The 70,635-nt window shown below is 51.0% G+C and overlaps 1 protein-coding gene and 1 pseudogene across 2 annotated transcripts in view; both read right to left on the reverse strand.

Annotated features, from left to right (window-relative positions):
* Positions 1-4,732, reverse strand: part of HMGA1 (high mobility group AT-hook 1) — an 8,912-nt gene extending 4,180 nt beyond the window's left edge. The window contains exons 1-3 of one of the 2 annotated variants that reach the window (XM_039241820.1): positions 4,621-4,732; positions 4,265-4,378; positions 860-1,005 (exon numbers count right to left, since the gene is read on the reverse strand). In XM_039241820.1, the coding sequence (XP_039097751.1) occupies positions 860-961 (102 nt within the window). In that variant the 5' untranslated portion in view covers positions 962-1,005; positions 4,265-4,378; positions 4,621-4,732. Of the gene's footprint in view, positions 1-826; positions 1,006-4,264; positions 4,379-4,620 lie in introns of both variants that reach the window. The other variant, XM_039241819.1, reaches the window with a different exon arrangement.
* Positions 4,733-24,413: 19,681 nt separating this feature from the next.
* Positions 24,414-42,648, reverse strand: LOC120238171 (annotated as a pseudogene).
* Between the last annotated feature and the right edge of the window lie 27,987 nt (positions 42,649-70,635).

Here is a 70,635-nt window from a genome sequence, read left to right on the forward strand (position 1 = left end):
GTCCCCTATAGATGGCGCTCTCCAACCTACAGGTGCGGAAACCCGGGACCCACTGTGCACAGGGTAGGGGTTGCCCCTAATCCCTTTCCTCTTCCCTGGCCTCACCAGCTACTACACCTCTGAGAGAATCCAAAATCTTCCCCCCTCGCAGGACAGGGGTCCCCCACAGCCTGACCGGCCGTGCTCCCTACGGTGCCCCCCACAAGGCCAGGCTGGCTCTCTAACCCCAGGAGACCTCAGCAAGGGACAGCACTGGGGTCGAGGGTCACTCTCTCACCACCTCCCCTATAGCTTTAAGTTCTCAGGCTTCAGTTTCCCTTTTACAGAGCCCGAGCCTGGCCCAGGGCCACTCGAAGGGAGGCCCATGGATAGGTGGTGGCCCAGGAGGTTTCTGGTACAGGCCTGCACCAAGGACATACAGAAATCGACAGTGGAGGTGTTTATAAACTTTCACGGTTAACTGACAGACTAGTACGTGCAAGGAATCTCGGGACTGGAAATGGGGAACTTCTACACACACGTAACTCATCGTTTCCGTGTTTTATAAATGCGCGGGTCCATGACAGACTGGAAGTCAAGTGTGGGTAGTCCACCAGAGTCTGACCACAGTCGCTTCTGGCCGGATCGTCCAGCAAGATTCCTCAGCCCCCACTTCTCTCCTGGGGCCTCAGGAACGGACCACGGTGGGCGTGCGCTGGGTGCTTGTGTGCGAGACGCACCCCAAGAGAGGATCCTGCACCCCTCCGGTCCAGTTGTCACTTGCCGAGACACCTGGCACCTCCCTAGCCCAGAGGGGGTAAACCGAGGCAAAGGTTCGGACACCCACCTGACTCCCTACCAGCGCCGTCCCGGGACTCACCGGAGGCTGCTTGCGCGGCCTGCCCCGACCCCGCTTCTCAGTGCCGTCCTTTTCCTGCTTGGAGGCCAAGGGCTGGCTGGACTTCGAGCTCGACTCGCTCATCTTCCCTTCTCTCCGGAGCAGGTGGAGGAGCGATGGCTGGGATGCTATGGAGTAGGGAAAGTCATTTCAAACACAACACCTTGCTTCGGCCGCCTCCTATCCGACCCCCCCCTTACCACTCCCACCCTCAAGGTGGCCTGTGCTGATGTGCCTGCTCCCAGGGACCCAGGATCCCCACCCTGCTCGGCTGGTGGGGGTGGAGGGTCTGCCCAGCCCCGGCGCAGGGGTGGGGTCGAGCCGTTGGCTCTAATCAGCTCCTTATCTCTTGCTCAGAAGGGCGCTTTGTTGTTCTGCCACCCCCACAGGGCCCAGGCCCAAGATGTGGGTGAGGTCACCAGGGCAAAGGTGTGGATGAGGTGGGGGGCGAGAGCAAGAAGCCTCACACGGCCCGGGGTCCCCCCTCTAGCCAGCTGCCCTATTTCTTAAGAGGAAACTAAGCCTGAGTGGCTCAGACAACAAGGGAGGAAAGGTAAGCAGAGAGAATAAGCCTCGGGCATCCATCTGGCAGCCATGGGCATCAGTCCCCAGCCCGCCTGGCGCAGAGTACTGCTCAGCCCAAGCCTCAGGACCAGGCACTACCAGGGCCAACCTTGACCCTATACCAATCGCCAGGCCAGGGATGGTGCCCGTCCCGCCAGTTAGTTCTCTCTGCTCTCTCCCTGGGTAAAGCCTTGGGGACTCAAGGTCAGGTACAATTTGGAAAGGAGGAAGCTGCATGGGAGAGGAAAAGAAACCCAAAGCTGAAACGTGGAGCTCCTCTTCTACCCCGTCCACCTGGAGTCAAATGAGATCCTCTCCTTTGATGCCTGCTTTCAGGAGGGGCAGGAATTCTCCACTGAGATGGATCCTTCCAACAGATGCTAGGTGCCCTCCCCGACGCACCGCCCTCCACCCCAGCCTGGGCAGGGCTACTCCTCCAAAGCTCCTTCGTTCTTTTCTAGCATCTTCCCTCTTCTTATAGGCCATTTTGGGATTCTTCAGCCCCGCCAATTTTGAGTTTACCTAAAACCTCCACTGCTAGGAACATCTGCCCCCTTTATTTGGGAGCCTCTTCCAGAAGCTTAAGGCAGTGAGGGTGCCCCACCCCATCTGTCTTCCCAGCTATGGAGATGCGCAACCTGAGAGACCTATGGCTCTACACCTCCCTGGTAACCAGTCTTTGGTGGCACTTGACAAAGGGTGGGCCCAAGCTGCCTCATTTCTAAAAGACCTTCCCTCTGTAACATGGGGGTAACGGTAAGACATCTACCCCAACCGCCTCTCGAGACTGATGATGCAAGATCAAACCTTGCTCCAAGCAAAAACTAGAACATTTGAAAATGACTTTTCTTCCTCCTTTTCAGACAATTTCCAATTTTAACTCGATGAGAGGGAAAAAAAGTTTTTTTTCCTGCAAACTTGGGACTTTTGAGAGCCGGAGGCCCCCATCCCCAAACATCAAGATTCTCCAGACGGCGAGACTTCGTCTGGTAATTATTCTATTTTATAATATTTCAGACTTGAAGACCCTTTTAAACAAGGTGGTTGGTGATTTATCCTGCTCCGTCATTAGTGGCTTGGCCTGCTCTGTAATTACAGGCAGTGATTAGAATCTTATATTACACCACAGGTTTCCCTTCAAACTAAACATCAAAATTAATCAGCCTAAATGAGTGCTGACCTCACATGAGGTCTGCTGAAGGCCCCCTCACAGAGGGGGTTCCAGTTGGGCCAAGCCAGCCCCTAATCCCAGGAAGCCCGGGCCCAAGCAGGCCTGGGAATCCTGGTGGGTCTCTGGGGAAGTTCTTGCATCATCTGGTGCTTTCCCCCCACTTCTCGCTACTGGGGACCCTTTAATCCACTCTCTAACCCCCCCTATCCAGGCCTCCAGGAACTGAATGAAGGCCTGAGGCCCTCTCTGGTGAGACCAACAAATGCTTGTCTCTTCCACCTGTTTCTGAAAATCAGAGGCCTGGCTACGCGAAGCCATGTTTAGGGCCCGACCTCAATCCTTCAGTCTGTAATAAGCCCTTCAGGGCCTCAAGCTTGTCCCCCCTACACACAGAGCACGCAGTGTGTATTCCACAAATGCTCAGGGAATCTACAAGAACGCCCCTTAGGAAATCCTCACGGCGCTCCCTTGTTTTCCGGGAAAAAAGTAGCCCAGAGAGGCCTGATGAGTTGCCCAAGGTCACACAGCAAGTAGGCGAGCAGGACGGAGTAGGTTCCTGGCGACCCCTCTAGCCCGCCACTTTCCTTACCCGCCCGGAGACCGATTAAGTCCCTGTCGCCCCCTGCTCCGGCCCGGGCTCCAGGGTGACTCTGCAAGTGTCTGCGCCGGGCCGTTGCAGGTCGGCCGGAGGGACTAGGGGCCAGAGCGCGCGGGGGGAGGGGCACAGGCTGCTCTTGCAGGCGCGGGAAACTGGTGCACCCCGACCGCATGCACCGCCACGCGGGTGCACCCGGCCCCACTTCCTGCCAGAGGGGGCACCCAAGCCCGCCTTGGGGCAGGAAACCTGGCGCGCGCGGGCGCGGGGTAGAGGAAGAAAGCCACCTCCCTCCGCGCCCTCCCCGCAAAATAAAGCCCCAGAAAAAAAAAAAAAATTGAAACGGGGAGTCAAAGGGACTAGTTCCAACAGAGCCCTGCAAAGCAGAGAAACCTGTTTGTGGGGGCGGAGGGCAGGCCCGGCCCTGGGGGCTGAAGAGGCGCGGGCCGGGCCAGAGGTGGGGTCCAGGTGAAGCCCCAAACCCAGGCCGGCGACTCGGCCTCATCTGCGTGGGGGGGGAGGGGGCACCAGGAGAAAGGCCGAGCCCGAACGGGGCCGAATTGCGGGGTTCCTGCCCATCCCCCTCACTTCCAGAACTTCCCCAGGCTGCGGGGGGCACCCGGCCCCCCGCCCGCCCGCTGCGCCGCAGCCTGTTCCTCTCCCCGCCCCCCACACCCCGGGCCCCGGCTCAGGCTCTGGCTCCGGCGGGAGCGGCGGCCGCGCGAGGTGCACCGGGCTCCGCCGGGTGCACAACTCGCGCTCGCCGCAGCCGCGCGCCCCCTCCCCCACCGCGCGCCTTTCCCGGGTCCCCGCCCCCCGCAGGGCGCCCGCGGCGCGGGGGAAGGGGTGCGGGCGCCCTCCCCGAGCCGCCGGGCCCCGCCGCCCGCCCCCGCGCCGCGCGGCCCTCCCCCGCCGGCGGCTCGCGCAGCCCCGGCCTGGGAATAAAGCCGGAGGCGCGCGCTGCAGCCCTGGGCGGCTTGCAGGAGGGGCGGCGTGCAGGCGGGGGCGCGGGCGCCCCCCTCCGCCGCCGCCGCCGCGGGCCCCGGGGACGACTCACCGCGAGCTCGGCCGCCGGCCTGCGGTGCGCGCTCCGGGCTGCCGGGAGCGACGGTGCTGGGCGCTGAGGACCGGCCTGGCTCCGCCGCCGCCGCCGCTGGTAGCAAATGCGGATCTGAAACCGGGAGAGAGAGCAGAGGCGCTCAGAGACCGCCGCCGCCGCGTGCTCGCCGCCCAGGCCCCCACGGGGTATTTATCTGTCACATCCAGGCGGGGGGACAAAAATATTCACCCTCCCCCGAAGGATGGCGAGGGGCAGGAAGCTAGGCACGGCCCGTGCGCGGCCTTAATAAATAAATAATTTAATTAAATGATAGATATAAAAAAAAGAAGCCACCGGAGGGGCCGCGAACTCACGCCTTCTTGGAGCCGCGCCAGCGCCAGAAATAGCCCGGGCTCGGAGTCCCAATTAGAGGAGCGCAGCCCCGGCTCAGGGGAGCTTAAAAAGAGCGACCCAGGGGCAGGGGGGACGGGCCCGCCCGCGCCAGCCGTGTCACTGTGGGGGGCGGGGCCATGCAAATGAGCCCGGGGATTTAAAAGGGCGGCCGCCCGCCAGCCGCCGCCGCCGCGCGGGTGGGTGCTGACTACGGGGAGGGGCGTGCGGTGCCGGGTGCCTGGGGGCGGGCGCGCGGGAGGCCTGGGTTGGGAATCCGAGGCGACGGCCCACTCCTCACTGTCCTGGGCCGGGAGACACGGGAAGGTGCACAGAGGGATCACCAAGAAGATTTTCGCTGAGGGAGGGCTCCCTTACAGCCAGAAACGGGGGTCCCCGGGAGAGTCACCTCTAGGGGCCTTCCGGGCGTGTGGGCCTGGCGCCCGCGGGGCGCGTTGGTCGTGGGCGGGCGTTTCGTGCCTGCGGGGTCCGCGCGGGCGGGAGGGGGTGGAGAGAAACGCGCCGGTGAGAGGATTCCGCGGCCTACCCGCCGCCCCCTGCGCCCAGACACACGGCTCATAGATTTCCCCTGGGCGGACAGGTGTCAGCATGTGCATTTCGGTGCCAACCTGCGTGTGGCTGCCGGGCGAAATTCAAGTCTTGGGAAATTCAAACGTGAAACTTGTGAAATCCCGACTTTTCGTTTATTAATGGCCGCGAGTGAGCCGTGGTCAAGGTGCATCCTCCAAAGGAAACACACGATTGGCTCGTTTGCAGGTAAACCTGAGGGAGGCTTCGTTCCTTTAGGTGACCTGGACGAGGTTTTGGAGCCGTGCGTTTCCACTTTGCGCCCTGGCTCCTCCCCGCTGTGACTTTAAAGGAAAATAAGAAAGCGTGAGCCCGCGGTCGCCTGGAAGCACTTTGAGGGCAGGGACTGGGTCTACGCAAGCCTTACCCGCCACGCCTGGCCCGCCCGGCGCAACAAAGACTTGTTGCACGCTTGAGAAGGAAGCCAAAGTGAAAAGATGGCGGGGAGGGCGGTGGGAGAAGAAAGGGAGCTGTCAGCGGCGCGCCCTGCAGGCCGGGCCCGGGGCCTTCTCGGGCACACCTCCCCGCCCCTGGTCCCCGAGGCGGCCTTCCACACCTCCCGTGATGCAGGGAAATGCAATGCGGCCCAGTGACACACGGCTGTGACTCATGTTTTTCTTTGCTCCCCTTCTTCCTCCCGGGTCGGCCAAGGCCCCGGCCCAGCCCCCTCTTCAGGGGGCGAGCCGCCGATGGAGGGGGGACGCCAGGAAAACCCTGAGTCCGGAGTGGAGGCGGGGTGGGGAACCGGAGGGGCCGGGCCTCCTACTTTCAGGAATGTTTCAGGAATGTTTCCGGTGGGGGTGGGGAGTAGAGCCGGGAGTGGGCCCAGCCCCCACCCGGGGCGGCGGGCTGGCGCTCCGGGCCGGGGGCAGCACGTGCTCGGCCGGGTGGGGGCGGGGACGGCCGGGCGGGAAGGCGCTGGGGGCCCTTAGAGCGGGCTCAAAGAGGAGGGCGCGGGCCTGGGACCGGCCGGGGCTGGGGGTGGGCCGGGAGGCCTCCCTCCGCGCGCTGGCTCCCCGCCCCGCGCCCAGGTGAAAGGCAGTTCCTGCGAAGTGCCCAGGCTGCCCCTGGAGGGGAGAGGAAGTCACCGAAGGGCGGCCGGAGGGGAGAGGAGGGTGGAGGGGGAAAGCCAGGGAGAGGCTGGGGGAGGGGCGACCTGCCCCTTTGTCTAGAGCCGGTGGGTGGGGGTGGAGCGGGGTGGAAGGCGCGCTGCTCCCTCCATCTTTGTACCCTGCGTGCCGATCGCGCGCTTAGTAGGCCGCGAGATGAGTTGGCTGGAGGCATCGAGTGAGCTCGAGAACCTTTGCAGCGTTGAGTGGAAGAATGGCCCTTCGGTTCTTCCCCTACTCCCCTCGGGTCACAGTTCCCCGCCAGCAAGCCTGGCCCGGGGGTAGCCCTCGCAGAACCGCGGCGCCCCTAGACTCGGCCCTCCCCACGGCCGCCCGCGCCGCTAGGCCTGGGGCCGATGGCCGGGAGGCGTGGGAAGGGTCCTGGGGTAGGCCCCTTCCCTGGACGCAGCCAGCGTGGGGCTCCTCTGCCTTCTGCTAGCGACTTGTTGGCCTGTGGCGGTCCCGGAGGGAGGCCGGGAAGGGAGACAGGACTTCTGCCTCGAGAGGCTGTGGGAAAACTTGGCCAACTTTTTGGCCCACTTCTAACAAAACGACTTGATCTTATTTTTCCTACTCTTCTTTTCCCCCTCGTCCTGATTTTCTCACCGACTTGGGGTTTGTTTGTTTGTTTGTTTGTTTGTTTTTACCTTGTATTACGTGTGTTTCTGTAAGCCTCACAAGCCCTCTCTGGAAGGAGGCAGGTGTAAGTAAAGTGTGCACAGATAAAGTAGCTTGTGACTCTTAAGCATTACCCACACCCTTGAACTCCACGGAACTACCCACTGACCCGCACCTCCCTGCTTTCTGCATTACAGATGCCCGGAATCCCCTTCCTTTCCTTTCTTTCCTCCTGCAGTAAGTAGTTAGTTAAGATAGCGTCCTTGCCCTGGTGAATTTCATATTTAGAGGAATTGGAACCAAGAACCCTTGAGAGAAAGCAGAGGAACAATCCAGGAGATGCCACCAGGCAGAGTGTGTTCATTCATTTGGCATTTATTGAAGGCCTACTGTTTAGGAAGAACTGGTCCAAAGCCTTGGCGTATAACAAAGTAAGGTTCCCTGTGCTCTTGAAATTGCAGACTAGGGGGTCAGGCCCTTAAACGGAGTCTCCGAGACTCCATAGGTGCTACAGAGGGAGACTGGATGGGAGTTCGGGGTAGTCAGGGAAGTCGCTGGAGCAGGCCTTGAGCTGGCCTTGATGGGATCTGGATAAGTGAGGGGCCATGGGGAGCATGCAGGAGGAAAGATCTATTCTGGGCCTGGGGAATCAACCTGCTTGGGCAAAGCCTGGGGAGTCCCAGGGGAATCGGTCATGGCGGAACTGGTCTAGCTGACCGGAAGCATGCTCTTATTGTCAGAGTTGGGTTATACAGTTTCCACAAGGACAACCCAGTGAACTTCAGGACCCCAACGGGAATGTCCAGGGAATGGGGGGTTTGGGTTAACTTTACGTTTCAGGACGGCTGAAGGGCAAGCTCCTTTTCTCCTGAGCTGCTGCGATTCTTCCTGATGGATGCCATTGCTTCCTGCTGCCTTGCTAAGTGGCGCAGCGGGAGCCCGGCAGTCTCCCAGTACAAGCTTGGCGATGCAGAGGCTGTAGTAGGCTGGGGTGCCCCCTTAGCATCCCCTGGGGCTCCACGTCTCTCTGCATCTCTCCAGTCAGCATGTTTGTCAGCTTATCTCTTGCTTCGGAGTCAACTACAGCTCGTAGAAGAGTCGAGGGAAAGACCATTGTGAATGGCTCCATGGAGTGTTTGGATTAGTCGGGGTTTTCTGAAAGTCACAGGGATGAAGTCTGGTCATGTTCCATGTCCAGCCCAACGTGAAAGGTAGATGGGAGGAAGTGGCCAGAAGAGCAGCAGGCATTGTGTAACCTATGGCCCAAACCGGGATGCCTTTTAAAGGGAACGTTTTACGGATGAAACTACCCAGAAATTGCCCAGAAAATGGGCAATCCTGTTACCAGTTCAAATGTGTTTTCGTAGAGGAAGAACACTTGTGTCGCCAGCACCCGGATCAAAAAGCCATCTCCAGCTCCCCTCGTGTAACCACTGTCCCCACTAGCATCCCCTAGGTTCACCATTTCTGTGCCACGTATGGGTGGAGTCACGGCTTATGTATTCCTGGGTTCGTTTCCGTTGCTCAGCATCACGTCTGAGTTTTATCCGTGTGGCACATGGCTGCCGAATGTTCATCCTTGCGGCACGGTTATGTGGTGTGAACGAGCCACAGCGCATGCATCTGTTCTGTTGAAGGGCATTTGGTTAGGCTCCGGTTTGGGGCTATTATGAAGCGTGCTGCTGTGAGTGTTCCAGAATAGGTTTCGGTGACGTGATGTGCAGATTTCTGCGAAGCAGCTTCCTAGGAAAGGAATTCTGGGACCATAGGGTATGCAGGTCTGACGGTCACAGACAGGCGGGACACTTCAGAGTCAGGGGCGGGTTGGGGGGGGGGGCACTGTCGGTAGTTACGACCAGACAGTGGGCATAAACCTGGCCAGGCCTACTCTAACCGGGATTGACCCAGGACCCTATCAACCAGGATTGACCCACGGGAGTCGCATATAGGTCACCCCGGCGCAGAGTGTGTGACCAGTCTCCCGGAGAGTCCCCCAGCTACTAGTACATCTGGTCTTCTGGCAGGATCAGGTCTCCAGGCCCTGCTGACCACAAGCTCTGCTGCCAGGAGGCCTGGCAAGCCTAGAAAGGGAGGAGAGCCTCTTCGGCTTCCAACTTTCGAGGGAAAAACTCTCCAACGGTTTGGAAGGCCCAGGAGGCAGGCACCCCCGTGCCCTGAGCCAGCCACCCACGCGGTATGGCTGCGGGACACCATGGACGTCGTCGACCTTCTTCAAGCCCGAAACCCAGGACAGCCCCGCTCCTCTCCAAGCTCAGGAAAACCTGAGGAAAAGGATGTTTAGGAGCACATACTAAATGCATCTGCGTTCTCAGATCCCTCGACGTTCCCCGGGTCAGGAATGCAACTGTCCCCATCATACAGGTGTTAAAACTGAGGCTCAGGGAGGCTAAACAACTGGGCGTTTCAGCAGCTTGCGTGTGTGCCCAGGCTAGCTGGGCCTGCTGCCTTCTCCCAGCCTGGCCAGATGGATTCCCTCCAGGCGCCCAGATAGGCACTGGGGCTGTGGCTTGAACTAGGTAGCTACGTTCCCCGTCTGTCGGTGGTGTACTTTGGGCGGGGGAGTACATGGTAATATCCTTTCACCAGTGTGGTCCCTGCTGGAATGAGGGCATGAGGAGCACCAGGCAGGGGCCCAGCGTGTGAGTGGAGCATCCCGGGAAGCCCTAGAAGCGGGCAGGTGAGGCGGCAGGGCATCTGATACAGAGATGGGCTCGGGGCTGTGGCAGATTCAGCACCGCTCCCCACGTGGTTTTGGATATGAGTCAGGTCCCAGCAAAAGAAGAGTGAGGTGTGGAGGAAGCAAGGAAAGGAGATGTTGTTGTGTGGGCCATGGAGACTCCGGCCCACACAGCATATCTGCAGCACACACAGTATCCGTCATCAGCTTTATGGGGATCAAGAGGCAGGCACAGGGGCCGAGCAGCCTCCTGTCCCTGGATCACAGCTCAGCTACTCAGGTGGGGTCTTCTGATTCCATCCCTCCTGCCCCCATCAGAGCAGAGGGTATTCCGTTGTCCCAGGAGGCCCAGTCTGGAGCCGGCTTCCCCAGTTCCTCCAATGGCTTTAGAAGCACCTCATCCCTGGTATTAAATCTCTTTCCACCTAAAACATAAGGTCCATCCCACCTCTGCTCAAAATCCTCGAGGGGTTCCCATCTCAGAGTAAAACCGAGGTCCTCACAAAGGCCCACAAGGCCCTGCAGGGTGCCCTGCCCCTAACCTCATCACCTACCTGCTGCCCTGCATCAACCACACCAGCCTCCTCCATGCCCCCACCACCTGTCAGGCAAGAGCTCACCCCAGGGCCTTTGCACTTGCCATTGCTGCTGCCTGACTTGTTCTTCCTACCCCCAACCCCCCTGAAGATCCTCAGGGCTCGCTCACTCACTGCCTTCAGGTCTCTGTTCAATATTACTGCCCACACTAGTAAAACTGCACGTCTGCCCACTGTAGTCATTCATCCACGTTACCACTGTTCTCCCCCTGTAACACTTACCGATTTCTACCATACTGTATAACTGACTTTGTACTTCACTATTATCAGTACAAGTGGCCGATTTGTTTCCCGGCCAGCGCTCTCTACTGGAAGGCCAGAGGAGTTTGAGGTGTTGGGTTCACAGGGCTATCCCTGGGGCCTCGCAGTGTTCGAACCTAAAAAAACCCAAAAGGTTATCGAATGAAGAATGATTAGCCAAAGTGATTTCTGTGATCATAAACACCAAGCCACAGGGCATCAGGTTGGGAATAGGACATCTGTCCCCAAACCTCAAGGCAGAGAAAAGGGCAAGGGACCCAGCAGATCATGATGGGAGTGACAGGGTGGCCCAGCCCGAGACACGGCTTCTGCACCTTACAAAACACCTGTTTGGTGGTGGGTTTTTTTGTTTGGATTTTTTTTTTTTGTCATCTCACTGAGTTAAAACCACTGTAGCTTCGTTGTCCCGTGATCTGCACACAGACTCATTGCTAGCAGGCCGTACCTTCAGATCTTCCAGCGTGCCAGCAATCAGGGGAAATTGTTTTTTCCCTTGGTCTCAGGTTTAGTCATCAGGAGCTGGCAGCCACCTGACAACCATCTTGGCCCTTGGGCTGGGGCGGACCGGCCAGGTTGCTTGTCAGTGGCTGGGCAGGGGTGGCAGCTCTCCAGAGTGTGCTTTGGGTGAGTGTAAGATTTAAGCTTTGCCTGGAACAAAAGAGTTTCCCTTGGGTCTGAGGAGCTACCTGACAGTGGCCAGGGCAACGGGCTCTGTGGGTACAGCGCCCCACACAGGACCGGCTGAGAGCGCACACACTTGCAAGCTGCGTGGTCCGTGTAAGCCCTTCCAGTGGAAGGAGGTGTTAGGGCAGTGACTGTGGCCCTGTGGCCCTGTCCCCTGGGGGCCGAGGTGTGTTCCCACTGCGGGCCTGTGGCCCTGTCCTTTGGGGGCCTGAGGTGTGTTCTGGAGCCGGGCTTAAGGCCCTAGGCTGGGTTTACCTCCAGGCCACGTGCCCTCTGGGGTTGGATGTCCATGTCTCTTGTTAACCAGCTCTAGTACTTGCAGACTCGGACTCGACTCGGGGCCTGTAGTTTAGTCACCTGCTCCCACCCACCTCACACCCTTTTGGAAACAGGCCCCGAGGGTTCCGGAGAATTTCCTGTGGTCTTTAACTGGTTTCTCTTGTCTCTATTCCTTACCTACTTTCCAAGCTGCATGAGACTAAGTGCTGGGGCTGGGGAAGGGGATAGGGACCCCTGAAGTCTTCAAGAGTGACCGTCCTCCACAACTTGCCGCAGGGAGGCTCCCTCCTACCCGATGTCTGGGGTCGCGTGAGTCCCCGCTGGGTCCTTCTGCCTCCGCGGCTGCTCTAACCGGGACCCACAGTGCTCTGTCCCTTCCACGACACCCTGACCCTTAGCACTGAGAGGGTGACTCAGGGGTCTCCATACTGGGACCGGGCGGGAGGACTGCCGCCTGCCCAACCCAGTAGCACGTGGGACGCCTGCGCGGGGCTCTCGGCCCCACAGGCCAGCCGGAGTCTGAAGAGAGAAAGGAGAGCAGGGTGGAGGTCGAAGGGCGGGGGCCTGGGTTGAGGAGGAGGTGGGCTGGGGGTGAGGGGAGGAGCCAACACCAGGCCCGGGATTTGTCGGAAGCCTCCAGGGCTTTGTTTTGTTCTTCTCCCCACCCGCGAGCCTCGCACCAGGGCCTAAGGGGGCCTTGGCGCTCCGCACAAGTTTGGTGAATGGATGGATGAATGAGAGCCAAAGGGACAGGGGGAGGGGCGGAGGAAGTGGGTAGCTGGGGGGAGGGGAGAGAAGCAGGCTGGGGGAGGGGAGGTAGCCACTGGCGGGAGGGCGGAGGAGGAGGAGGGAGGCGGGCGGAGCAGGGCAAGCCTGCTGGTCTGGAATCTGGCTAGGAGATGGCGGCCGGGACAGGCCTGCCCGCCTCACCTCTCCGTCCCGCCAGCTTAAACCTCGTTGCTCCCTGCTCACCCACAGCGGCCAGGCCTCTCTCCCACTCCCTGAAGCCCTGGGGGTCGTAGGTCCTCCCGGGCCTCCTTCTTACTGAGAATTGAATGGCGCCGTTCTTAGTCTTCCTTTCTTACTTTCTAGGAATCCAGCCACCCTGGGGTCGGTGGTCCTCTGGGCCTTGAATCCCTGACTGGCCCTGGTGGACAGTGGCAGTCTGATGGTGAACCTGGGCTTGGACACCCCCTCCCCATTCCCCACTTTGAGGTCTGGAGGACAGGAAATACAGCGACTAGGGTGTGCGCCACCTTGGAGCGAGCGCCTGGGGTGGGTCTCTGGAGTAGCGCAGGGAGCCGGTGGGCAGAGAGAATCCAAAGGCTTGCCTTGCTGGCGGCTGCCCGGGGCCGGACTCTTGCGGGAAGCAGTGGGGCTCAGTGTGGGCAGCGCCAGGCAGGAGCTGCTGACAGCCAGGTTTCTGGGTCACCATCCAGGGTGCCCTGCCAATTCCCAGGCCTTGGGGGTGGGGTGAGGGGTGAGGGCCGTCTGGATCCCAAGCCCAGACCCTGCCGCCTCCTTTGTCTGGGCCACTTCTGGGCCTGCGCCCATCCCCCACTTCCAGCCTTGCCAGGGCCTCCTCAGAGCCCCGGAGCCCCCCAGGAGGAGGCTAATGGTTGAACCTGGAACTTCCCGTGGGCTCGTGGGCCCGCTGGCCCACCTGCCCTGAAGGTGGGGTGTACAGAGGTGATCTAGAAGTTCTCCCACGGCAACCCCTTGGCTCGGGCTCCTGGGTGACTCCTGTGGTTCCTATGCCTTTTTCCTGGCCTTCTTGGCCTGGGTGGGAGGGGTTTTTGTGAGCGGGATGCCTTTTGTGGACAGAAATCCTTCTACTGGTTCTCAAAGAGGGAATTCACCTTTGCAGTATCATGAGGTTGGCACCTGGTGCCCCCATCTACCTTGACATTGGCCTGTGTCCAGCTTAAGCAGTGGCTTGGTCCCCAGAAGTCTGCAGTACTTTTTTCTCTCAAGAGCTCTAAGCATCCATCCCACAGTGAAACTGAGGTCCAAAGAGATGAAGTATCTTGCTGTAGCAAGGGGTAGAAACCGATAAAAGTGGAGAGAGTGTGGGGGGAGGGGGCGGTCGGGAGCTAGTCTGCCTTCTGTGGCCATTAAGTGTTGGGGGTGTTGGGGTGTGACTCAGACTGGGAGCCTGTGCCTCGGCCACTGGTACGGACAGCTGGAGGGGTGGGGACAAAAATAGCATTTAATGAGTGCTCATTTACTCCCAGATAGGAGGGAGGCATCACGCCTCCATTTTGTACATGAGGACATTGGGGTTCAGTAAGGTCAGGTGACTTGGATTCAGAATATCTAGGGGTCTCCGTTCTCTGAATCCTACCCCTCCCCCACACTGCTCTCCCCGCCCCGTAACCCTGCTCTACCTTTTTTTTTTTTTTTAATTCCATAGCCTTTATCTGACATCTAGACTGTGCTGCCTATTACTGCTGCCACCAGGCACAGGTGACGACTTAGCACCTGAAGCATGGGGAGTCAGAACTGAAATGCACTAGAAGTACCAAGTACTGTGGATTTCCAAGGCTTAGTGCAAAATAACCCATAGCAATACTAATTTTTTTGGTATCCTGATTATACATTGAAACAGTAATACTTGAGCAGCTTTAGATGAAACAGATTATTAAAGTTCATTTCGTGTGTTTCTTTTGACCGTCTTAATATGGCCGCTGGAAAAGCTAACATTGCATACGTGCCTCCCATCCTCTCTCGGCGCACAGTGCCGGTTTAGATCCTTGGCTTTTCATTTATTGTCTCTCCTCCACTCCCCAATATCTGCTCCGGGAGAGCAGGCATCAACATATTTTGTTCATGGTCTTCTTGGTCCTATCCCAGGTTTTCAGAGTCTGGCACTGGATTTTATTATAGGTGTCCAGTACAAATGTGTTTAATTGAATCCAGCCGATTTGATCCTAGGCCAATCTCAGAGGGTCAGGAGGAGTGCCTGAGGAAGGAAGGGGGTGTTCTGACCCCGTAGGACCCCAAGTTGCCCAGCCCCTGCCACCCCACGGGACTCCACAGGGTGACCCGTCGGACCAGCAAGGGGGCCTTCCTGACACCATGTCTGCGCCGTGGGGGAGGGGAGGGGGGGAGGATGGGTGTGGGGTCCTGTCACTGTTGCGGGGGTGGGGGTGGGGGGCACTGGCCAGGCCTTGTGCACAGACGCTGGGAGAGGGACTGCCTGGAGGAGGCGCAGGGAAGAGACAGCGCCCCCGGCACCCACCCCCTTGGACCCTGACTGCACACCCAGAGTGGTGGGCTGGGGGTGTGCGTGTTGTTGTCTGCGGGTAGGGTGTTGGGGGTGTGTCCGCCCCGGGCTCACACAAGGTCACTGTGTCAAAGGAACGTCCGAACACTTTCTCTTTCCCTGTGATTCCATTGCGGCTCCGAAAGCCCCTTCCGTAGGGACTTCCCTCCGCGCCTGACTCACGCTGCCTCATGCGTGTGACTCAGGCCGGGCGCCGCGCCAGCCCTACTGTCCCCGCCCCCGGGCCCTGCCACCGAGCCGCAGGGGCGGAGGGACGGGCCGGCGACAGGAGGCGGGGCGTGCAGGGACTGGGTGCCCGCGGCGGAGATGGGCGACTGTGGGGCACGGGGGACAGCCCAGAGGAGAATTGCAGAGCAGCCGAGCTCTAGGCGGGGCGGACGGAAGCCAGCCATGTAGGAGACAAATGCGGACGGACCGAAAGCCGGGGACAAGAAGGCTAAGAAATTGGGAGAACAGAGAGAAAGTGGAGACGGAAACGGAGAGACCCAGGAAGGAGAGAGCCCGGAGCCTTCACGGAGGCCAAGGCAGACAAGTGAGAAGGGACAAGTGACCAGTGAGAGGGAGGGAGGAGAGGAGGGTGGCGGCAGCGCCTGGGTGCTGCCGCCCTGCGTGCTGCTGGCGCCAGGGGCCCACAAGCCTGTCCCAGGAGGCTGGGCCCAGGGACCATCGTCGTCTCTGAGCCTTGCTCTCCTCTCCCAGCTCTGTAACAGCGGGCAAGTTTCTTCCTATCTCTGGGCCTCTGTCTTCTCATCTGCAAAATGGAAGGTGGTGGTGGACAGTAATCCTACCCTGTGCTTGTTATTCTCCCTCATCCATCCGAGCTCCGACTGGCTCTGTGCCTGGGCCCCCTTGCCAGCTGGCTTTCTGTTGGGACGCACGCACTCTAAGGAGATCCGAGGGAAGGAGAAGTAGGGGCACCCCTTCCCAAGCCTGGGCCCTGCTGGGGCCCCTGGTCTGGCTGCAGCTGTGTCCCTCCGTGACTCTCCTTGATTTTCAAGCTCCCCGCCCATCGGCCCCTTGCCTTCCCAGCCCTGCAGTCACAGTGACTCCCCGCCGCTGCTGGGGCCGGTGGACACACCCCTCCTCAGATCCTCTTCACCCCACCAGCACCTTGCCATTAAAGCCTCTTGAAGCCTCCAGGTTGGGTTCCATTTCCTGCTAGGGCCCTGACCGCTGCACTGCGGGACGTGCGCTAAATGTGCCCAGGGCTCGGCACGCGGTGAATTGCACCTGTCACCATCCTGCTCTTTCCTTCCAAGAGTGGGGTGCGCAGAGATGATGCACAGCATTACAAAGCGCTTGGATACCTATTAGATCTTCACGTCGTCAGGGAGTCTGAACAAGTGTGGGGTTGTTAGCTTCGTTTCGACGGGAAACTTGAGGCTCACGCATTTAAGGAGCAACGCAACGGAGTATGAGTAGTGATGTGGGCTGTTTCCTGGGGGTGACCGGCCAGCGTGGTGGGGGGCAGCTATGAATAACAGTAATAATCGTACTAGCTAAGATATATTCATACTTCTCAAGGGGGGGCCCTGGCTGGCTCAGCCGGTGGAACGTGCGACTTTTGATCTCGGGGTTGAAAGTTTGGGTGTAGGGATTACTTAAAATCTTTAAAAGAAATACTTCTCGGGGCGCCTGGGTGGTTCAGTCGGTGAAGCGTCCGTCTTCGGCTCAAGTCATGATCTCACCATTTGTGGGTTCGAGCCCCGCGTCAGGCCCTGTGCTGACACCTCAGAGCCTGGAGCCTGCTTCACATTCTGTGTCTCCCTCTCTCTCTGCCCCTCCCCCACTCTCACTCTATCTCTCTCAAAAATGACTAAACATTAAAAAATAAATAAATAAAAGAAATACTTCTCAGTTGGCAGACACAGATCTTTTTCTTCTCTCTCCCTTTTTTTAAGTTTATGTATTTTTTGAGAGATTGAGTGTGAGCACGAGCCGGGGAAGGGCAGAGACAGAGGGGGACAGAAGAACCCAAGCGGGCTCCATGCTGATAGCACAGAGCCTGATGTGGGGCTCGAACTCACAAACTGCAAGATCATCACCTAAGCTGAAGTCAGACCCTTAACTGACTGAGTCACCGAGGCATCCCTTAACTGAGTTCTGATGTACTGTTATTTAACTCTTTAATCTTACAGCAACCCTCTGAAGTGGCTGCTATTTTTACCGCTATTTTACAACTGCAGTGACAGAGACACAGAGAGGTTGAATAGCTTTCCCAGGGCCACACAGCAGAGCTGGGCTGGAACACAGTCTGGCTCCAGATCCAACACTCAGCTTCTCTTGGGTACCTAGGGGAGGGGTAAACAGGCCAAATTCTGGGCAGAGCAGACAGGATGGACAGAGTCTTGGAGGGAAGGCACTTTTGCGGTACGTTTCAGACATAGCCAGCCATGCTGTAGTGCAGGGTCGGAAAACGAAGCCACAGAATTTGACAACGAGAGTAAAAGGCAGCTGACATTGGGGTGCCCACCCGACAGCTGGAGCCATGGGCTTTATTCTGAAAGTAATAGGGAGCCATGGACGGTTTCTAGCAGGGGCAGCAGAGGTTGGGATTTTAGAAAGGATTACTTTAAAACACAAGGGAAACACTGCATTTCTCCTATCAAATGGCAAAGAGCTTTAAAATGATCATTTCCAGGGCTGGCAACGTTTCAGCGCACTGAGTGCTCGCACATGTCGCTGATGGGAATGAGTTGATTTGACCTTTCTGGAAAGCAGCTGAGCCCTGTGTAGTACTTGAGGAGGGCCCAGCCCTTTGACCTGCTAATCCCATTTCTAGGAATCTTTCCTCACAAAAGAGAGGTCAGAGATTTATGTCTCATAATCAAATTCATTCCATCATTAATAATAGTAATAATAATACAAGGAAACAATGTAAATATCCAGCAGGAGGTAATTGCTAAAGAGGGAAGTATCATGGAATGTGTTATAGCAATTAATGTCTTTTTTTCCAAAGAGTGTAAATGCCATCAAAAGTGCTTAAAGATTTCTAGACCTTCGGGCCCCTGGCTGGCTCGGTGGGAAAAGCCTGTGCCTCTTGATCTTGGGGTTATAAGTTTGAACCCCACGTTGAGTGTAGAGTTTACTTAAAAATAAAATATTTAAGGGGCCCCTGGGTGGCTCAGTTGGTTAAGCGTCTGACTCTTGAGTTTGGCTCAGGTCATGATCTCACAGTTTGCGAGATCGAGCCCTACATCCAGCTCTGTGCTGACAGTGCAGAGCCTGCTTGGGATTCTCTCTCTCCCCTCTCTCTCTTTCTCTTTCTCTCTCTGCCCCTCCCCTGCTAGTGCACATGCACATACTCTCTCTCAGTGTTAAAAAAACGGGGCACCTGGGTGACTCAGTCGGTTAAGTGTCCAACTTCGGCTCAGATCATGATCTCAGTTTGTGAGTTCGAGCCTGGCGTCAGATTCTGAGTGGAGCCTGCTTTGGATTCTGTGTCTCCTTCTCTCTGTCCCTCCCCTACTTGTGTGCTCTCTCTCTCTCCGTCTCTCAAACATAAATAAATGTAAATTAAAAATATTTTAAAAATAAATGTTAAAAAAATTAAAATACTGGGATGAGCACTGGGTATTGTGTGGAAACCAACTTGACAATAAACTATGAAAGGAAAATAAATAAATGATAAAAATAAAATCTTTTTCTTTTCTTTTCTTTTTTTTTTTTTTTTTTGAGGAGAGACTGCACAAGCAAAGGAGGGGCAGGGAAGAGAATCCCAAGCAGGTTCCTGGCTGCCAGCACAGAACCAGTCGCAGGGCTCGAACTCACAAAACTGTGAGATCATGACCTGAGTTGAAACTGAGAGTCTGATTGAGCCACCCAGGTGCCCCCCACCAAATAATTATCTATTTTTAAAAAGTGTTTATTCATTTTTGAGAGAGCGAGTGTGAGTCAGGGAGGGACAAAGAGAGGGGGACAGGGATCCAAGGTGGCCTCTGAGCTGACAGCAGCAAGCCTGATGCGGGGCTTGGAACTCACCAACAGTGAGATCAGGACCGGAGCTGAAATTAGCCCCTCAGCTGACTGAGCCACCCAGGTGCCCCAATGAAATCTTAAAAAAGAAAAAAAAAAAGAAAAGATTTCTAAAACTCTTACAAGTAATAACTGAGTTCATCATGTCTGCAAAGTACATGATCAACACACAAAAATCAATCTTATTTCTATATGGTAGCAATGAGCACTTGGGAAACAAAAAGACAATACTATTATAGGTGCTTGGGTGGCTCAGTCAGTTAAGCACCCAGCTCTTAGTTTTAGGTCATGATCTCATGGTTTGTGGTTTCAAGCCCTACATTGGACTCTGTGTGGAGCCTGCTTGGGATTCTTTCTCTCTCCCTGCCCCTCCCCTGTGTGCTCTCTCTGTCTCTCTCTCAAAATAAATAAACTTTAAAAAAAGAACTTATTAGGGGCGCCTGGGTGACTCAATCGGTTAAGTGTCCGACTTCGGCTCAGGTCATGATCTTGCAGTTTGTGGGTTTGAGCCCCTTGTCGGGCTCTGTGCTGACATCTCAGAGCCTGGAGCCTGTTTCGGATTCTGTGTCTCCCTCTCTCTCTGACCCTTCCCTGCTCACGCTGTCTCTCTCTCTCTCTCAGAAATAAAACATTAAAAAAATTAAAAAAAAGAACTTATTAAAAACAAAAAGACAATACTATTATAACAGCTCCAGAAAGAAAGAAAAAGAGAGAGGAAGGAAGGAAGGAAGGAAGGAAGGAAGGCAGGAAGGAAGGAAAAAAGAAGGAAAGAAAGAAAGACGAGTATAAATTTAACAAAACATATACACAGTGTCTATGCTGAAAACTATGAAGCAGTGACGGAAGAAACCAAGATATAAATAAACAAGAATGGGGATGCCTGGATGGCTCAGTTAGCTGAGACTCCGACTCTTGATTTCACCTCAGGTTATGATCCCAGGGTCGAAGGTCATGGGATCAAGCCCCGCATTGGGCTCTGAACTGAGTGTGGAGCCTCTTTATGACTCACTCTCTTTCTCTCTCTCTCTCTCCCTTTCCCTCTCTCCCTCCCTTCCCTCCTCTGCTCCTTTTTCCTGCTCACTCTCTCTCTAAAATAAAAACAAACAAACAAACAGGAATATACCATGTTAATGGATTGAAAAACCCAAAAGAGTAGAGCTGTCAGTTCTCTCCGTATTGATTGTGCTCATTTCCTAGGGCCGCCTTGATAAAGTACCACAAACTGGGTAGCTTAAAACAATAGAAATTTATTGTCTCACAGTTCTGGAGGCTAGAGGTCTAAAATCAATGATACGATTGCTCTCTCTGAAGCCTCTAGGGGAGGATCCTTCCTTGCCTCTTCCAGCTTCTGCTGGTTTGCCCACAATCCTTGGTGTTCTTGGCCTGTAGCTACAGTACTTTAGCATCTGCCCCCCCTTGGCAATGGCGTTCTTTCTGTATGTCTGTGTCTCTTCTCCTGCAGGGACCTCCATCACATTGGATTAAGGACTCACCCTATTACACTATGACCTCATCTTAACCACATCTACAATGGTCCTATTTCCAACTAAAATTACGTTCTGAGGTGATGTATTTGGGCCGGGTTAGGACTTCAACATATCTTTTGTTGGGAGGTGGGGGGAACACAATTCAATCCATAAAAGCAATCTATAGATTTTTTTTTTTTTTTTACAAATAGTTTATTGTCAAATTAGTTTCTACATAACACTCAGTGCTCATCCCCAAAGTGCCCTCCTCCATGCCCATCCCCCCCTCCCCCCCACATCCATCAGTCCTCAGTTTTTGTCAGCATTCAAGAGTCTCTCATGGTTTGCCTCTCTCCCTTTCCCCCACCATTTCCGCCCTTCTTCTCCCGCTTGTTCCTCCGTCAAGTTCCTCCTAATCCTCCTATACGTGCAAACATATGATATTTGTCCTTCTCTGCCTGACTTATTTCGCTCAGCATAACACCCTCAAGGTCCATCCATGTTGCTACACATGGCCAGATTTCATTGTTTCTCATTGCCATGTAGTATTCCATGGTATAGATAAACCACATCTTCTTGATCCATTCATCCGTTGATGGACACTTAGGCTCTTTCCATGTTTTAGCTATTGTGGAGAGTGCTGCTATGAACATTGGGGTACATGTGCTCCTATGCCTCAGCATTTCTGTATCCCTTGGGTAAATTCCTAGCAGTGCTATTGCTGGGTCATAAGGGAGTTCTATTGTTAGTTTCCTGAGGAACCTCCACACTGTTTTCCAGAGGGGCTGTACCAGTTTACATTCCCACCAACAGTGTAGGAGGGTGCCCGTTTCTCCACATCCTCGCCAGCATCTAGAGTTATCTGATTTGCTCATTTTAGCCACTCTGACTGGCGTGAGGTGGTATCTCAGTGTGGTTTTGATTTGTATTTCCCTGATGAGGAGGGATGCTGAGCATCGTTTCATGTGTCTGTTGGCCATCTGGATGTCCTCTTTGGAGAAGTGTCTGTTCATGTCTTCTGCCCATTTCTTCACTGGGTTGTTTGTTTTTCAGGCGTGTAGTTTGGTGAGATCCTTATAGATTCTTGCTATTAACCCTTTATCTGATATGTCATTTGCAACTATCTTTTCCCATTCCGTTGGTTGCCTATTAATTTTCTGGGTTGTTTCCTTGGCTGTGCAGAAGCTTTTAATCTTTATGAGGTCCCAACAGTTTATTTTTGCTCTTGATTCCCTTGAAAAGCAATCTATAGATTTTTAACATACTTCCAATCCAACCCCAGCAGGAATTTTTGTAGCTATGGACAAGCTGATTGTAAAATTAAATGGAAAGGCAGAGAAACTAGAAAAGCTCAAACAATTTTGGAAAAGAAGAATAAAATTGAAGGAGTTCTCTGATTTTAGGACTTACTACAACGGAACCTATAACAGCGATCAAGAATGGTCATGGGCCGCCTGGGTGGCTCAGTCGGTTGAGTGATATTGTCTCTGGTCACAATCTCATGGTTCGTGAGTTTGAGCTCCACATTGGGCTTACAGCTGTCAGCACAGAACCCACTTCGGACCCTCTGTCCTCCTCTCTCTCTGCCCTTCCCCAGCCTGTTTTTTTTCTCTCTCAAAAATAAATAAACATTGGGGCGCCTGGGTGGCTCAGTTGGTTAAGTGTCCAGCTTCGGGTCAGGTCATGATCTCACGGTTGGTGGGTTCGAGCCCCGCGTTGGGCTCTGTGCTGGCAGCTAGCTCAGAGCCTGGAGCCTGCTTCGGATTCTGTGTCTCCCTCTTTCTCTGACCCTCCTCTGCTCATGTTGTCTCTCTCTCTCAGAAATAAATAAAACATTAAAAATAAATAAATAAATAAACATTTAAAAAATGTTAGAATAACATTAAAAAAAAAAAAAAGAATGTGCCTGGGTGGCTCAGTAGGTTGAGCCTCTCTCTGACTTTGCCTCAAGTCATGATCTCACAGCTCATGAGTTCGAGCCCCACATCAGGTTCTGTGCTGACAATTCGGAGCCTGGAACTTGCCTCGGATTCTGTGTCTCCCTCTCTCTTTGCCCCTCCTCCACTCACACTCTCAAAAGTGAATAAATATTTTAAAAAATTGAAAAAAAAGAATGAGTGTTCAGGGGAATGGACACAGTGAATGGATCAGCGAAATAGAATAGAGTCCAGAAATAGACACACACAAATATGTCCAATTGACTTTCATAAAAATGCTAATACCTTCCCAACAAACAGTGCTGGAGCAAGTAGACACCTATATGCAAAAAAAAAAAGAACCCCGTCCTAAACCTCACACATTATACTAACATTAACTCAAGATGAACCATATCCAAAACCTAAAGCCATAAAATGTCTGGAAGAAAACAGAGGAGAAAATCTCCGTGGCCTGGGGTTAGTCAAAGAGTTCTTAAATATGACACTAAAACCATGACCAAGGAAAGAAAAAAACTGGTAAGCTGAACGTTATCAATTTCTTAATGATGTCTATGAAAGACACAAACAAAATGAAAAGACAAGTTATAGGCTGAGAGGCAGTATTTACAAGCTATATAATTGACCAAAGACCTTTATCCAGAATATGTACAAAATTCGTAAAACTCAACAGTAAGAAAACGACCAATCAATTTTATTTTTTATTTATTTATTTATTTTTTTAATGTTTTATTTATTTCTAGGAGAGAGAGAGAGACAGCGTGAGCAGGGGAGGGTCAGAGAGAGAGGGAGTCACAGACTCTGAAACAAGCTCCAGGCTCTGAGCCGGCAGTCAGCACAGAGCCCGACGCGGGGCTCGAACCCACGAACCGCGAGATCATGACCCAAGCGAAAGTCGGACGCTTAACCGACTAAGCCACCCAGGCGCCCCGACCAATCAATTTTAAATGGCAAAAGAATTAAACAGACACTTACTTCACCCAAGAGGAAATACAGATGCCAAATGAGCACATGCAGAGATGTTCAACATCCTTCACCACCGAGCAAATGCAAACTAAACCCACCATGACCCAGCAGTCTCGCTCCTGGGTATTTATCTTAGAGAAATGAAACCTTTCATCCACACAAAAGCTGTACAAGAATGGTAGTAGCAGGTCTATTCAGAATCCCCCCCAAAACTGGAAGGAACCTGAATTGGAAGGGTGGGTAAATGAACTGTGGTTCATTTACGGAATACTACTCAGCAGTAAAAATGAACAAAATGTCTCTTATTCTCGTTACCTCTCTCCTAGCTTCCCTCCCTTCCTTGTATACTTGATAAACAGTATCTTTTAAAAAAAATTTTTTTATGTCTTTATTTTATTTTGACAGAGAGAGACAGAGAGTGAGTAGGGGAGGGGCAGAGAGAGAGGGAGATACAGAATCTGAAGCACGCTCCAGGCTCTGAGCTGTCAACATAGAGCCTGACACAGGGCTCGAACCCATGGACTGTGAGATCATGACCTGAGACGAAGCCAGGCGCATAAGTGACTGAGCCCCCCAGGCGCCCCTACAATATCTTTTTTCATCATACATCACGGTGAACATCCTAGTGATGTGATATTTTTATACATTATGAAACGATCCCCGTGATAAGTCTAGTTGCTGTCTCTCACCGTACAAAGTTATTACAATACCATTGACTATATTGACTATATTCCCTTATATCCCCATGACTTATTTACTTTATGACGACAAGTTTGTACCTCTTAAACCTCTCTGCCTATTTTACCTACCCCCCACCTCTCCCACTCTGGTAACCAACAATTTGCTTCCTAAGAGTCTGTTTCTATTTTTGTCCATTCATTTGTTTTGTGTTTTTATTTTTATTTATTTAAACATTTTTTTTAATGTTTATTTATTATTGAGACAGAGAGAAACACAGCATGATCAGGGGACGGGCAGAGAGAGAGGGAGACACAGAATCTGAAACAGACTCCAGGCTCTGAGCTAGCTGTCAGCACAGAGCCTGACGCGGGGCTCGAAGCCACGAACCGTGAGATCATGACCTGAGCCGAAGTCGGATGTTCAACCGACTGAGCCACCCAGGCGCCCCTGTTTTGTGTTTTTAGATTCCACATATAAATGAAATCACACAATATTCGTCTTTCTCTGTGTGACCTAGTTCACTTAGCATAACACCCTCTAGGTCTACCCATGTTGTCACAAATGGCAAAATTTCAATTTTTTGGCTGTTATTCCTTCTTTTTTTTAACTGATAATCAATGTATTAAAAAGGTTGATTTAAGCATCTGCAATGGTGACTTCACCCTCAACCCCTGGCTCAATACTAATGGAAGTAATCTGTTTAACCATCTCCGAAGGTCTGTGTAAATCAGCAAGTCGCTTGTGAATCCTCACCCAAGTCTTAGAACCTTCACCGCAAGTAGTTTTTCTTGTCATGATTCTGAGTCTTGGTAAGCATCCAAACTGGTCCTTTCACTTTGAGATTCTTTTCCTTTGTGCCTCTGATCAAGTCAGCACATACCTTCTCCAAAGATTTTACGTTGCGGCTGGTTAGAGTCATTCTAATTCGGTGAATTCCCAACTCTGGTTCCATGGGTGTCTTCCTGGTGTCTTTAAAAGCCACGGCGGGGCGCCTGGGTGGCTTAGTCAATAGAGCGTCTGACTTGGGCTCAGGTTATGATCTCACGGTTCGTGGCTTCAAGCCCCACGTCAGACTCTGTGCTGACAGCTAGCTCAGAGCCTGGAGCCTGTTTCAGATTCTGTGTCTCCCTGTCTCTCTGAACCTCCCCTGCTCATGCTGTCTGTCTGTCTGTCTGTGTCGCACGTGCACAGAAATACATTTTAAAAAACATTAAAAAAATTTTTTTTAAATAAATAAATAAAAGCCACAGCTGTGGCCAGCTGCCTGACCCACTTGTTCCTCCGCAAGAGTGAACAGCAGTGAGTCAGGAGTCAGGAGTGGGGCTTCCGACACTCCGCTGTAGCCGTGACCCTATCTTCCTCAAAGAGTGGCAAAGGGGCACCTGGATTGTTCAGCCGGTTGAGCGTCCAACTTTGGCTTAGGTCATGATCTCACGGTTCGTGGGTTCAAGCCCTCTGAGCTGTCAGCACAGAGCCTGGAGCCTGCTTCAGATTCTGTGTCTCCTTGTCTCTCTGTCCCTCCCCGTCTCATGCTCTGTCTCTCTCTCAAAAATAAACAAACATTAAAAAATTAAAAGTAAAGGGGCGCCTGGGTGGCTCAGTCGGTTAAGCGTCCGACTTCGGCTCAGGTCATGATCACACAGTTCATGGGTTCGAGCCCCGCATTAGGCTCTGTGTTGACGGCTAGCTCAGAGCCTGGAGCCTGCTTTGGATTCTGTGTCTCCCTCTCTCTCTGAATCTCCCCTGCTCACGTGGTCTCTGTCTCTCTCAGAAATAAATAAAACATTAAAAAAATTTTTTTTAAAAATTAAAAGAAAAAAGAGTGGCTGAGTGTTATTCCATTGTGTGTGTATGTATCATATATATACATGTATATGTATATATATATGTATATATCATATCTATATGTATGTCTCACATCTTTATCCATTCATGTATTGATGGACACTGAAGTGATTTCCACATCTTGGTCATTGTAAAAAATGCTTCAGTGAATATAGGTGTGCCTGTATCTCTTCAAACTGGTGTTTTCGTTTTTTAAAAAGATTTTATTTAAAAAAAAAATAAAAGATTTTATTTTTAAGCAATCCCTATACCCATCGTGGGGCTTGAATTCATAACCCCGCAATTAAGAGTCTCATGCTCCACTGACTGAGCCAGCCAGGTGCCCCCCATTTTAATTTTTTGAGGTACCTCCATACTGTTTTCCACAGCGGCTGCACCAATTTACATTCCCACCGACAGCGCACGAGGGTTCCCCTTTCTCCACACCCTCACCAGCACTTGTAATGTTTTCTTTTTGATCACAGCCAATCTGACAGGTGTGAGGCGATATCTCAATTTAGTTTTGATTTGCATTTCCCTGAGGATTAATGTTGAGCATTTTTTCATGTGCCTGTTAGCCATCTGGATATCTTCTTTAGAAAAATGTCTATTTGAGTCCTCTGCTCAATTTTTAATTAGGTTTATTATTTTTTTTAAATATTAAAGCTGTGTAAGCTCTTCATATATTTTAGATATTAAGCCCTTATTGGTTGTATGATTTGCAAACATCTTCTCCCATTCCATAGGTTGCCTTTTCGTTTTGTTGATGATTTCCTTCACTGTGAAAAAGCCTTTTAGTTTGATGTAGTCCCATTTGTTTATTTTAGTGTTAGTTGTCCTGGCCTGGGGAGACTGGTCCAAAAAAATATTGTTAAGACCAATGTCAAATTGCTTACTGCCCATGTTCTCTTCTAGGAGTTTTAAGGTTTCAGGTCTCATCAAGTCTTTAATCCATTTTGAGTTCATTTGTGTGTACGGTGTAAGAAAGGGGTTCAGTTTCTTTTGCATGAGGCTGTCCGATTTTTCCAACATCGTTTGTAGAAGAGACTGTCTTTCACCCATGGTACGTCTTGCCTTCTTTATCATAGGAGGCCACATAATTGACCGTGTATGTGGGCTTTCTATTCTATTCCATTGATCTATGTGTCTGTTTTCATGTCAGTGCCGTAAAGTTTTGATTAGCATAACTTTGTAGTATATTTTGTAGTATATTTTGATACCTCCAGCTTTGTTCTCTTTCTAAAGATTTGAGAAATAGCTTTGGCTGTTAGGGGTCTTTTGTGGTTCCATTCTAGGATCCTTTGTTCTAGCTATATGAAAAATGCCATTGGTGGTATTAAAATTTTTTTAAAATCTTTATTTATTTTTGAGAGAGAAAGAGAGAGAGAGACAGAACACAAGTGAGGAAGGGGCAGAGAGAGAGGGAGACAGAGTATCTGTCCTGGACTTAGGGGTATCTGCTTTGGAGTGTTTCTCTCTTGCCCCTTTTTATTCATTTCTTCTAGGTATTTCTATTTGTTGGCTTATATTGTTCATAGTAGTCTCTTATGATCCTTTGTATCACTGTGGTATCAGTTGTAACTTCTCTGTTAATTCTGATTTTATTTACTGGGTCTTTTCTCGTTTTTCTTATTTTTTCAAAAAATTTTAATGTTTTATTTATTTTTGAGAGAGAGAGAGAGAGACAGAGCATGAGCATGAGCATGAGCAGGGGAGAGGTAGAGAGAGAGAGGGAGACACAGAATCCAAAGCAGGCTCCAGGCTCTGAGCTAGCTGTCAGCACAGAGCCCGACGCGGGGCTCGAACCCACCAACCGTGAGATCATGACCTGAGCCAAAGTCAAACACTTAACTGACTGAGCCACCCAGGTGCCCCTAATTGTTTTTTAATAGATTTTATTTGTAAGCAATCTCTACACCCATCATGGGGCCTGAACTCACAACTCAGAGATCAAGAGTTGCATGCTCCACTGACTGAGCCAGCCAGGCGCCCCTCCTCTCTCTCTGTCTTTTTTTCCTTAATGAGTCTGATTAGAAGTTTATTGATTTTGTTTACGTTTTCAAAAAACCGTCTTTTAGTTTCATTAATCTTTTCTGTTGTGTGTGTGCTGTTTTTGTTTTGTTGCTTATTTTTGTTTTTGTCTCTATTTCATTCATTTCTGCTTTGGTCTTTATTATTTCCTTTCTTCTGCTAACTTTGGGCTTTGTTTGCTCTTCTTTTTCTAGTCCCTTTAGGTATAAAGTGAGATTATGTAAGAATCTTATTTTTTGACGTAGTCCTACGTTGCTATGACCTTCCCTCTTAAAACTGCTTTCGCTGCAGCCCATAGATTTTGGAGAGTCGTGTTTCCATTTTCATTTGTTTCCAGACACTTTTTAAACTTCTTTGATTTCTTTTTTTTTGGCCCATTGGTTGTTTAGTAGCATGTTGTTTATTCTTAATGTGCTTGCGTTTTTTTCAGTTTTCTTCTTGTAATTGATTTCTAGCTTTGTACCCTTGTGCTTGGAAAAGATGCTTGATATAATTTCAGTCTTCTTGCATTTATTGAGACTTGTTTGTGGCCTCATACGGTCCTGGAGAATGTTCCATGTACTCTTGAGAAGAATGTGTACTCTGCTGCTTTTGGTTTGGAAGTTCTGTATAAATCTACCAAGTTCATCTGGTCTAATATATCATTTAAGGCCAATATTTCCTTATTGATTTTCTGTCCGGATGATCTATCCATTAATGTAAGTGGAGTGTTAAAGTCCTCTAACAATTATTGTATTACTGTCAATCCCTCCTTTACGCCTGTAAAGATCTGCTTTATACATTTAAGTGCTCCTAAGGAGCACTCTCCTGTTCCACATACCGTGATCGCAAGAAGCCAGTCTCCAAGGACCCACGCTGTATGGTTCAATTTACGTGACATTCTAGGATAATGGTGATGAGAACAGATCAGTGGGTCCCAGCGCTTAGGGGTGGGGGAAAGCATGCCTACAAGGGGGTGACGGAATTATTTGGGGATGATGGAACTGTTCTGAATCCTGATGGTGGCGATTACAGATGTGTATATGTGTAAAAATTGTGAAACTGCACACCAAAAGTGGTCACTATTCCTGGATGATAATTTAAAAAACCATCTATGTCCAGCTGGATAACTGTGCAATAACACAACTATAGTACAGTGTTAATGGGAGAATCTAGGGGGAACGTGTGGTCACTGAGCAATTCTCTTTGCTTTGCTGTCTGCTTGAAAATCCTCGTAACAAATGTTGGAAACACTACATGCAGAATGATTCTGAGTTATAAGTTTGAAGGCATCACACCTATTACCAGTGGGATTCTCTTCTGAAGGGTGAAATTGTGGGTAGTTAAAATTATCTTTTTATATATTTCTGTGTTTTCTATAATGAGCACCTATTTTATTAAGAGAGAGTATAGGCTGTATTTCATTTTTTAAAATATTTTTAAATATCTCTCCCTGATTCAGCATTTTTAATACTTTATTTATTTTTATTAAATTTTTTTCTTTTTTATTTCTAGGAGAGAGAGAGAGAGAGAGCGTGAGCAGGGGAGGGTCAGAGAGAGAGGGAGTCACAGACTGAAACAGGCTCCAGGCTCTGAGCTGGCAGTCAGCAAAGAGCCCGACGCGGGGCTTGAACCCACGAACCGCAAGATCATGACCTGAGCGAAAGTCGGACGCTTAACCGACTAAGCCACCCAGGCACCCCAATAGTTTATTTATTTTTAAGAGAGAGAAGGAGCACCCAGGAGGAACAGAGAGAGAAGGAGAAAGAGAGAGAATCCCAAGCAGGCTCCGCACTGTCAGTGCAGAGCCTGATGTGTGGGGCTTGAACTCACGAATCGTGAGATCATGACCTGAGCTGAAACCAAGACTCAGTCGTTAACCGACTGAGGCACCCAATATGTCTGATTTTTTAAAAATGTTTATTTATTTATTTTGAGAGAGAGAATGAGAGTGAGCAAATTGGGGAGGAACAAAGAAAGGGGGAGAGAGAATCCCAAGCAGGCTTCACGCTGTCGGCACTGAGCCCCACGTGGGGTTTGATCACATGAACCGTGAGATCACGACCTAAACCAAGATCCAGAGTCAGACTACTCACCCGACTGAGCCCCATAGGCTATATTTGATTTTAAGTCTTTTTTCCTTCATGTATATGTGCAATCAAATGGTACAAAAATAGGCAACCCCATAGGAAAAGTCCCTTGTACTCAGGCCTAACACTGTTAACATTCTGTGTGTAACTTAAAGAATAAATCTTAAATTCAGGTGCAGTGCATTTCTTTCATGTTATGTCACCGTTTAAAAACGAAGCAGCTCAAACATATTCCATTTTAGTTTCCTATTACTATCACCTGACAATAAAAGCTTTCTATTTACAAGGAAGAAAACAGGCTCTTTTCTACAGGGTCAAGGCAGAGAGCCTGAGGTGCAAAGGAGGTGTGATAATTTTCCCTGATTCCAAGAACGGAGCCAGGAAAGAGTTTGCTTCCTTAAAACACGGGGCCGGCGTTCTTGGTTATTTTAAAAGATATAACTATAAATATTTCCTTTCAATTCTTCTTTTGTAACTTAGGTCAAAACTAGAATGCTCTTTTGTTGTATGTTTATGTGTTTCATTGCCCCAATTATAAAATGATACCTGCTGAGAAAACCGAGGCCACGGTGGAGAGGGGCTGTGTTTCCGGAGTCTACTTCTGGAACAGCCACCAACTCTGTGACCCTCCGCTCGGCTGCCCCTTCCTAGACTATATTATTTTTATAATGAAGAACAAAAGTGAAGAGTAATAATAAAACCGTCTACTGGGCAACAGCGTGGAGGGCACTGCAAAGACCACTGGTTGTCCTACATGCCATTCTCCCAGTACAACGTTCCTATATTTTTAGTTGAGCACGTAATTGACCCACAAAATAGACTGTTCCCTTGCCTCCCTTGCTAGATGTGGTCAGTGGAAGAGAAACAAAATGTTTTTAAAGGGAAGGGATGTTTTACTTTTCTCCAGTTACTCCTTTCTAATGGCTGGAATGTGGGCATGATGGCTGGAGCACAGCACCTGTTTTAGACCATGAGGAAACTGGGAATGAAAACCACACACCGCAGAGCAACCAGATAGAGCCTGGGTTCCTTGCACTGTGGTGTATATATCACACTAACCCTGGACTACCTGCCTCTGGACTTTTTTTTTTAAACATTTATTTATTCTTTTGAGAGACAGAGTTAGAGCATGAGCGGGGGAGGGGCAGAGAGAGAGAGGGAGATAGATTCTGAAGCAGGCTTCAGGCTCTGAGCTGTCAGCACAGAGCCTGAAGCAGGGCTCGAACTCATGAACCAGGAGTTCATGAGATCATGACTTGAGCCAAAGTCAGATGCTTAACCAGGCGCCCCTGGACTTCTGGAAGGTGAGAGAGAAATCCACCTCCATCAAGTGTAATCTGCTGATATTTTGGGATTTCTTTTGAAAATTTTAAATTCCAGTTGGCATACAGTGTAATATTAGTTTCAGGTGTACAATATAGTGATTCAATTCAGCACAGCAAGTACATGCCTTAATCCCCTTCACCTGTGTGACCTGTCTCTCCCTCCCCCCTCCCCCCCCCCCCCCCCCCCCCCCCGGCAACCATCAGTTTGGTCTCTATAGTTAAGAGTCTGTTTCTTGGTTTGTCTCTCTCTTTCTCTCTCTTTTTTTCCCTTTGCTCATTTGTTGTTTCTTAAATTCCACACATGAGTAAAATGATACAGTATTTGTCTCTCGCTGACAGGCTTATTTTACATAATTTAGCGTATTACTCTAGCTCCATCCATGTTGTTGCAAATGGCAAGATTTCATTCTTTTTTTATGGGTAGGTAATATTCTGTTGTATATGTAGACTACATCTTTTCTTTTTAGTTCTTAAAATTTTATTGTTTTTTATTTTACATAGAGAGTATATGAGCAGGGGGTGGGGTGGGAGAGGCAGAGGGGGAGAGAGAATCTCAAGCAGGCTCCATGCTCAATGCAGAGGCTGATGTGGGGCCAGACCTCATGACCCTGGGATCATGACCTGAGCCAAAATCAAGAGTAGGATGCTTGGGGCATCTGGGTGGCTCAGTCCGTTGAACATCTGACTTTGGCTCAGGTCATGATCTTGAGTTCATGAATTCGAGCCCTGCATTGGGCTCCCTGCTGTCAGTGCAGAGCCCGCTTTAGATTCTCTGTCCCCCTCTCTCTGTCCCTCCCCTGCTTGTGCTCTCTCTCTCAAAAATAAACAAACATTAAAAAAAAAAAAGATTCGGATGCTTAACCAACTAAGCCATCCAGCTGCCCTGACACCATGTCTTCTTTATCCATCCATTAATCGATGGACACTGGAGCTGTTTCATTAATTTGGCTATTAGGGGGAGGGGTGCCTGGGTGGCTCAGTCAGTTGAGTGTCTGACTCTTGATTCTGGCTCAGGTTGTGATCTCATGGTCGTGAGACTGAGCTCTGCGTGGGGCTCTGGGCTGAGCATGGAACCTGCCTGAGATCCTCTCTCTCCCTCCATCTCTCTCCCCCACTTGCTCTCTCTCTCAAATAAAATTTAAAAAAATAAAATAAATTGGCTATTGTAGATACTACTGGTATAAACATAGGGGTGCATGTATCCCTTCATAGTTTTGTATCCTGTGGGTAAACCCTAGTAGTGTGACTGTTGGATTTCAGGGCAGTTCTATTTTTAACTCTTTGAGGAACCTTCATACTGTTTTCCAGAGTGACTGCACCAGTTTGCATTCCCACCAACGGTGCGAGGAGGTTTCTTTCTCCGCATCCTCGCCAACACCTGTTTTTTCTTGTGTTGTTGATTTTAGCCATTCTGACAGGTGTGAGGTGGTGTCTCATTGTGGTTTTGACTTGCGCTTCCTTGATGATGAGTGATGTTGAGCATCTTTTCATGTGTCTGTTGGGCATCTGGATGTCTTCTTTGGACAAATGTTTATTCATGTCTTCTGCCCCTCTGAGTTGGATTTTTCTTCTTTGGGGTGTTGAGTTTTAACGTTCTTTATATGGTATGTGGGGATTTTGTTATTTGCAGCCTTGTACAAGGCAGGAGAATCAGTGAGGGCGCTGTTTCAGTAATTGAAGGGAGAATTGATGAGGGCCTGAGCCATAGTCAGGTCAAGCAGATTTAAGAGATATTTGAGACACGCTAAGTGCCCATGCTGGAGGGACCCTCATGGGGACTGCCGAGTGCTGTGATCTGGAGTTCAGCAGAAAGGTCTGAACCAAGGAAACCAGATGCTCAGAGTAGTAACGTTGCCCAGAGTCCCACAGCCGGGAGGGGCCGGCCCCTGAATGAGGTGCGTCTTAGTTACCTATTGATGAGTAAGAAATCACTCCAAAAGTCGGGGGTCTGGAAGCTCCTTACCTGGGTGGTTCTAGCTTGGCGTGCAGTTAAGATGTTGGCCAGGGCTGCAGTCACCTGAAGGCTGGAAGGAGCCATTTCCAGAATGACTCATTCACATGGCTGCTGCCCCCCTCCCCACTCCCCCCTGTACTGAGGGCCTGCCATGTGTTGAAAAGTTTTACCTGAGTAAAGATTGATGCCACTTTCAGGAGTGCAGGGGAGAGACCATGTAGCATAGAGGTGGTCTCTGACGTGTCCCAGCAAGGGCAGCTGGGGTGGGTAAGGGGAATGCTGTCTATGAGGCCTGTGGCCTACAGTGAGTGCTCATTAAACACGAGCTCCTGCCGGAGCTGGGACTCAACGTTCAAGTCCCAGCTTTGCCACTTGTGGTTGTGGTGCTTCAGTTTCTCAGCCAAATGGGATGCTAATATCTATCTCATGGGGGTGGCGTGAGGATTAAAGAAGGAAATACATGGGGCACCTGGCTGGCTCCGTCAGTAAGCATATGACTCTTGATCTCAGGGTTGTGAGTTCAAGCCCCACATTGGGTGTAGATATTATTTATTTATTTAAAAAAAGTTTTTAATGTTTATTTTTGAGAGAGAGACAGAACGTGAGCTGAAGAGGGGCAAAGAGAGGGAGACACAGAATCTGAAACAGGCTCCAGGCTCTGAACTGTCAGCCACAGAGCCCAACGCGGGGCTCAAACCCACGAACTGTGAAATCATGACCTGAGCCGAAGTTGGATGCTTAACCGACTGAGCCACCCAGGCGCCCAGAGATTGCTTTAAAAGAATAGAAAAGGAAATACATGTAGAACATCTAAGCTGGTGCCTGGCATGTTACAATTGCCCAAATAAAGCTTTACCGGCATACTTTGTTTTATTGTGTTTTGCTTTACTGCGCTTCAAAGATATTGCAGTTTTATACAAACTAAAGGTGCAAGCAGGTCCACCTCAAGCCAGTCTTTTGGCATCATTTTTCTAGCAGCACTTGCTCACTTCATGATTCTCTGTAATGTTTTGGTCATTCTCATAATATTTCAAAAGTTTTCATTAGTATTATATTTCATTAGTATTATAGTCATTATTATTATGCCTGTGATCAGTGATCTCAACTTGCTGAAAGCTCAGAAGACGGTTAGCATTTTTTAGCAATATGTTTTAAGTAATCTCTACGTACCAGGTGAGGTTTGAACTCATGACCCTGGGACCAAGCATCGCCGTTTCAGCCAGACACCCCTGCAATAAAGTATTTTTTAAATTAACTAGGTACGTGGAGCACCTGGAATGCTCATTTGGTTACGCTTCCGACTTCTGCTCAGGCCATGACCTCACAGTTCATGAGTTCGAGCCCCATGTCAGGCTCTGTGTTGACAGCTTGGAGCCTAGAGCCTACCTCAGAGTCTGTGTCTCCTCTCTCTGCCCCTCCCCTACTCATGCTCTGTCTCTCTAAAACGAATAAACGTTAAAAATTTTTTAAAATTAAGTATGTACATTGTTGTTTCAGGCATAATGCTATTGCACACTTAACAGACTGCAGTATAGTGTAAACATAACTTTTATATCCCTGGGAAACCAGATTCATTTGACTGGCTTTACTGTGGTGGTCTGGAGCGGACCCCCCAATATCTCTGAGGCACAGACTGTATGAGGTTAATTTCGCTGCTTGAAATCCCCAGGGGCCACCCCTCGCTGTAGCACCAAGGACATCCAAAGCTTCTCCCATGTGACCTTGCCATCTAACACCGCCCTTGCTCAGCTCCTGGCCCCTGTCTTCCTGCATGCCTCTCCCCTCCACCTGACAAGCCATCCCGACGCCCTGTCTCTCTGTTCATCTCTTCCTGGAGTCCCTTTTTGGTGGGATCTCCCCGAAGAGGCTCACCTTCCTCGGTTCCTCTCAGCGCATGCGCCCTGCCTGTTTCCTGGGCCGGGCATCGTGCTGCGCAGGGCCTGGTGGGGGGAGTGGGAAGATGCACGTGGGGACAGTTTCTGCGAGGAGGGGGTGGCTAACTCAGCTGAGTTGGAGGGCCTCGGGCGGGGGGGGGAGCAGGAGGGTAACCCAGATGAGATGGTGAGCAGCGATGTTGGGAGTGAGGAGGGTGCGGCTCTGGAACGCCCCCCACAGGAAGGGAGCTGGAGCTGAGAAGTAAATGATAATCCCGGCCACCTCCAGATGTCAAGCCAGCAGTGGGTAGTACTTGTGTCTTTTTCATCTGCACAGTCCAGGTGCTCAATAATTGCTTTTGAATTTAATTGAGAGGAGGGTCAGTTGAGGATTTGAAGAGTGATAAAATCCCTGCGTTTCCCCCAAATATGCCCCAGCAGCTTGTTCAAGGTGCTTGAAATCTCCCGCATTGGATGCATGTTTAGCTTAAAACCTGGTGTCTCCAGAAAGCTCCCTTTCAACTGTTCAGATCCACACCCAGCATGTTCCGTGGGCGGTATCAGAGCAGCCCATTAGTCCTGATGAACTGATCTGATAAACCATCTGTCACCCACAGCCCGAAGCCACCCTGAAATCACCGAGTGTGGCACCCGGCTCCGCTCCTCCTCTGGGTCCCCCCGCCATGTGCCCCCATGGTGATCCAGGCTCCCCTCTGAGTAACCCTACCGCCAAGGTCACGCAGCCTCCCCGCTGAGGGCCATCCTCAGGGCCTTGCTGGGGTTTCCAGTGGTGACACGTGTGGACAGAATAAGCGCCCCCGGAGCCTGGAGGGGGAACGGCCCCTGCCCACACCTCGCTCCGCAGGCACTACCCCAGTGGAAATGCAGGGGACCCTCCCTGGAGTTTCTTCATGGGATGTTGGAGCGCGTGCTGGTGTGGAGAGAGGTGGCATCATACCATAGAGCCCAGGGCTGGAAGGGGCCCCAAGAAGCCAACTGGTTTAGTTCTCTTCCGTTATGCCGGCAAGGTACTGTTATCTGTGGTTTGGGCCGAGGAAAACCCTTCACAGAGCTGGTCTTAGGCATTTCCCTGGATGAGTCCAGCCCTGTCTCTCATGGAGAAGTACTTCTCACCTGGGCTTTTGCACTGGATGGCCTCACGGCACTTCTAGGAGGAAGGCACACGTACCAGAGCAAGATTCAAGGTGTATCAGGCTGACGCTTGACTCAACTGGCTTCAGTGATGAGGAAATTCCTGCTTTCTTGTAACAAGGTGGCGCGAAGGGAAGTGACTCCAGTAGTGGTTGAGCGGCTCAGCATCATCAAGTACTAAGGCTATTTTCAACCTTTGTCTCCACTATTGCCAAGGGGTCAGCCATGTTTTTCTTTACGGCGCAAGATGGCTGCCCGTCAGCAAGTATCATGTCAAGATATGACGTCATCCGGTGAAAGAGAGCTTTCCTGGAAGCTGCTAACAATTCATCTTTGTGTCTCGGTGGCCATAATTACACCACTGCTCATTCAAAATCCAGTATCGCTGCAATGCTGGGAGATAGTTAATTATCTGTGGGTCTCTCGTGTTTCTGCACATCCTTCAAAGAGGTTTGTATAGCAAACAGCCTTAGAAGACAGTGTTTCCGTCTAGGTCAAAGGCCAAGTTTGTTCAGATCTCATTTTAAAAGATTCAGGCTCCCAGGGCACCCGGGCAGCCCAGTTGGTTGAGGGTCCAACTCTTGATTTTGGTTCAGGTCATGATCCCAGGATCATGGGATTCAGTCCCGCCTGGTGCTCCACGCTGAGCTGGAGCCTGCTTGAGATTCTCTCTCTCTCCCTCTGCCCCTCTCCCCTGCTCACACGCTCTCTCGTGAACTCTCTAAAATACTAAGTAAACAAATAAAAATTTGTTAATGTTTATTTATTCTTGAGAGAGAGAGACAGAGCACAAGCAGGGGAGGGGCAGAGAGAGGGAGACACAGAATCTGAAACAGGCTCTAGGCTCTGAGCTGTCAGCACAGAGCCTGACACGGGGCTTGAACCCACGAACTGTGAGATCATGACCTGAGCTGAAGTCAGGTACTCAACTGATGGAGCTACCCAGGTGCCCCAGATTTTAAAAGATTCAGGTTCCCTAAACTCAGGTTCCTCTCCTGTAACACAACTAACTCACTGCAGTCATATGACCACCCCTTACTGCAAAGGAGGCTGGGAAATGTAGTCTTTAGCCAGCTGAAATGTCCATTTCTATGGAAGAAGGGAGAATGGGTATTGGGGCAATTGGTGGTGCCTGCCGTAGTTACTCCAATAAACCCGTGGTTCCAAGACGGAGTTGGGAGGAATGGTGTGGCGGAGGCAACAAGAGTGGCGACACAGCAGGGTTGGTGCCTTGGCCCCATTTTACAGATGAGGAATTGAGTTCCAGTAAAGGGAGGTGCTGACTCCCGACTTCAAGTTTTCTCATCATGTTCCTGCCTCTGCAGCAGTGCAGGTCAGGGAAGGCCTTCTCTTTCTCCCCCAAACACTCCATCCCCTTGGCTTCCACAAGAGCTCGCTCTTCTGTTCATCCGATCCTCAGTCTTTCTGTTTCCTTCTCTGCCTTCTCTTCCCAGCCTGGAATTCCCAGGCTCCGCCTCCGCCCTTGCATCTGCGTGGTGTTCCTCTCGCCCGTGGCATTAAATAGCATCTCGTCACCATAACCCCTCCCTCCTGTCTGCCTCGTGGACCGCGCTTTGTGCTCTGGACTTGTGTGTCCAGCTGCTCGCCAACACGCCCACTTGGATGTCTTGTGGGTGCCTCGGACATCACAAGTCCAAACTGAACTCACTTGCTGACACACGCACTTGCTTCTCTTTCACTCTGGCCTCAGTAACTGTTCTACCTTCCAGCGAGCAGTCTTGGCATCTTTGATATCTCCCTTACCCTCTTCTTCTGCCTCCACTTCACCTCCATGCCACTGTGGCTGGACCACTGCCAGAGCTTCCTCCTGCCTCCCTGAGGCCACCCCGATTGGCCAGCCATTCCTCACCATCTTAAAATGAAGGTAGGACACTATTCTTTTTTTTTTTAAATAAATTATTTAATGTTTTATTTATTTCTGAGAGAGAGAGATAGTGTGAACAGGGGGGGACGGTCAGAGAGAGCGGGAGACACAGAATCCGAACACAGGCTCCAGGCTCTGAGCTGGCTGCCAGCACAGAGCCCGACGCGGGGCTCGAACCCACGAACAGTGAGATCATGACCTGAGCCGAAGTCGGACGCTCAACCGACTGAGCCACCCAGGTGCCCCTGAAGGTTTTAAGAATAACAATAGTGTCCTACCGGGGCACCTGGGTGGCTCAGTCGGTTAAGCGTCCGACTTCGGCTCAGGTCATGATCTCACGGTTCGTGGGTTCGAGCCCCGCGTCACGCTCTGTGATGACAGCTTAGAGCCTGGAGCCTGTTTCGGATTCAGTGTCTCCCTCTCTCTCTGACCCTCCCCTGCTCATGCTGTATCTCTCTGTCTCTCAGAAATAAATTAAAAACATTAAAACAAATGTTAGCCACTTTGACCAGTGTGAGGTGGTATCTCATTGTGGTTTTGACTTCCCTTCTTTATTTTATTTTTTAAAGATATTATTTTACTTTATTAAAATTTTTTTTTTGAAAGAGAGAGGGCGCAATGAATGAGGGACAGAGAGAGAGAGAGAATCCCACAAGGGGCAGAGAGAGAAAGAGAGAGAGAGAGGGAGAAGGAGAGAGAAGCAGGGCTCACCTGAAGTGGGGCTCAAGCTTATCGGTTTCAGAACTCGAACTCACAAACTGTGAGATCATGACCTGAGTCAAGTCAGATGCTTAACTGACTGAGGCACCCAGCTGCCCTAAAATTTTTATTTTTAAGTAATCTCTACACAGATGTGGGGCTCGAAGTCACAACTCTGAGATCAAGAGTCTCACATTCCACCAACTGAAACAGCCAGGTGCCCCCATTCTTTCTTCTTTAGAAAGAGCACCCTTGCCTATAGCCAGGCACAAGGCCATTTAAATAGACTCCATTTCTCAGACTCCCTTGTGGCTGGGATGGGCCAAATGATTAAATCGGGACTGACTGGATGCAGGCAGATGTTGGGTTCTAATGTGTGTTTGGGTTGGGGCTTCCTTTGCCCCTTCCTGTGTCCTGCTGACTAGAATGCACACGTGATGGCTGACGCTCAAGCAGCCATTTTAGACCATGAGGAGGAAGCTAATACTGGGGCTAGGTGGAGCAAAAAGAAAAAAGGCACCTGGTCCCTAACACTGCTATGCACACACCTGCCAACCTTTGGGCTTTTCTTAGGGGAAACAGAAAAAAAATGTGATCTAATTCAAGTCACTTATTTGTTTTTTCTCAGAGTCCAACCAAATCCCATAACAATCATATAGCCCCTGCTGCCCTCCGGGGTCTCAGCTTGCGGCCTTTCCCTTTTGCCCACTCTGCTCTTGCCATAGTGCCAGTTTTGAGTTTTTTCCTCTGCCTTGGCGCAGGGCCTTTGCACATGTTCTCTCTGCCCCGAGCACCCCTCTTTCCCTGGCCATCTCCACTCACCCTTCGAGCCTTAGCTGGGGTTTTACTTACTCAAGGGAAGCCTTTCCTGATGGCAGGGGCATACTTAGAGTATGTGATATGGAGAGATTTAAAAAAAAAAAATCCCTCTTCTATGCGTGATTTTCAATAATAATCACGACATGAATAGTAACAGTGACCAATGAAAAATGCAGCACAAAATTTCTTTTATGGAATTTCATATACATAATCATCATGGTAAAAAATAAAGTAAAACAAATATTATAGTGCAATAAAATGTTTTAAGTAATGGATTAATACTTTTTAATTACATTCATGTATTTTTTTAAAAATATTTTTTATTTATTTCTAGGAGAGAGAGAGACAGTGTGAGCAGGGGAGGGTCAGAGAGAGAGGGAGTCACAGACTCTGAAATAGGCTCCAGGCTCTGAGCTGTCAGCACAGAGCCTGACGGGGGCTCGAACTCGCGAGCTGTGAGATCATGACCTAAGCGAAAGTCGGCCATCCAACTGACTGAGCCACCCAGGCGGCCTCGGAATCCCTGTTTTTTTTTTTTAAATATTTTTATTTATTTCTAGGAGAGAGAGAGAGAGACAGCGTGAGCAGGGGAGGGTCAGAGAGAGAGAGAAACAAAAACTGAAAAAAGCTACAGGCTCTGAGCTAGCAGTCAGCACAGAGCACGACGCGGGGCTCGAACCCACGAACCGCGAGATCATGACCTAAGCGAAAGTCGGACGCTTAACCGACTAAGCCACCCAGGCGTCCCTACATTCATGTATTTTTTGAGAAAAGGGAACAATGTCTGTTTGCATCTACTGTGGGAATGGATAATAACATTGCGTTTTCTGTTTTCCAGCCTTCCACAGATATGTCAGACTCTGTCAAAACTGATCTTTGCGGGACGCCTGGGTGGCTCAATTGGCTAAGCGGCCGACTTCGGCTTGATGGGTCATGACCTCGCGGTACAGGAGTTGGAGCCCCACACGGGCTCACTGCTGTCAGGGGATCGTCTATCCCCTTCTCCTGCCTGCCCCTACCCTGCTTGTGCTCTCTCTCAAAAATAAATAAAAAACATTTTAAAAACCCTGATCTTTGCATACTTTTAAAAATGTTTACTTATTTTTTTTAATGTTTTATTTATTTCTAGGAGAAAGAGACAGCGTGAGCAGGGGAGGGTCAGAGAGAGGGAGTCACAGACTCTGAAATAAGCTTCAGGCTCTGAGCTGGCAGTCAGCACAGAGCTCGACACGGGGCTCGAACCCACGAACCGCGAGATCATGACCCAAGCGAAAGTCAGACGCTTAACCGACTAAGCCACCCAGGCGCCCCAAATGTTTACTTATTTTTGAAAGAGAGACAGAGGAGGGACAGAGAGAGAGAGAGGGAGACAGGATCTGAAGCAGGCTTGTGCTGACAGCCCAGAGCCGGATGTGGGGCTTGAACTCACAAACTGTGAGATCATGCCCTGAACCAAAGTCAGACACTAAGCTGACTGAGCCACCCATGCGCCCCTCATCTTTGCATATTTTTATGTTCAAAAAGTAGCTTAGATTTAACAGATGTGTCAATTTATCTTTGATCACAATTAACCAAAGACTATTTTTCATTAATTTTTATTTGGAAATGTTCTTTCTCACCTGAAGCAATAGATACACAAATAATTAGGGAAAGCCTTAAACATAAGGATACGTTTGGTGGAAACCGGGAAAAAGTCCATTTCACAAGAAATTCCAGAAATTGCGGTACTGTCCACATCTAGCTCTCCAGGATCGATTCTAGGAGCTTTCAGATATCTTCCCAGTTGAATTTTTTTAAAAATAGGAACTCCAAATGGTCCCATGGGACTATGCTACCAGTGTTTATTCCAAACCGACTGTTTAAATGAAGGACAGTGCAATAGGGATTCAAGGCACAACATTCCTCTGAAGTGAGCGTGAACAATTCTGCATCCACATGACCGCGGGTAGCTGGTCCCGGGAGTGGCTCACTGACTGGGAATCCTCCCAATTAATTTCCAAGCAGAATACAATGTTTTCTAAGGGATAAGTAATGAAAATGTACTAATTTGAAACTTACATGTATATTACTAAAAATTAACAGTAATGGAAACAATTGTTGAGGTCTTAAAGTAACAAAAGAATCGGGGGGGGGGGGACACTGTTCAGAATTGCTGGTATGCAGTGATAATAAAAAGCAGACGGACTTTTAGTGGGTTCTTATTGTTTTAAAATTTGGTACTGACGACACCCCGTCTCGCTGCCTGCATCTGGGCGGATGCTCCCCACCCCCCTCGGGTGCCCACCTCGGTACTGACTCCTTCCATGTGCCTTGAAGAGGCACTTGCCTTAATTACATGTGCATCTGTGTCATGACTTTGTCATCTGTTCCTCACTGGCGTGTCTGCTCCATGCGGGCAGTCACCATCCTGCTCACCGAGTCCCTGGTCCCCGCAGAGTACTTGGCACCCACCAGGACCTCAGTACACAGCTGTCGAACAAACGTAGGTGAAGAACCTGGTGCAGAGTATATGCTCAACAAAGGGTAGCTACATTCATTGTTTTTTGCAGCATCTTTATAGCCTGAAACAATCAATATTTGAATGCCACCACGGTTTACATCAGGAAGATGCCGCCTGAATTTTGAAGCCTGAATCTTATCTTCTCCAAACGTCATTCCTGGAGGCCAGCAGCCACATCTCATTCATCTCTGGGATCCCTTGAACATCAGCGGAGGGCCTGGTACAAAAATAAGAGCCGATAAGTATCCAATAAGCAGTTTACTGAGGATCTGCTACATACCAGGACTGTTCTTTCATGGGGATGGTTTCCAGCAGCTGCAACTCCCCAGGGTGGGTACAAGTGCCTTCACTTTACAGATAAGACAGTGAGACCCCGAGAGGTTAGATGACTTGCCCAAGATCACACAGCTGGGAAGTGCAGAGCCAGCTTTATTCCGGGTCTGCGTGGGCTCTAATAACCCCCTGTTCTTTTCAGGCCTCCTGGTTATGTTCACAACAGGGTGTGTGGGCTGGGAGGGAAGCGGCTGCAGTTCAGGGGTGGACAGGGTGGGAGTGGGGAGCCTGTCCTGGGGACCCAGCTTCCTCAGGCTTCAGGTTAGGTGTGGGCCAGGTCTCTGGCATGACTCCTGGCCCAGCTCAGTGGGGAGCACCTCTGCCCTTCCTTGGGGTTGAGGTGGTCCCGCACAGATGGGGTGGCCCTGGCTGAGGGTTTGGGGCTGGTGTCAGACGTGAGCTCCATTGTCAGTGAGCTCCCAGCACCCAGAGCCGTGCAGCCTGGGAAGGGAGGGTGGGGAACCGTTGGTGATAGGCGCATCCCTGTAAAGGTGAGAAATACTAAATCTGGCCCAGAGCCGGCGGGCAGAGCTGGGCACAGCAGGTGCTCTGCTAACAAAGTCTTCTCTTCCTCCTCCACATTTTAATTTCCTCGCTCTCCCTTTTACAATCCAGGAGGAACCGGCTCACCCCAATAGGTCCTGTAGGGAGGGTGGGCTGCCCACCCGATGGGGGCACCTTTATAACCCCAGATACTGGGGTGCGCAAGTCCAGCCTCCAGGTCGCCCTGGACCGAAGCGGTCTCTAGGCTCCTTCCACGAGGATGTCCCGGCAGCTGCCCCGCCTCCGCGGGCCTGGCTCCGCGGTGAGTCGAGGCCCGGGTGCAGACGCGGCAGAGGGGACCGGCCGGCGTGCGAAGAGGGGAAGAGCTGTGAAGCGAGCTGGGGCTGGGTTTGGGTTTGGGCGTCTCCAGCGGTTTCCTGGCGCCACCTAGTGGCTGTGGCCGGCGTTGCCGCGCCTGCTCTGAAGGGGCTTCAGGCGCGGGATGTCTGGCTGGGGTAGGGCCAGTTTGTGCTCCTGGGCTGCGACTGTGCGACGACCCCCTGCCTCTGTTCCTGTCCTTTAGAGGAAAAAACAAGGCTCCGAGGGCCCTGAGGGCTGTGGCGAGCGGAAGGGTGGGGAAGGTAGCGCTGAGGGTCCAGCTCAGGAGGGGAATGATGATGCCTCACCACCTGCACGATGGCTCTCTTGACCACAAGTCTAATCCCATAACCTTTCTAGATGTTCATGTGTGGCCTAGGTGAGATAACCTGGGATGGAGAGGGCGTTGTCCACTCTCTCCCGATCACTGACCGCAGACGCGGAGAGCTGGGGCCCCAGCCTGGGCCCCAACTCTTGTCTGGGACCAGAACTCAGGGTGTGGCCGCTGAACAGAGACAGGTTCCCTGGGCCAGGCCTGCTCACCTCCCGGGCGTCCGGCTCCGAGGCAGCTCCCCTGTCGTAGTGGCTGTGTCCGTCCACTGCCCTCAGACCCCTCCAGGCCAGGCAGCCAAGGGCGGCAGGCCAGCAGGGTGGGAGACTCCTCACAGTGCCCCGGACCCTGGCCAGCAGTGCCCACGGCTGCTCTGGAGCTCAGGGAAGTCCGGGACTGCCCCTTGGGAGAGGGTGTGGCCATCAATCGGCCGCCCTGCCTTCAAGGCCCCCACTGTCCGCCCTCCAGCTCACCTGGCCGGCTTGACTTCTTGCAAACTCCTGCCTCAAAACTTTCCATTTTGGGCGCACGCACTTGGATTCCTCTGCACACCGGCTTCTGTGACTTCATGACTTCTGGGCACGCTCTCCCCTCCACTCATTTTCTGCCTCAATCAAAAGAAAATCCTAGAAAATTTTATCAAGCAGGATTTGCACGTACGGGAATGAAAATGGCAGTGGGTATACGAAGTAGTTAGAAGCCCGGGAAGGGCTGTCTATTTTTGCCAGGGAGGGTGAGCTGCGCAGAGCCTCTGGTCACAGTCGGCCTTCAGGTCTCCTGAGAGGGGACCAGAGCGCCTTCTGGAGAAGTCTGTGATGTGACGAATGAGTCCTGAAAGCTTGGAGCTCCCTTCCAGTGGGTGGGGAGGCATGTGCTTGGGGACCCAGCAGGCATGTAGATGAGGGGGGGCACGGGCTCCCCTGAATTTCTGCTGCTCTGTTGCCACTTGTAAACCATGAGGTCAAAGCCTGAGGGCTCCCAGCTGACAGGTGGCTGTGCCTGGCGTAGCAAGAAGAACCTTATCAGCAAGTGAACGAGAGCGTGTGGGAGCCGGGTTCTGTGCATCGTATTTTCTGTCGTCAACACTCGTTATTTTATCTAGGGGCCTAAACACCATAATTTATTGTAAAAGACGGCAGAGGCGTCTCATGCTATCTGGCTGCTCTCTCTCTGCCGGGTGCTTGGCCGGGACCCTGAGCCCTGCCTTCACCACCCTTCCCGAGGTCCATCCCAGTGATCCCCTTCTGGGCCCCACATCGTCCGTGGTTCACCCCCTCCTCTCTCTGGGTGGAAACCATCGTATAACTTTCTGGGAAGGGCTGGTGGGAGGGGACCTTTCAAGACAGGGTAGGTGCCTCAATGTCTTTAGTTTACTCTCACATTTGATTGCTGCTTAGACTGGCTCCATCTTTCTGGGCAGGAAATCATAGATGTCGAAGGTGATGAGGCACTGGTTTCTTGTTTCTAAGGTGGCTGTGGAGCGGCCGGAAGCCCTTCTCATTCCTGACCTTTTTTAGGAAAGTGACCTATTTTTCCTCTTTGAAAGCTCGTAGCATGTCCCTGTCTGAAATTCCATGATGACGGGCGCTGGTGAGGGTCTATTTTTGTCCATTGCATCGGCACCTGACAGGCCATTTTCGTCGGGAAACTCATATCCCTCACTTCAGAAAAATGTTCTTGAATGCTTCTCTGTCTCTCTTTTTTAAATTTTAGAAACAGCTTTATTGGGATATAATTCACATATCAAAGAATTCGCCTGTTCAAAGTGTACACCTCACTGGCTTTTAGTATGTTCACAGAGCTCTGCACCCACTACCGCAATTGATTAGAATATTTTCATTACTTCAGAAAAGATAGCCTACCCCTCCCTCATTCCCTCACCTCCTCAGACCTGGGCCACCACTCATGTACTTTCTGTTTCTTTCATTTTTATTATTTAAAAATTTATTAATTTTTTAATAGAGACAGAGAGAGAGAATCTGAAGCAGACCCCAGGCTTGGAGCTGTCAGCACAGAGCCCGATGCCAGGCTTGAACTCACAAACCACGAGATCATGACCTGAGTTGACGTTGGACGCTTAACCGACTAAGCCACCCAGGTGCCCATTTCTTTCATTTTTTTAAAAAAGAGACTTGAGTTTTTAAGTCATCTATCCCCCCAACATGGGGCTCGAACTTCTATCCCTGAGATCAAGAGTCGTGTGCTCCACCGACTGAGCCAGCTAGGCGCCCATACCTTCCATTTTGATAGATTTGCTTATTCTGGACATTTACATGTAAATGGGGCCATATGATATATGCTCTTTGTGTCTGGCAGGGTTTCAAGGTTCATGCTGATATTTCATTTCCTTTTATGGCTGAATAATATTCCGTTCTATGGCTATGCCACCTTTTATTTCCCCATTCATCAGCTGATGGCCATTTGAGTTGCTTCCACATTTGGGCTTTATGATTGAATAATTTCCATCCTTCTGTTTTCTGGGTTGTTTTTTTTTTTTCTCTGTTCTCTCCTCTGCACTTCCTGCAGTTCGGGTGCCGACTTTCCTGAATGGGTCTTGCGTTTGAGCAGGGCGAGATAGACGTTGCAGGGAGACGGTGGGCAGAGAGAAGGGGCAGCCTGCCCTCCACCACTTGGCAAACGTGTGTGTTTACCATGAGCGGACGCAGGAGGCTCGCCGAGGCCTCCACAGCTAAGGGGTGTCTGCAAGCACGGGGACCTGGGGCTGGAAGGAGCCAATGGAGAAAGGGTCCCCTCTGCAGGCACCGGGCCCCCTTTCTTCAGGAAAGTTCGCCTGCACGGACAGAGCTGTGTCCCCGGGACATCACGGTCTTGATGTACCGTAACTGCACCCCTTTGGGAGAAAGACTGTCCCTTTTCCCTCACCTCTGCTTCCCTGATGTCCTGTTCAAGTTTGGTGGTGGTCACTTGCTGACCACTGGGCTGCCCCTCCAGCCCTTCTGGGGAAGGAGACGCTTGCTTGCTTCCCCTTCTTGTGGGCGTCCCTCCCAGATCACCTTGGAGCCCTTTCCTCGATGGGTCTGCGGTTGGGCACAGTGGTGGCGGGTGGGGGCTGCCACAAAGGGAGAAGCCACATCACTCACTTTGCTGGCAGGGGGGCTGCTCACAGTCCTCTCACCGAGGACCCTGGGGGGCTGTTTGCCCTGTAAGCAGCTTTATTTTTTTTATCTTTATTATTTTATTAAATGTTTATTTATTCATTTTTGAGAGGAAGAGAGAGAGGCAGAGAATCCCAAGCAGGCTCTGCACCATCCGCACAGAGTCCAACGCGGGACTTGAACTCACAACTGTGAGATCATGCCTGAGTCATGCGCCATCAAGCGCCCCTGCCCTGGGAGCGACTTTAATTTTTTTTTTAATGTTTATTCATTTTTGAGAGACAGAGAGACAGAGCGTGAGTGGGGGAAGGACAGAGAGGGAGACACAGATTCCAAAACAGGCTCCGGGCTCTGAGCTGTCCGCATAGAGCCCCCTGTGGGGCTTGAACTCACGAACTGTGAGATCACGACCTGAACCAAAAGTGTACACTAAACCGACAGAGCCACTCAGGAACAAAGGAGTAGAGTACGCCGTACCTGGGTTTCCTGGTTTTGCAGTTTTAGCAAATCCAAGGCCACAGGAAAGTCCTTCTCGTATCGTAGGCCTGCAGCAGGGCTCCGGGGAGCACACAGGTCTCTGGATCTTGCTGGAGATTCTGCATCTCAAAGTTCCCAGCTGAGGCCTGTGCCCGCTGGTCTGGGGGCCACACTTTGAGAAGCAAAGCTTTAGATAATGTTGAAGGGAGGGGTGGGGCGTTCTGGGAAGAGCCGTATCCCCTCAATCCCTAACATTGCAGTGGCTTAAACAAGGCAGAATTTCCTTCTCTTCAATGTCCGTAAGACCAAGGTGAGCTTTTCAGGGCTGGTAGGCTCGCTGCACACACGTGAGGGACCCAGGTTCCTTCTCTCCGTCGTTTTACCATCCTTACCATGAAGTAAAGTGACTCGCTCAGGGTCACACAGCCAAGAGGTGGCAGAACTACTGTTTGAACCCACATCTTCTGGCTTTAAATCCCGTGGTCTCGGGCCGCCTGGGTGGCTCAGTCAGTGATGCATCCGATTTCGGCTCAGGTCATGATCTCACGGTTCGTGGGTTCGAGCCCCGCGTCAGACTCTGTGCTGACTGCCAGCTCAGAGCCTGGAGCCTGCTTCAGATTCTGTATCTCCCTCTCTCTCTGTTCCTCCCCTGTTCGTGCTCTGTCTCTCTCTCTCAAAAATAAATAAAGGTTCAAAAAAAAATCCCGTGGTCCCTGCTCAACCTTTTGTGACGAGTGATGGGCGGCCATCTGGGACATGCATTTGGTGGTGGGGGGGTTTCCAGCAGGTGACCGTCAGGGATCCAGGCGGTGCCAGCAAGGCCTGTGATCAGGTGAGCAATGGCTGAGTCCTGGGGACAGTGTGGGGACACTGGGGACTACCATAGTGTGTGTGGGGGGGAGTGGGGGGGGTGGTAGTCAGAGAAACTGGGACTCCAGGTGGGGATGGAAATAGTGATCTCTCGCTGCCACTACCCCGCTCTGACTAGCATCCCTACAGGATCGTGCGACTCTTTGTTTTGCTTTTTAATTACAAGTCTTGAAATATTGGAAACATACGGAAAAATACAGAAAATGATGTAACAAATACCTATAATCCTCTAACAAAGTTATTTGTTTGAAATATTTTGGCTTATTTTGTTCAGAATATATATATGATCAAATATCTGTATATATTTTAACTAAAAATTTTTTTAAATATTTATTGTTGAGAGAGAGACATACATACAGAGCACAAATGGGGGAGGGGCAAAGAGAGAGGGAGACAGAATCTGAAGCAGGCTCCAGTCTCTGAGCTGTCAGCACGGATGCAGGGCTCGAACTCAGAAAATGTGAGATCATGACCCAAGCCAAAGTTGGCTGTTTAACCCACTAAGCCACCCACGCGCCCCTCCATGACATTTTTATAAAATATATATAGGGGCACCTGTGTGGCACAGTTGGTTAAGTGTTTGATCTTGATCTCGGCTCAGGTCATGATCTCACAGTTTGTGAGTTCAAGCTCTGCATCAGACTCTGAACTGATGATGCAAAGCCTGCTTGGAATTCTTCCTCTCCTTCTCTCCTCCCCTCCCCTCCTTGTGTTCGGTCTCACTCTCTCTCTCTCTCTCTCTCTCTCTCTCTCTCTCTCAAAACAAATAAATAAATAAACTGAAAAAAAATTAAAACATAGGGGCACCTGGGTGGCTTAGTTGGTTAAGCCCTGACTTCAGCTCAGGTCATCATCTCATGGTTTGTGGTTTGAGCCCCGCATCGGGCTCTGTGCTGACAGCTCAGAGCCTGGAGCCTGCTTCGGATTCTGTGTCTTCCTCTCTCTGCCCCTTCCCCACTTGTGCTCTGTCACTCTCTCTCTCTCTCAAAAATAAATAAAAGCATTAAAATTTTTTTTTAATGTCATGGAAAAAAACTGAAGCCCACCCTTGACCTCCCTCTTTCTCCCTTCTCTGAAGTGGTCTTTCATTCCCAAACATGCTTGACAACTTACCAAATGGGTGTATTTCCATAAACAATATTGCTTTGTGTTAGAAAATTCTGCATGAATGATATCATAGCATTACATATCATTTTGCCAATTGCTTTATCTCCACATGATGCTTCTGAGATCTATCAGCGCTGATGTACGTAACCTGAACCCACTCATTGAAATCTCCGCGTCTCCTTCATCTTACGATGACCACAGCTTATCTACCTTCCCGCTAAGAATAATTATACTATTTCCTGATTATAATCTACGCCGCAGAGAACCCTTTTGAACATGACTCCCTGGACACGCAAGGCCGAGTTTCTCTGCAGTTGTTATCTGGAAGTAGAAATTTTGGGTCATAATGTTTATGCGTTTACTAAGAATTATCAAACTGTTTTCCAAAGCGGTGGCACTGATTTACACTCCCACAACCAACTACAATTTCTGTTTCTTTGCGTGCTCTATAAGGTGTATTCGTCTTTGCCAGCCTGTTGGGTGAAAATGGTATTTTATTCTTGTTTTAATTTACATGTTCTTTTTTTTAATTAAAAAAATAAAAAAAATTTTTTGATATAGAGAGAGACAGCATGAGCAGGGAAGGGGTGGAGAGAGTGGGAGACATGGAATTCGAAGCAGGTTCCAGGCTCCGAGCTGTCAGCACAGAGCCTGACATGGGGCTTGAACTCACAAACCGAGAGACCATGACCTGAGCCGAAGTCTAACACTTCACCGACTGAGTCACTCAGGCGCCCCACTATTTGCGTTTTCTTAATTACTAGTCAGACTGAACACTTTTTCATGTGGATTGGCCACTGGCACTTCCTTTCTTTGAAAGGCCCGTTTTGATCTTTTGCCTATTTTTCTTTTAGGCTATTTATCTTTGTCTTACTGGGGTGTAGGTGCCCTGGGTAGCTTTTGTTGGTCACGCTGATTGCAGACATCGTTACAGCCCTACTGTCATCTGATCCCGGACAGGAACTGAGAACCAGTGCTGGGATGGATTTGTGATGTCTGTCACGGGTGTGGGAGGGGAAGCCAGAAGGGCTTTGGGTTAAGGCTACAGTGTAGAGGCCAGGTTATTACAGAAGGGCCATCGAGGAAACCCCATCACAGGCAGGAGGCTCAGTAATGAGGCCAGAGCAAGTCTAGGCAAGTGAAGCCAGCAGGTGAGGCCCGGGTCACCAAGTCAAACCTCTAAATCTTTCTGAGAGACCTCCGAGAAGCCCGTGGCTAGAATTTCTCTAGCCCCTTAGAACTTCTCTCACTGAATTGAATTGGATACATGTACCCTTCACTAAGGGAGACCGTGGGGAAGCATCACAATAGATATTTTTCTGTATTTGTTGAGGATATTTTTGTTATATCACATGATGCTCCCTCAAAGAGAATCAGGGAAGAAATCTCTCTCCCATATTAGTAAAGGAATGGTCAGCTTTCTTTGGAATAACTGTGTTGTATTTATGTTTTGGATCCGATGATGTTATTACTTCCCTTTTTGCTATGACCACCAGGAAACTCACAGCCCAATCCAGAAACACATGGAGTAATAGGGTACACAGTTAAGGCCATTTTACCCCAATTTTGCCTCTTATTTGATGTAACAAATCTTATTTTGCATATTTTTTTGTTGTTGTTGTTAGTTAGACTCCTTTTGAGAGGAGATGGGGTAAAAATACCCCCCTCCCCCTCACTCTGCTACTGCTGTACTATCTTGGGGTAGAACGAGGCCAGGGGCTTGGAATGGGGCTGGAGCTGAGACTAGGCAATGAGTGAGCCGCTGAATGGCCCCAGAGAGGGAGGAGACAGGCCATTTAGGCAGCAGTGGGAGCTGTTTCCAAAACTCCTTGGCCTGAGCGGTGTCACATTTCTGTATTTTTCAAAATAAACTTAAAACTGGCTTGGAGCCACTCCCTAGCTGGCCGGCAGGACAACGGGAAGGGGCTATTGTTGAGTCTCTATCCCCATTACATGGGCTCATGTGAGAATCTGGGGTTTTACTGGCCCTTGTGCTTGTCCCTGCTGCCGTGGGGCCTCGCTCCTGACCGCGTCAGACGCTGCTGCTCCGAGAGCCTGTGGCTGCTGCTTGCAATGCCCTGTCCTGTCCTGCCCCTGACCTCCACGACACACACGCCTTTGTTCTGGACAAAGTATGTTTGTATGTTGAACAGTCTTGGAGGATGGAGATATTGTCTGTCTTCAGAGCAGAGGGCAGGTTTGTTTACTGTCCCATATTGTCTCCTTCCAGGGCTAAGGTTGGCAGATTTCCTTGTAGTTCCTTATAAAAGACTTGAGTTCGCTAAGCCTGGGGCTCCTCAGCTGCGATGCAGGCCCGCTGTGTGCTGGCACCCGCCTGGGCTGCTCCACGTCGCCCCATGGGTCTTGTGGGGCAAGAGGAGCAGTGCACACGGGAAACTCATGATGCCCGCTCTGCCTTAAGCAATACAGTCCTTTGTCTCTGACCCACGGATCTCCTGTCTTCTGCCACTCTCCATGAAACCGTGGCAGCCTAGCTTGTTGGCTTGCAGGTAGGACAAAGCCTCAGACTTTTCACAGCCTGTCCCAGGGTCCTAGTAAGTACTACCTGTAGTGGCCGCGTGACATGCCTTTTGGCTGCTGCAGCATTTAAACATGTTTTAATTATGGGAAGAGAAATCCATATAACATAAAATCACCATCTTAACCTTTCCAGCATCTTTTGACCACACTCCCTAAATCTGGAGACGTCTGCATGCTCAAGGAAGAAGGCAGAACCATGAGTCTTTCTCCCAATTAGAGCACAGGCTCCACCAATCAGACACTTGCGAGGGGCTGTGAATGGCAAAAGGGTGGTAGGTGGGCAGGAGGGGGGTAAGCACCTTTCTCTTCTTTTTAATATTTATTCATTTATTTTGAGAGAGAGAGGGAGAGCAGGGGAGGGGCAGAGAGAAGGAAAGAGAGAGAACCCCAAGCAGGCTCCATCCTGTCAGCACAGAGCCTGATGTAGGCCTCAAACTCATGAACCTCAACATCATGACCGGAGCTGAAATCAAGAGTCAGACGCTTAACCGACTGCGCCACCTAGGAGCCCCCGGGAAGTCCTTTTCTTTGGTGAGGACAGTGGTGAGCTGGGCCCTGGCTCTCAGGGATGCCATTGTAAGTGGCTGAGGTTCTGGTGCCCAGCCCCAGGGTCAGTGGAGTGACCTTAGGCACCTTACCAGAGCTGATCTGGACTCTCTGTCAGTGTCCCACCCCTATGTGCCACAGCTGTCCACACTTCCTTCAGCCTTTCATTTCTACTCTTGGCCAGGGGAGCTGTTTGGCATATTCCTCACTGTTTATTTGTGACTTCTCTCTCTCTCTCTGGTCGATCTCACCAGAGGTTTGTCAATTTAATTGGCCTTTTCATAGAACCAATTTTGACCTCGTTGATTTTCTCTCTCTTGCATTGTTTCCTGTCTATTAATTTCTGCTCTTATTTTTGTCATTTCCTGACTGCTGCTGTTTTTGAATTTATGTGGCTGTTCTTTCTAACTTGGACAGTTAATGTGTTATTTTCAGCCTTTCTTCTTTTTTCAAGCTTTCAATGGGTTGTTTTCCTCTATTCATTGTTTTCACCATATCCCCTAAGTTTTGATGAATTTTCATTATTGTTTATTGGAAAATATTTAAAAATTACTGTTAATTATTTGACACATATGTTATTTTTTTTTTCAGAACTTTTATCGTGGAAAACAAATCTATAAAAGAGAAGAGAATATATAATGAACCCCTAGGTACCTACAGCCAGGTCCAATTGTGAACATATGGCCATTCTATTTTCATCCATATTCCCATGTGCTCTCCCAACCCAAACCTCGTTTATTTTGAGAGTGTGTTTTAAATGTCTGGAACATTTTTATTTATCTTTTTTGTTAATGAGTGATGATGTAATTACATTGTGGTCAGAGACTACTGTCTTCATGATACTGAACTACTAATGTTTCTTGAGACTTGTGATTAGCATGTGATCATTTTTTGTGAATAGTCTATGTATTCTTGAGTGTACCTACTTCATTGTGCGGGCTTCTATGCATGTCCATTAGATCAAGTTTGTTAATCCTGTCATTCAAATCTTCCACGCCTTTGCTGGGTTTTATTTGTCTTCTTGATTTGTTAATGATTGGAAAAGGTCTATGAAATGTTCTGTCATGATAGTGGAGTCTTTGATTTCTCTCATGGTTCTGTCCATTTTTTTTTTGCTTCATATATTTGAAAGCTAATTAGGTGTTTAGAGTTCTTATATCTTTGAACCCATTTGACTTGTATCATTATGTAATGACTTTATCTCTAATAAGGTATTTTATCTTAAAACTTATCTTGTCTGATATTAATAAAAGTATACTAAGTTTTTTTGTGGGTGGATGTTATATCTTTTCTATCCTTTCACTTTCGAACTTTCTTTGTCTTATGCCTTGTAGGTGTCTTTTGTGAACAATATGAGCAGGATTTCAAAAAATCCATCTGTAGATTAACAGAATGTATAGTTGAGCAATACATTAAAGTCCTTATTGAATAATGCAGGAAAGACCTCAGAACCCTTTGAGGCTGGTTATCTTCTCCTGCCTGACCTATTTTTGTTCTGCATTTTAGGACTGTCCTTTTTGGTTGGCACCGTCAAACTCTACCTTATTGTTATTTTATATGATAGGATTTGTTTGAGTTTTCCTCCACATGTTCATCGTTTGATTTGCTCACTGTTTCCTCGTGCATTTCAGCCTCCTCTTCTGAGATCATTTTCCTTTCTCCTGAAGAAAATCCCTTAGTGTAGGTCTTATAGTGGTATGTACTCCGGTTTTGTTTTGTTTGGAACTTCTGAACAATTATAAAATATAATACATGTACACAAAGGTGCATAAGACAAAGATAGAATAATTGTAAAATGAACACTAGCTCCTCCAATATGGTTCTTTTTTAAATCATGCCTCAGTAATTACCCTTTTGTTTAAAAATTTTGTGTCTGTGTCTTTATTTTATTTTGAGAGACAGAGTGGGAGTCAGGGGAGGGGTGGAGAGAGAGGGAGACAGAATCTGAAGCAGGCTCCAGGCTCTGAGCTGTCAGCACAGAGCCTGACATGGGGCTCGAACTCACAAATCATGAGATCGTGACCTGAGCCAAAGTCGGATGCTTAACCGACTGAATCACTAAGGCGCCCCCTAGTGTTAATTTCTTGAAGCTCCATCTTAAAATCCATCTGTTCTTTCCTGTTTTTGTTGAGTGGCTTCCTTGTGACTGCATGTTTTCTTTATTTCATAAACGTATGTTTTGTATTTTGTATCTGAAAATCCTTCAATCTTCAGTCCTTAGGGATATAAGCCTGCAGTTCATTGTTTCTGCTGACTCACATAGTAACTTGCCTCCCCATGTGCCTGCCATCTTTGATTGTGATCTCATTGTTGGTTTCAAATTGGTAGGAGTCCTGTAGGTCCCGGTGGAGAACTGGGGAAGCAGCCCCACAGACAGCATGTGCTTTTCCTCTTCTGCAGGTACCAGGAAGCGCCATGATCTGGGGTTACTTCCTCTCCCCTTGAATGAGGGACTCCAACACCCCACTTCCCTGTTTTGGGCTTGGCCCCAGCCTCAGTTTCCCAGTAACAGAAGGAAATTTATCTGGCTGCCTGCTGCCCCATCCCTGGCCAGCCCCCGATCCCTTGTCCGGGAGGGGGTGCGCTTGGGGGCATCCCCTACCTCTTGTCAGATCAGTTACATTTCAAATAAATATGTTTTTCAGAGTTCAGCTGTTCTCCTTAGCCATGATGCTATAATGCCAGAAGCAGAGGACTCCTTATAGTCTCTAATAATTTCCTTTCATTGTAAACCACCCGACCTGGGTTCTGTTGCCTGCAAAAGGCCAAATATTAGAAACAGTTTTGCCTTGGGGGTGTAAAGTGGTCAGCTATCCTTTTGTCCAGAGAAGAGCATCCCCTTCTTTTGGGGAACTCCTGGTTTCTCTCCCAGCCCAATCGCATGACCGTTAATTACAAAACTCTGTCCCCCAGAGTACCGCCTGGGCCACGTGACCCAAGACGGCCAGTTAGAGTCCTTCCCTGAGGGTTTCTGAATTTGAGTGGGAGAGAAGCTTCTTCCCCTTGAGGTCATCGTAAGGGTGTGAGCCCAGTAAGACTGCTTCCGGTAAGTCCTGCATCCCACACACATGGGGACGGAGACTGCAGGGACTCTGAGAGACGAAAGAAGATGCAAGAGAGGGTGGGAATTGTGTTGCGCCCCGAGCTGTCTATGCCCTGACCATGTGAGCCCGCACATCCTCCAGTGCGGCTCAGGTTTTCTGCCTTTTACATTCTAGCCTCTTGCATGGTGAGATGATAGATGGTTATTACTTTGTTTTCTGCCTTCCTGTATTTTAAAAATGTTTTACCAGCGGGATATTTAAAAAAAAATAAAACATGTATTATTATTATTTTATTTTTTAATTTTAAGTAAGCTTCATACCTACTGCATACCTGCATGCACACCCAGCATGCAGCCCAGTGTGGGGCTTGAATTCATGACAGTGAGATCAAGACCTGAGCTGAGACCAAGAGTTAGTCAACTGAGCCACCCAGGTGCCCCCTAGACAAATGTATTACTTTAAAAATCCTTGCATTCACTTTTTTGGTGAGGCAAATTACCTCACCCTAATTGGTTTTCGTGAAATGAAATCTTACATGTTAGATTTGGCTAAAGCACGGACCGTCAAGTGGGCGGGGAGTCCCGTGTCCATCCTATGGTGAGTGAGACACATACCTTCCCCAGGAAAAGCAGCCTGGTCTTGGTTATGCCAACTGCCTGTGGTGGCCCTGATGACGGGGCAGTGGCTCTGGGGCTCCCCATCCCGGGTGCCACCCCCTGCCTCTGCCTCACTGGAGTGTAACATTTGGGGGGCCACCTCAGTCAGCTGGTGTCCTCAGCACCCAACACTAAACTGGCAAGAATTTCTTCCCCATCCAGCTACCCGAGAAATGTTTTTTATTTTTATTTTTGAGGCAGGGGGGAGAGAGAGAGTGAGCCAGCAGATGAGAGGCAGAGAGAGGGAGACACAGAATCCAAAGCAGGCTCCAGGCTCTGAGCTGTCAGCACAGAGCCCGACGCGGCTTCACCAGCTGAGCCACCCAGGTGCCCCCAGGAGAGATGTTTTGATTAAGTGACTTAAGCCAGACCTCAGATTCTCAGTCAGGCGTCCCTAACCATTTTTGACTGGTTCTGATACCAACAAGCTATGTGGTCTTGAGGAAGCCTCAGTGTCTTCTGCAAAATGGGCTTCATGCTTGGTCTTCTGCAGGGTTGTAAGGATTCAACAGCATACAGAGCCAACAGGCAATGACCTGTGTTGACGGGGGAGAAGGAAAGATTCGATGGCAGGTGGTGACAACCTCAGGATGGGAACGAAGATGCCCAAAGACACTTTTCCTGCTGCACTTAGGAGCCCAAGTTGGGGTGAAGGAAGAAGGAAGCATTTGGATCCACATTCTAGAGAAAGAAGACCCCACTGGGCAGCAGAGTCACCGCCAGGGGCTGTTGGAAAGCGGCTGATCCTGTCCTGCCTCTTCCCAACCTCTCTGCCACTCTGCCAGTTACCAGTCACCAGCAGGGACGGTGCAGTCGCTGAACCAGCACCCCATGGGAGGCCCAGCTCTGGACACCAGCCACACCGAAAGGAGACGCCGACACCCCAAGGAAGTGACTATGCCAGGGGTCAGTGAGACACACAGTCCCTCATCTCTCCTTTCCCTCTGTTCCCACGCAACCTCCCCCCTCTCCCCATGAGGAAGGAGGGAGCGTTTGATTGGCTGTGAGCTGTTTGACTTGTCACTTAGATGGAACTGGGTCTTTTTGTATCTGAAAGTCACCAGAAAGCCACAGGGCTTGTCAAGATGGTGGGAAGGGATGGGAAGAGGAGGCTGAAGGCTGGATTTGGGGGGAAATTGTTACTCCCCCCCCCCGCCACTGCTGAGCTGGGCACCTTCAGAAGCAGTGACCAGAGCAGCCTCCCTGAGGGCCCCCATTCCCGCCCCAAGAGCCTGGCTCTGCAGGGGCCCTCAGGGACGGGCGACACAGGATCGAAGGGGTGAGTGGCCCCGGGAGTGAGGCTGAGCCTCTGTCCTCGCAAGGTACCAAGTGGTAACTGCTATTGTCATCAGGGAGCTCCCCTAGGTTGGCACCCCAGCCGGGAAGTGTTGTGCGGAGGTGGGAGGTCCCGGCCAGGGCGGAGACCTGGCTGAGGGCACATGGTCAGGAGGGCATATGGTGGGGGCTTTCCCATACTGCTTTTGTAAGGCCTTTTAACTCAAGCCCCCAGTCTGCGGAGGGAATAAAGGCCGATCTTTTCCAGGGGCGGGCACACCTGGTAGGGAATGGTCCTGAAGACAACTTTCCGGAGCCTCGGTTTCCTCACTTGTAATCGGGAGGAATGAGTGGTGAGGGATGATGAAGTGGTGCACCGTGCCTGGGACACTGTAGGTGCCCAGCAAATGGTAGGTTTTTATTCTATCCCCTCCCTTCACACCTGCTGCGTTTATAAGGAGGGAAGAGGCAGAAAGGAGAAAGGACAGGCTTGAAATGACCCAAGGGAGCGTGGGAGCGCCCTCTGCTGGTCAATAGTGGAAGGTGGCGAAGGGGCTGCACCGGCTGCTAGACAAAGCTGTTCCAAGACTTCCAGGGCCCAGCATGGGGGCCAGCTGAGGACAGGGCTGTCCCACCCACTGTCCTGAGACCCCTCATGGTGGGGGGCAGCTTCTGTCCCTGGAGAGACAGGTATCAGGAGTCACCCGTGCACATTTGCAATGGCAGGGACACCCAGCCCCATAAACCTGACACTTGCACTGTGAGGGTCTCCTGGCTGCCAACACCTGCTGCAGATGTGGGTGGAGGAAGGCGGGGCGCGAGGTGAGGGAGGAGGCTCCGCGTGGGCCCGGAGTGCCAGGCACCTGGTCTCAGGTCATGGCTTCCCCTCTCCAGACTGTCTTGGATCCCCCCCGCCGGCACCTTCGAGATTACTGTGGTTTACTACAGCCTCCTACTCCATCCACGGCAGCCCAGCGACAGAGAGATGTTCACTGCCGCCTGACAGCTTTTTTTTCCACAGCAGTTAAGTGACTTGGCCAAGTTTTGTGGTTGTCTGGGATCCAGGGCCCAGACTCCGAGGCCTGTGTTCTTTATGCTGCCTCTCATGGAGAGCTCCCCTCTGCCCACCACCCACCACCACTGCCCATCCTGAACTTGGCCTTGCCCTGGCGAGTACTTCCCCCAGCTGCTCCCTTTGCCTTTGGCCCTCTTGGCTTTGCAAATGTGAAGGCGTGGGCTGGAAGGAACAGAAGCCCCCTTCAGGTGGTGCACAAGGAAGTGTAGTTAAGGGAAGGGAGGGACAGACACGGCCAGACCTCAGGAAGGGAGCTCATTTCTTCCTCCTCCTTCTCTATGACATGCAGGAAAGATCCCAGTTCATGGATTACAGGTCCAGGCACACCGCGCGAGGCAATCTCTCTTTTTCTCTCGTCCAAGTTCCAGGAAGGAAACACCGGGCTGGGTGGGAGCACACCGCTATGTGTGTGTGTTGTGGGGAGGGCAGGGGAGACAGCCCCAGAGAGCTCACCACAACGGGCTTCTCCGGGGTCTGGAAGCCTCCCTCGTCTGCCTGGACAGCTCCCACTCACCCTCTAAAGCCACCTTCCCTGACTTCACCCTGGGCCCAAGCCGGTGCTTTTCCTCTGGGTTCCCAAGGGATACTGAGTTCACCCTGCACGGTGGACATGTCTGCTCAGAATCTCCTTGCTCAGGGCACCTGGGTGGCTCGGTTGGTTAAACATCTGACTGGCGATCTCAGCTCAGGTCTTGATCTCAAGGTTGTGAGTTGAAGCCCCACACTGGGTTCCATGTTGGATGTGGGGTCTACTTAAAAAACAAACAAAACCCCAAAACCACAGAGAGAGAGACAGAGCACGAGTGGGGCAGGAGCAGAGAGAGAGGGAGAGACAGAATCTGAAGCAAGGTCCAGGCTCTGAGCCTGATTCGGGGCTCAAACTCACGAGCCATGAGATTATGTCCTAAGCCAAAGTCGGACCCTTAACTGACTGAGCCAACCAGGCACCCCTTGGGGGCTATGTCTTAAAACTACCACAATAACTTCATAAATTTAATGTCGACACAATAACATTACCTAAAACACAGTCTCTACTTGAGTTTGTCCCAATAATGCCCTTTGTAACTCTTTTTTAAAAAAAAGTTTATTTATTTATTTTTAGTAATCTCTCCACTCAACGTGGGGCTCAAACTCAGGACCCTGAGATCAAGAGTTGCATGCTCTTCTGACTGAGCCAGCCAGGTGCCCCCTTAACTCTTTTAAAAACCCATAAACCAGTCAAGGTTATGTAGTGCATTTAGTTGTCAGGACTTTTTAGTTCTAGAACATTCCCAAAGGATTTTGTGTTTCACGACATCGCCATTTTTGAAAAGTCCAGCTGTCTTGTAGAATACCCTACAATCCATATTTATCTGGTGGTCGCCTCGTGAGCAGATTCAGGTTCAAGTTTTCTGGCAAGAATACCCCCTCGATGGTATTGTGCCCTTCCTGCAGCACACCTGGGGCTCATAATGTCAGTTTGTACCTTCTTCCCTGGGAATGCCAAGCTACCTCGCCAGGTTGATGTGAGGCCCACCATTTTCTCCCAGGTAAAGGCACTGCTCCTCTTTTTCAGGTCTTATTAAGATTTACCCCAGGGATGGCCATTCCACATCTTTTCTAAGTACTTGATATGCCCCTTTGATATATAGACTATGTTGTGTATTTCTAGAAAGTTCTTTCTTTTGGGGGTGGGGAATTTCTATTTTGTTTGATATTAGTTCTTTTCAGTCGTTTCTCTTCTTCCGGCACTCCAGTGAGGTGTATGTTGTATTCTCTTTGCCTATCTTCTTTAACGAGCTCTTCTTCTGACCCTTTTTTTTTTTTTACTTCGTTACTGATTTTACTTTTGTTTTCCTGGTTCTTTTCATTCCTTGTATGATATAAATTGCCTCTTATTATACTTTCAGTTGAATTTAATTTCTCTTGAGTACCTTGCAATTTACTTTTCACTTGTGAGAAGACTGACTTTTTTTTGTCTCCAATTTCTTACCTGATTTTTGTTAACTCTTATGTCTGCTGCTAACTTTGGGGACCATTTCTGTTTGATGTTCCCAAATGTCTGATATAAAGTTTTTTTCAGGGGCACCTGGGTGGGTCACTCGGTTTTGCATCTGACTTCAGCTCAGGTCATGATCACATGGTTCATGAGTTCAAGCCCCACATCAGTCTCTGTGCTGACAGCTCAGAGCCTAGAGCCTGCTTCAGAGCCTGTGTCTCCCTCTCTCTGCCCCACCCCCTCTCACTCTCTCTCAAAACAAAACAAAATATTAAAGTGTTTTTCATCTCTGCAAATGATTGTTTAAGAATAGTTAGCTCAGATTTGCCTGGGTGACTCAGTGGGTTAAGCATCCAACTTCAGTTATGCACCTTGATGTCTATCATCAGGTCATGATCCCAGGGTCATGGGCTGGAGCCTCGTGTACTACACCTGCGATGAGTGTAGAGCCTGCTTAGGATTCCCTCTCGCACTCTCTCTCCCCCTTTGCCCCTCCCCCACTCACGCTCTTGTGCTCTCTCTCTCTCTCTTAAAAAAAAAAAAAAAAGAATGTTTAGTCCAGGCACTTGGCTGGCTCCGTCAGCAGAGCATGTGACTCTTGATCTCAGGGTCAGTGATGAGTTTGAGCCCCACATTGGGTATAGAGATTACTAAAGTACATAAGTAAAAAAAAACTTTTAAACTTTTGTTCATAAAACAAATTATGAAAGTATAGTTGACCCGCAATGTTGCATCAGTGTCGGGTGTACAACACAGAGATCTGATAATTCTGTACGTTACTCAGTGCTCGCCATGGTTAAGTGTACTCACCATCTGTCACCATGAAACGTTACTACAATTTTATTGGCTATATTCCCTATGCTGTACTTTTCATCTCCATGACTTGTCTATTTTATAGCTAGAAGTTTCAGATGAAATGTTTTGATTCTCGTTTTCTGTGGTTTTCTTTTGTCTTTCTTTTTTTTCATGTTTATTTATTTCTGAGAAAGAGAGAGAGACAGCACAAGCAGGGGAGGGGTGGAGAGAGAGGGAGACACAGGATCTGAAGCAGGCTCCAGGCTCTGAGCTGTCAGCACAGAGCACAACGCCGGGCTCCAACCCACGAACCGCAAGATCATGACCTGAGGGGAAGTCAGACGCTCAACTCTCTGAGCCACCCAGGGGCCCGTTTTTTTCTTATAGTGGAACTTTTCAGATGTTGTCTGTTCTGCCTGTTTCCTGTTCACGCTGAAGTACCTGTTTTTGGCGGGGAGGATTGAGGTGTTTGTTGATTTGGTAATTCTTGTTTCCATAAGCGCACTCCCTTCTATTCGTGGTATTTTCCCACCAGGGCACGACTCTCTCTCTCTCTCTCTCTCTCTCTCCCCGTCAGGGTCATTTTATTTGTGTCCCCATCCAGGTTCTTGCTGCCCTCTCTTCCTTTGCACGGAGTCTTCACCGGACCTTCTCTACTCTCTGAGGTCCAGACCTTGTTCTGTCGTGTTCAGAGGCTTCTTTCTCTACTTAGCTGCAGACTGACGTTCACAGCAGTTTCCTCGTTGTGCTGCCGGTGGGGAGGACGGTGGGGGCTGGGGGCCTTCATCGCTCTCCTTGTTCTTCCGCGTGGCAAAGAGACGCGTGCAGAGGTCTGGATTTTGGCTGCTGTCATTATCCTAAACGAACCCAAAACCCAGCTCAGGTCCTCTTAGTGATCTGGCAGGGGCCGCTGGCCAGTTACACATGAGTTACCAAGTCAGTTCCTATTATTTTATTTTTGTTTACGTGGCCCAGAGCTACTCTCTTGCTTGCAACCAACGAATCCAAGCTGTAACATCCTGTTTCCGGTCACCTGGATGGAGCTGGGTTGCAGGGAGAGGCAGACAGGAGCTGGAGAGAGGTAGGGGGGCTCCGATTTTAAGCCTGCTTGAGGCCACGAGATGAGGTATTTCTGGGAACATCTAGGACCAAACATCCAGGTCCTCAGAGGTCCCCTCATGTCCCTATTGGTCACTACCCCGCTCAAAGGTAACCCATACTCTGACTTCTCTCACTATAAGTTATTGGTCCTGTGTTTACACTTTGAATAGAATCACCAGCCTCACACACTATGTATACTTGGGTCTGGCTTCTTTTTGCTCAATATTATGACTGTGGGTTTCACCCACGCTGTTGAGTAGATTTGGGATCTATTTTGGGCATCCATCCAGTGCCCGTGGAACCACTCCCTTTATCTAAGGAGCATGGCTGTGACTGACAGCCCTTGAACTCGGGTGGGCTCCAGGGTGACACACACCCCCCTCTCCACCCACACATCCCCTTGCCATTTGCACTTTCAGATTTGGGTACAGCTCTTTTCCTGGAGCGCCTGCCCCACTCTCCATGCTGTCCCCTTGGAAGGCAGTCCTCGGGCCCCGGGGGGACATGGCTGGACCATTACTAAAAATATTATACAAATAACAGTGCGTGTTAAAGGGCGCCTGGGGGGCTCGGTCAGTTAAGCGTGACTCCTGGTTTTGGCTCAGGTCGTGATCTCCGGGTTCCTAAGTTTGATCCCGAGATGGGGGCAGCAGCGTGGAGCCTGCTTGGAATTCTCTCTCCCTCTGTCTCAGCCCCTCTCCTGCTTGTGCTTGCTCTCTCTCAAAATAAATAAACTTAAAAAAAAAACCCTGCATATGAGTGACAGCCTCTTTCAGTTGTGTGGAGTGGTAGAGTGCAGGGGCATGGCACAGAGGGCTCGATCCCAGCTCCCCGTTAAGCTCTTCAGGATGGGGACCCCCCCACCATGTGCCTCTCAGGACCTGGTGAGGATGCCAGGGGCTACCCCACGGCAGAACTTGCTCGTCATGGCTGTGCCCGAGATCCGAGACCCCCGCCGCGGACGTCTTGGACACGCCCGCACTTCTCATCGCCCGGATGACCACGCCCCGGACCTCCCACAGGGTCTGACTTAATAGGTTTGGGATGCGCCCCGAAAGCAGGAATTTTAACAGCTCCCCAGATGACTCTGAAGTGCTCCACTGGGGTCAGCCAACCACAGGCCTGGCACATAGCAGGGGGGCAGTAAATGTTGACTTTGCAGGTTCAGGTGAGCTCGAGCCCTGCGTCTGGTGAGCTGCGTCTGGTGAGCACAAGCCCCGCTTTGGGTAAAACATGAGACCCCCCAGGGTGATTCCCACTTCTTTCTCTCTCTGCCCCTCGCTCACTTGCACCCTCTCTGTCTCTAAAATAAAAAAAATAATAAAAAAAAAAAAAACAAAGAAAGAAAGAAAAGAAAAAAGAAAAAAGACTTTGCAGGAAGAGAGGCAAAGCTAGTTTGGAAGGCTGGAGTGAGCAACTTCCTGGGGCTGGCGCCCCTCTCACTCCCTTTACAGGCCTCTTCATTGCAACCCCCCCCCCCCCTTTACTCTGCCTTCTGCCCACCTAGGAATCCAGGACATCTCCCACCTGCCGCCTCCTGCCCCGGGTCAGCCCGCGCGCCCCTCTGGACTTGGCGGGGCATCAGAAGAGGCGCCCCTCCCTCCCTGCCGTCAGAGCAGGTGAGCAGGGCTGCACACGAAACCGAGGGGGCGGCGGCCCAGCTGGGAAGCAGCCCTGAAATAGACCCCTCGCCGCCCCCGCGGCCTCCTCCTGGAATCTGCTCAGGTGAAAAACAGGCCTCTCAATCCGGGTGTCTCACCGGGCGTCGGAGGGAGGAGGCGCCGAGCCCTACCCGCCACGTAGATCCGGGCGCGAATCCAGCTCAGATCCGCGCAGACCCTCCCCGGGCAAGACCAGCGCTGCAGTGAGGGAACTCGGCCACTGGGTGGCGCTGGCGGTCCGCGCTGGGGCCCCGCGTGCGGCGGGTGAGAAGGGGGTGGCCAGCGCGGCCGCGCTCCTGAAGGGAGGTTCTGCGCGCCCCTTCCCGGCCTGAAGCGCCCTCTGATGTCATCTCCCTGAAATCTGGGGATCAAGTGGAACTGAATGGGCCCTTCCTGAGGAGGCTGGGGCGGAGAGTGTGCCCAGGCCAGGGCGTACACCCTTCTGCAGGAGCCAGCAGAGAGAAGTGGGGCCACCGTCCCAGCTGCTCTCCTGGTTCTTCGTTTTGTCCCACGTTTCCCACCTGCTTCCTGAGTTCTGAACTTTGGGACGGAGGGAGGTCAGGACCATCTATCCATCTAACCATTCGTCCGTGTGTCCATACACCCATCTACTCCGGGACCATGGGTTGCCCACAGGCTGTAAAGCCGCGGCACACAGGAAATAGAAGAGTAAGAGATTATTTCTCCCCGTGCGGGGAGCAGACCCCTGAACTGGAAGCTTGGGAATTCTCCCCCCGGGGGTGGTGGGTAAGCTGGGCCTCGAAGGGGGGGGGGTTCTGGATGGAGAAGAGAAGGTGATTCAGCTGCACAAGTGAGACGGAGGAGGGCCCAGGGTCCCACTTGGGGAGGGGAAGGGAGCTATACCAGCCCTTCTTATCAGTGAGGAAGCTGAGGCTGGAGAGATCAAGTGCGCTGCTGTGGCCCCACAGTGACACAGTGTCACGGCTGGGGCCGAATGCAGGTGTATTAGACTCAGGTGGAGAAAGAACCTGGCATTGAACCACAGAATGCCCTAACCGGCAGTGCCGGGCCAGAGTCAGCCCACGTCAGCTCATGGTCCTGGACATCCTGATGCTGGCCTGCCACAAACATGCGGGATCTCTCGTGGCCCCGGGTTCTCTTTTTGAGCCCCTGAATTTCCTCCTGCTGTTTCTCCTCCCTACTCACGCTCTGTGCTTGGGAGAGGGTCTGCCATCAGCCACCGCCTCTGCCGTGTGTGGGAAAAGCCTTCATCCCGGGGGGTGGGGGGGCTATTTAGGCTCTGCCAGCAGGTGGGGACTCTTGGTGGGACCAAGCCAATGCTTGAGGGTGCCCACTCCCCTTGTGACCCTCGGGGGCTGGGGCCAGAGCCATGGGTGCAGAGGATAGGGGCTCACAGCTGGCGCTGGGCAGAGTTGGGCCAGGGACAGAGGTCAGTCTGAACTCTGCAGTGAAACTGGTGTGTGGTGCTGGCCCAGTGGCTCCTCCGTTCTGGGCCTCAGTTGCTCATCTGTAGCCCAAAGGGGCCGTACAGCCCATTGAGGTGGTGAGGGCTAGGAGAGGCCTGGGTGTGGGGATATTGGGGTGGGGCTGGGTGCATGGGGTGGGTGGCTGGGGAGCCCTGGGTCCTCCACCCATTCCCATGCCCAGCGCTGCTGAGAGGCCCCCACTCCCTACCTAGCCACTCCCTGCCTTGCTGCTGGTCCCCCGGGTCTTCAGTTGTGGGGGGCCTCAATACCCCACTCCAGCTGGTTGGAGTTCTATTAATATTTCAGTTTGATGAATTAAAGATTCTTTCTACCCTCCTTCTGATGTCCCAGGAGGGAATTAAAAGCGAATCCGATCCAATCAAATGCCACTGAAATGCAGCCCACGAGGGGAGGAGTGGGTGGGTGTGGGCTTTTCTTTCCCAGCACTGCTTTGTCCTCTTTGGGGTGTGTGTGTGATGGGCTGGTCTTTGTGAGGCAAGTACAAGAGGCAAGAGAAAACGGGGGCGGAGGAGGGCAAAGGGTATCTGCAAAGGGAATTGGGTCCCGAGTGTGGCTCAGGGTTCAGGGAAACTGGAGATGTGGGGTGGGGAGGGGCGGTGCGGCTGTGACCACGACTGCCCCCTGCCCCTCGGGGGATGTGGGAGGCTTTCCGGGTCAGCTTCACTTCCCCGGCTTTCCCGGGGCTGGGCTGGAGATACCTCAGCAGTGAGGACGAGGACCTTGGAGACAGCGAGAGCGGGATCGATGCTCCGATAGCCAGAGGTCCAGGGGTCATTTCCAGCTTTCTGTCCCGTCAGCTGTCTGGGTCCCCTTAGGAGGGAGCAAATGCTGGGGCTTCCTTCCAGCACTTTCCAGGGGCCTCCTAAGTAGGGGGGAATATATCGGCGTGGGATTGACAAAGGGGCTCACTTGCAGTTTCCAGCCCTGCTGCGGATCCGTCCAGGTTGTGTGGCCTTTGCCTCCTCCCAAGCCCCAGGCCCATTTGGAAGACAATCTAAGGCTCCAACCACAGAGTCCTTTATGCTTGAAAAGCCTTTCCCCTCCCATTCTTTCCTCTCACCCTCAAAGTGGTCCGATCACCAGCAGCATCACGATCCACACTTGACCCACACTTGACCGTTGAGGAAGGGCACGGAGGCTCAAAGCAGGGGCGTGGCACGTGGCGCCATCAGCACAGTGGTGCTGGGTCTGCCTGCTGCCGGGTGGTCCGCGGAGTGTGTGATTGAGATTGGGGACAAGTGTGGGGAAGGCACAGCAGAGCAAACACATTCCCTGCCACCATGGCCAGCTGGACCACGTCCCCTCCTGCGCCTGTCACCTGGCCGCTCCCCCTGGTGCCCAGAGCCCTGCCACTCAGCCAAAGGAGCAGGCTGGCCACGAGGCGAGGCGAGGGCGGGCAGGCGGGAGGGGCTTTTAAATGTTAATTGTATTTTGACATCCCGGCTTGTGACAGCCATCCTAATGACATTTGGCTCGCAGCTGACAGCGCCCGGACACGTGGAGGGAGAGGGATGATAAGTAGTTTTAAATTGCAATGTGGCAAAGACGCTGGAAAATCCTGAGTCTTAAGAAAAAAGAGAGAGGGCCAGGAGCTGGAGAGAGAAGGAGGAGGTGAAAGTGGAAATCAAGGAGGAGGAGGAAGCCTCCTTCTCTCGGGGGTGGGGGGGGGTCAGCCATTCATTTGTTTAACAAGCGGACATTTGTGGGGCACCTACTGCTTGCTCCGGCACAGTTTCAGCTGCGGGGGGCGGGGGGGTGTGTGTCAAAAGCCCCGTCTGGCTGTGCTCCCTACTCCCCCGCCTGGCTCTCAGCGCTTGTAATTCCTGCTCCTCTCTCAGGGTCTAAGTAACACTCCTCCCTGCCCTCCCCTCCCTGCCCCCCTTGAACTTAGGTAGCACCAACGCCTCCCTGGCTTTCCTTTTCTCCTATTCCCCTCCCTCTTCAGCCCTATAAGTGGGGGAAATGAGGCTGAGGAAGGGAAGGGGAAGCATCATCCTTCAGGCCAGGGAGCTCCAGGGCAGACAGAAGTAGCTAAAATTGACCTTGGACCAATTGTTCCCCCTCACCTGCCCCACCCACAGCTCTTCCCCAGCCCACCTACCTGGTGAACTTCCTTCCCCTCCTTCCCAGCTGCCTTGACCTCCACACATGCGGTAAGAGACAGACTCCAAGCCCAGCGTTTAACCTTCTGTCCCGCACCCCCATCTTTGTGGGGTGCTCCTGCAGCATGTGTTAATTAAGGCCTCGATAGCAAGTTGGTGCTGAGCATCCCCTAAAGCCTCACATACCTCATCTGGCTTCCGCCTCTGGTCCCGTGCACTTGGCTTTAGCAGAGCCGTGTTCAGAATCTGCTCTTTTTTGTTCTCTGTCCAGTCCCCTCTTCCTTTTACAGGGGGAGGTGGGAGGGTGTAGGTAAGACCGTGCTGTGTGACCTGGAAAGTCCTTGGTCCAAATGGAATGATTCTAGGAGCATAGACCCTTATCAGAAACCCCTGGGGCTAGAGCTTTTTGGAATTTAGAAAGATAACAGGGCCCAAATATTATACATTGTATACTTCTCCAGGAGGGCTTGGAACAGTGTCCCCAAAACGAATATGCTGGCACCTATTCCTGCAGTGAAACGGAGTGTCTCCCGCCAAGGGAGCCAGACAGTGGCAATGACTCGCTCTCACGTCACGTTTTGCAGCCAAGTGAGTTTGTTGAAAACTTATGGACAAGCTTGGGGTTTTCAGAGCATCCTGGACTTCGGAATCACGGAAAGGGGATGGCAGCTTTAGCCAGCTCATGATTCCTCGGAAAGTCCCAGAGCTCAAAGGAGGGGTCCTGGAGGTTGGACCCACACTGGCCTAAGGGAAGAGCAGATTCCCTTCTGCTAACCCCCTCAGGAGAGGGGGTCCCTTGCTCCTTGTCTTGGCCTGTCCCAGAACCCGGGCCGGTGTTATTTCAGGGTACCCGGGCCCTTGGCACTCAATATGTCCGTGGGCCAAAGGAGAGGGGCTGATGTGACCGTGGGAGTCAGAGTAGGAATGACTGACCCCCAGGATCCTTAACCCCAGGTCCCAGCCACTGACCCCAGCTCATTGCAACTCCTACATGCCTGCAGAGTGGCTTGTGACTATAGAGAGCAGCGAGGAGCCCTTACATCCAGGAAATGGCCTGCTGGGGTGGGGGTGGGGTGGACAGTTATTGTTAAACAAACTCCCCCATCACAGGTGTTTCCTCTAATGGCCTGGGCTTAGGGGAAACCCTAATTGAAACCCATCAGACCTGAGGCTGGGTCATTGCAACATGGGGACCATTTATTAGGTATTCCAGGCCCGCCAGGCTCTCCCCTGACCCCTGCACCTTCAAGTTCACTTTGATTTATTTCAACAGATTCTAAACTTCAGGGTTTTCAAGGGCAATTGCCCTCTCCTATTAGGATTCTTTTGGAATGAGACGGCATAGGAGCAGCTTAGTGGGTTCGAGTTGCCAAACACAGTGGGTGGGCAGGGGCGGGGAAGCTGTTTCCCTTCCCAGGGAGGTCAGAATAGAGCTGGAAAGAAGCATCTGCCACAGCATAAGGGAGTGAGGTCAGACTTCAGGAAGAACTGCCAGGTCAAAAAGCTATGAAGCACAGGGCTGCCTGGGTGGCTCAGTTGGTTAAACGTCTGACCCTCGAGCTTGGCTCAGGTCATGATCTCACGGTTGGCGGGTTTGAGCCCTGCATTGGGCTCCACGCAGGCAGCGTGGAGCCTGCTTGGGATTCCGTCTCCCCCTCTGTCTGCCACCCCCTGCTCACTCTCTGTCTCTCTCTTTCAAAATAAATAAGCTTTTTAAAAAAAGGTTTGAAGCACAGGTTATTTTTATTTGTATTACTATCTTTTGTATTATTATTTTCTCTAGGACTAACCACCTCTTTCCTCTCCCCCAAGCCCCTCTCCCCCAGGGCTATGATGGGGTCTCCTAATCTCTGGGTAAACCTGTGCACATGGGATTGGTGGATTAGAATGACCAGCGTGCTTACCCCACTAGTGTCAATCAGGTCATCCTCTTTAAGGGCTTCAAAATGAGACCCACCCCTGAATCCCGCATCCTTAGAGGAACCTGCAGCCAGCCCCTCATCTCCCTGATGGGGTAACCAATGCTCAGAGAGGCAGGTGATTGCCTGAGGCCACACAGTATTAGTACCAAGGACCTAGCCTCTTGCTTCCAGCCCTGCGCCCCCTCCCCCCCACCTCAGCTCAAGGTACAGCTTGATGAACAGGGCATTTGGGAATTTGGGCCCTTGTACCACCTGGCCTGGGCCAGGGCTCTTGTGACCTGACCCCTTGAGGTCACCTCTGATCACTCACCTACAGAGATGGTTGCACTGTAGCTCCCATGTTTCCACATGATGCCCCCAGCAACCCCCGGGCAGGGGCCATCAACCCAAGTTCCTCGAGGTGGGGTGTGTAGCTGTATGTGTGTGTGTTTATCTGTGTCTGAGGGTCTCCGTGAGTGCCTCTGTGTGTGTGTATCTGAGTGTGTGTCTGTGTACATGTCTGTATCTTTCTGTGTCAGTTTCTGGGACAAGTCAGATCAGCCAAAGTCAGCAGGTGGGAGAAGTCAGCAGGAGAAGCTGGATCAAGCTAGCGCTCAGGGGTGAGCGGGGGGCAGCTGACCGCTCCGAGGTGGGGAGGCCTGGAGGGGCCCAGAATGGCTGCCCGGAAGAACCAGGCTTCGGGCTGAGTACCTTCAAACTGGAGAGTCCACACACCCAGCCATCTGCCAGCCAACAGCGTTTCTTTTTTTAACCCCTGAAAAATATAGCCTGCCCAGCCTTCTGCGACACAGCTGGTGGGGGGCGGGGGGGCAGGATAATTATGGCCGAAGTGAAGGCAACACTCAGGGGCAGGGAGTGGGGAGAATGGCTGGGTCGGCTTGGGTTCTCCATAAACCATGGCCCCATTTACTTTCAGTTGAATTAATTAATTCATTCATTCAATAAGAGAAATTGAGGACAATATCTGGTGTTAAAAACTGTAGGGGTTCCCAGGCGCTGGCGTGTAAACACAGGACAGGGTGCCGTGCATACATTCTTTCATTTGCTTTTTATGCCGGCCCGGCCAGTAGGTAACTTTCCATGAATTCATTCCATGAATTAGACAGAGGACCCCCTTTTAGGCAGACGCAGCCTCCAGATGTGTTGCTTGCCAATCCCGAAGCGGGCTGAACTTGAGCCTCCCGCTCCCTATTCTTGCACCCCGTCCCTGCTCTGAGGTCAGGATCTCGGTCCTTGTTCTATGGGCACGAAAATGAGGAACGCTGGGCAGGAGGACCCAGGCAGGCTGGTCCCAGGGACGAGGCCTCTCCAGGAGTCACTTGAGTGTCCCGCAAGCCCAGAGCCGTGCGTATTTGGGTGGGCAGGGCCACCGGACGGCAGGAACTTTCACAGCCTTAGCTTACATCTCTGTAAGATGCGCCGTGCAGAGGTGTGGGTGGCCGCGGGCTGCACTCCTCAAGGGCAAG

The sequence above is a fragment of the Hyaena hyaena genome, unplaced genomic scaffold (genome assembly GCF_003009895.1).
Source record: "Hyaena hyaena isolate Hyena2069 unplaced genomic scaffold, ASM300989v1 scaffold_202, whole genome shotgun sequence".
Classification (NCBI taxonomy): Eukaryota; Metazoa; Chordata; class Mammalia; order Carnivora; family Hyaenidae; genus Hyaena; species Hyaena hyaena.